The 68290-nt window shown below is 39.7% G+C and overlaps 18 protein-coding genes across 18 annotated transcripts; 11 read left to right on the forward strand and 7 right to left on the reverse strand.

The window, feature by feature from the left end:
- Positions 1 to 1053: 1053 nt before the first annotated feature.
- On the forward strand, positions 1054 to 1885 carry BU26DRAFT_533236 (kinase-like protein; the record flags this gene model as incomplete). Its single annotated transcript, XM_033831142.1, has 3 exons — positions 1054 to 1220; positions 1277 to 1545; positions 1599 to 1885. The coding sequence occupies 3 exons, from the start codon at positions 1054 to 1056 to the stop codon at positions 1883 to 1885; spliced, it is 723 nt and encodes a 240-aa protein (XP_033680160.1).
- Positions 1886 to 4010: 2125 nt separating this feature from the next.
- BU26DRAFT_77733 (uncharacterized protein) lies at positions 4011 to 5553 on the forward strand. Its single transcript, XM_033836330.1, has 2 exons — positions 4011 to 5053; positions 5145 to 5553. The coding sequence occupies exons 1-2, from the start codon at positions 4302 to 4304 to the stop codon at positions 5449 to 5451; spliced, it is 1059 nt and encodes a 352-aa protein (XP_033680161.1). The 5' UTR covers positions 4011 to 4301; the 3' UTR covers positions 5452 to 5553.
- Positions 5554 to 6042, forward strand: BU26DRAFT_77734 (uncharacterized protein). Its single transcript, XM_033836331.1, has one exon. It carries the CDS (start codon positions 5655 to 5657, stop codon positions 5940 to 5942), a length of 288 nt encoding a protein of 95 aa, XP_033680162.1. The 5' UTR covers positions 5554 to 5654; the 3' UTR covers positions 5943 to 6042.
- A 907-nt stretch (positions 6043 to 6949) lies between these two features.
- On the forward strand, positions 6950 to 8098 carry BU26DRAFT_568458 (uncharacterized protein; the record flags this gene model as incomplete). The annotated part of the gene is made up of 2 exons (XM_033833772.1): positions 6950 to 7106; positions 7923 to 8098. The coding sequence occupies 2 exons, from the start codon at positions 6950 to 6952 to the stop codon at positions 8096 to 8098; spliced, it is 333 nt and encodes a 110-aa protein (XP_033680163.1).
- Positions 8099 to 9466: 1368 nt separating this feature from the next.
- BU26DRAFT_433968 (uncharacterized protein) lies at positions 9467 to 9634 on the reverse strand (the record flags this gene model as incomplete). Its single annotated transcript, XM_033824052.1, has 1 exon — positions 9467 to 9634. The coding sequence occupies one exon, from the start codon at positions 9632 to 9634 to the stop codon at positions 9467 to 9469; it is 168 nt and encodes a 55-aa protein (XP_033680164.1).
- Positions 9635 to 10005: 371 nt separating this feature from the next.
- BU26DRAFT_568459 (uncharacterized protein) lies at positions 10006 to 10449 on the forward strand (the record flags this gene model as incomplete). The annotated part of the gene is made up of 1 exon (XM_033833773.1): positions 10006 to 10449. The coding sequence occupies one exon, from the start codon at positions 10006 to 10008 to the stop codon at positions 10447 to 10449; it is 444 nt and encodes a 147-aa protein (XP_033680165.1).
- A 31489-nt stretch (positions 10450 to 41938) lies between these two features.
- Positions 41939 to 42274, forward strand: BU26DRAFT_508487 (uncharacterized protein; the record flags this gene model as incomplete). Its single annotated transcript, XM_033827083.1, has 1 exon — positions 41939 to 42274. The coding sequence occupies one exon, from the start codon at positions 41939 to 41941 to the stop codon at positions 42272 to 42274; it is 336 nt and encodes a 111-aa protein (XP_033680166.1).
- A 510-nt stretch (positions 42275 to 42784) lies between these two features.
- On the forward strand, positions 42785 to 43423 carry BU26DRAFT_385958 (kinase-like protein; the record flags this gene model as incomplete). Its single annotated transcript, XM_033822634.1, has 1 exon — positions 42785 to 43423. A coding segment is annotated over one exon (639 nt), but the record flags the coding sequence as incomplete, so codon positions are not given.
- Positions 43424 to 43613: 190 nt separating this feature from the next.
- Positions 43614 to 44225, reverse strand: BU26DRAFT_77771 (uncharacterized protein). The gene is made up of 2 exons (XM_033836332.1): positions 44052 to 44225; positions 43614 to 43996 (listed from the first exon to the last, which is right to left on the reverse strand). Exons 1-2 carry the CDS (start codon positions 44135 to 44137, stop codon positions 43672 to 43674), a joined length of 411 nt encoding a protein of 136 aa, XP_033680168.1. The 5' UTR covers positions 44138 to 44225; the 3' UTR covers positions 43614 to 43671.
- On the reverse strand, positions 44191 to 44756 carry BU26DRAFT_522276 (uncharacterized protein). The gene has a single exon (XM_033829746.1). It carries the CDS (start codon positions 44584 to 44586, stop codon positions 44314 to 44316), a length of 273 nt encoding a protein of 90 aa, XP_033680169.1. The 5' UTR covers positions 44587 to 44756; the 3' UTR covers positions 44191 to 44313.
- An 887-nt stretch (positions 44757 to 45643) lies between these two features.
- On the reverse strand, positions 45644 to 46697 carry BU26DRAFT_77785 (uncharacterized protein). Its single transcript, XM_033836333.1, has 2 exons — positions 45854 to 46697; positions 45644 to 45801 (listed from the first exon to the last, which is right to left on the reverse strand). Exon 1 carries the CDS (start codon positions 46516 to 46518, stop codon positions 45877 to 45879), a length of 642 nt encoding a protein of 213 aa, XP_033680170.1. The 5' UTR covers positions 46519 to 46697; the 3' UTR covers positions 45644 to 45801; positions 45854 to 45876.
- BU26DRAFT_522277 (uncharacterized protein) lies at positions 46655 to 47733 on the reverse strand. The gene has a single exon (XM_033829747.1). The coding sequence runs from the start codon at positions 47678 to 47680 to the stop codon at positions 46877 to 46879; it is 804 nt and encodes a 267-aa protein (XP_033680171.1). The 5' UTR covers positions 47681 to 47733; the 3' UTR covers positions 46655 to 46876.
- A 145-nt stretch (positions 47734 to 47878) lies between these two features.
- Positions 47879 to 48362, forward strand: BU26DRAFT_77792 (uncharacterized protein). Its single transcript, XM_033836334.1, has 3 exons — positions 47879 to 48012; positions 48084 to 48104; positions 48150 to 48362. The coding sequence occupies exons 1-3, from the start codon at positions 47934 to 47936 to the stop codon at positions 48272 to 48274; spliced, it is 225 nt and encodes a 74-aa protein (XP_033680172.1). The 5' UTR covers positions 47879 to 47933; the 3' UTR covers positions 48275 to 48362.
- Positions 48363 to 48595: 233 nt separating this feature from the next.
- Positions 48596 to 48883, forward strand: BU26DRAFT_408147 (uncharacterized protein; the record flags this gene model as incomplete). The annotated part of the gene is made up of 1 exon (XM_033822891.1): positions 48596 to 48883. A coding segment is annotated over one exon (288 nt), but the record flags the coding sequence as incomplete, so codon positions are not given.
- A 768-nt stretch (positions 48884 to 49651) lies between these two features.
- BU26DRAFT_568467 (kinase-like protein) lies at positions 49652 to 50559 on the reverse strand (the record flags this gene model as incomplete). The annotated part of the gene is made up of 2 exons (XM_033833774.1): positions 49652 to 50461; positions 50518 to 50559. 2 exons carry the CDS (start codon positions 50557 to 50559, stop codon positions 49652 to 49654), a joined length of 852 nt encoding a protein of 283 aa, XP_033680174.1.
- Positions 50550 to 52406, forward strand: BU26DRAFT_77857 (uncharacterized protein). Its single transcript, XM_033836335.1, has one exon. It carries the CDS (start codon positions 50708 to 50710, stop codon positions 52364 to 52366), a length of 1659 nt encoding a protein of 552 aa, XP_033680175.1. The 5' UTR covers positions 50550 to 50707; the 3' UTR covers positions 52367 to 52406.
- Positions 52407 to 54645: 2239 nt separating this feature from the next.
- On the forward strand, positions 54646 to 55375 carry BU26DRAFT_522281 (uncharacterized protein). The gene has a single exon (XM_033829748.1). The coding sequence runs from the start codon at positions 54724 to 54726 to the stop codon at positions 54916 to 54918; it is 195 nt and encodes a 64-aa protein (XP_033680176.1). The 5' UTR covers positions 54646 to 54723; the 3' UTR covers positions 54919 to 55375.
- BU26DRAFT_522282 (uncharacterized protein) lies at positions 54796 to 56874 on the reverse strand. The gene is made up of 3 exons (XM_033829749.1): positions 56763 to 56874; positions 56203 to 56712; positions 54796 to 56151 (listed from the first exon to the last, which is right to left on the reverse strand). Exons 2-3 carry the CDS (start codon positions 56650 to 56652, stop codon positions 55054 to 55056), a joined length of 1548 nt encoding a protein of 515 aa, XP_033680177.1. The 5' UTR covers positions 56653 to 56712; positions 56763 to 56874; the 3' UTR covers positions 54796 to 55053.
- Positions 56875 to 68290: the final 11416 nt, after the last annotated feature.

The raw sequence follows: 68290 nt of genomic DNA on the forward strand, positions 1-68290 counted from the left end.
GCTTTTTAATTATATAATATATCTTAGTATAACTTTACTATTAGATATAATATACTATAAAAAATATATATATAAATTTTTATAGAAAAATATTATATTTTTATATAGTTATTTAGAAAAAACTTATAGATTTCTTATTAATTTTTCTTACTAAGAAATTATAGATAGTTTAATAATAAAGTATATTAAAACTTAGTTATATAAAAGAGTTTTAAATATACTATACTATTAGATACTAATATATAGTTATAAATTAGTAAATCTAAATTATTTAAACTATATAAATATACTTAAATAGAAACTAATTCTACTATTAAAATATAACTAGATTACTAAAGCTAGATTCTAAGTATTCTAGCTAAGCTACTATAAATTATACTTTATAGACTTAACCTATTTAAGCTTTATAAGACTTTTATAAAGCTATTTTTATATTAGTAAGAAAGATATAGTAGCGATAGTTTAGAAAACTAGTCTAGAAAAACGTTAGTACTACTTACTAGCTTATCTATCTACGTCTAGCTCTTAATAAAAATCTACTTTAAAAATAGAAATAGGCTATATAAGATCTAGCTAAGCTCTAGCTAGTTTTAAGTTTCTAGTTATCTTCTAAAGTTATAATTAGCTTATATTAGTATATTATTATATAGATATTACTAATTACTAGCTATTAGAGTAATTAGAATTAAAAGCTTATAATTACTTATAGCTATTAGAAAGATATAAGTCTAAAATATCTTATACTCTTAGCTTAAATAGATTTAAAATAACTTAAGAATATTTAAGAAGTATATAGGTAATAGAGTAAGAGTTATATTAAGAGAAATATAATAGACGGCGATGTGCTAGAATTAGCATAGTAGCACGGATGCCTGCTTGGCACTAGGCGGCTTTGTCGCGGCCTCGGCTGGGGTGCACCGGGAGCGGAACAATATTATTCCAATAGAACAAGTTGAGTCGACCCCTGAGGCCGCTTCCTTCCACTCCTCACCTAGACCTTTTTTTCCCCTCCCCCAACCCCCAACCCCCCTCGCTGCTGCTGCCCAATACAACATGGAAGATTTCGGCTCAACGAGCACTATCGAACGGATCAAACCAGGAGTCGTTCTTAAACAGCCGCTGGATTTTAAGACCAAAGGCCTTGCCGACAAGGTAAATCGTTGCTTTTCTGTCGAGCCTCTTATACTCCGGAAGTTGGGACATCATCCAAGGATCGTGAAGTAGGTGGACTATGAGCAAGGTAGAAATGGTATTGCATGCTAACCAGCATTGTAAGGTATTTTGGGCAGCAGGATCGCGGCCTGCTGCTTAGCCAAGCAAGCCATGGCAATCTACAGACGTATATCGATGAGAACGACTCTTTCATTGACCTCCACCAACGCATGATATGGTGCCGCCAGCTGACCGAAGCTATTATGCACATTCACAGCCACGGCGTAATACACTTCGATCTACGTCCTAGGAATATTCTTGTCCACGAAACGAAACCAGGATCCCGCGATTTACTGCTCTGTGACTTCGGGGGAGCAACATGTGATGAAATGGGTCTAGACGGGGCTGCCTTCCTGACGGTCCTTTCTACGATCCTACTCTCGGAGTTCAATCTATTCCCGCGCTCGATATATTCGGCCTCGGATCTCTCTTTTACACCATTCTGATGGGACATTGGCCTTACAGATCTTCCCCTGGTCCCCCGGAAACGATCGATGAGAAGATCACCTATGAGATGGAAGTATCCAAGTGTTTCAGCCAGGGAGAGTTCCCCGACGTGACGAAGCTGGTTGGGGGCAGCGTGATCATGGGCTGTTGGACGAAGCAGTACGCAACGGCAGAGGAAGTCCTGTATGCCCTGGATAGAGAAATGCAGATAACAGTGTTGGTATAAATGCATTGGAACCACACTTCCGTCACAGTGAGCGGTAGTGACACTAGCTTTTCAACCCGCTTGTTACGCTGCGATGGACGAAACCGTGGACCCTCGTGTCGAGGTGAATATCAACTAACTCCCACATTCTTCGCTACGAGTATGCTGACATGTCTATTCACGAATTATAGCCTACCTTCCCAAGCCAGCTTGGTTACTCAACCTTCCAAAGGCTTCTGCAGCTATCATTCCTTGGCCAGTACATGTCGCTTGTGTTGTAGTGCCAATAGGAACAGACTAGGGGCGCGTTTGCGCGACGGACGAGGCGAGGTAACTGGCTGAGGAGGACTGTGCGGAGAGTCCCGGCTTGGCGCAAACGCTGGCTCCTCGCTGCGAACTCAACACCATCCACAACATCAGGCTACCACTGCACGCTTCGTAAAACGACTACGTTCACGGCCTATTCCTGCGCCTCACTATCTTTAGCACCCTACACGTCAACGCCGAGAACATCACGCATGCCTCTACTGCTAAGGCTTTCGTCCTAGCTGCGCGCGGGCAGCTCGAGACAACCACATCACCTACCGTCTCCGTTTGTGCGATGCGACCATCCATCCCGGGATACGAACATCACCTAAACGACTGCCTGGCTCGCAAGCCAGGCGCGAAACTGACCTTACGCAGCCGGCCGATGTGAGTCAGAGATGGGATGCAGCGAGGCGGAGGGAACTCCCTTTCGTGGGAACTAGTTAAGGTTAACGCGTCGCAGATGCCTCATAGGAAACTCGTTAACGCGCCGAGGTCCTCGACTGCGAAAGAACTTGTTATAGCACCATCTTGAGAGCTCGTTCAAGCCCTTCCACGAAGCCGTATCCGGCGCACCCAGCCCAGCGAACATATTCAACATATATAGGGGAGAGCAGAGGAATCACAAGACAGGTCAGGTCGGATGTGGACTCGATGCACAGTTGAGATGCGCGTCATAGCGGACGCCATACCCGTTCGATTGCTTGACAATGCGGTCATTGTCGTGCACGCGGCACCAGAAATGTTCGATGGCGGGGCACGGCCGCAGCCCCAAGAGAAGGCAGCTGCGTGAGAATCTTTTCATATGTTGGGCACCAACACCTTAGAGCGATCGTGAATATCAGTCGAGTATCCCATCCATGGTTATACAACCGCGGCCGCTTTGCCAGTCGGTAAGACGCATGAACTCCCAACATTTGCGTTCCATGGCCGCGCGCCGCTGACAAGTCACTTTCTGCAGCCGAATACCCCGTCCACGTCTCGTATGATCACTGGAGCGTCCCTGAGACCGACGCCGACCTCCCGTCCGCCTTCTCCACCCTCCCTATCGATCCCCCACCGCCCTCACTCCGCAACGGCGGCTATAATGAGGACCTTAAGAGCCGCGACTAGTTGTGCCGTGTGTCGGGCGTTATGGACTTATGCAAGCAAGCGCACCTAATCCTAGTAGGCGAGAGGGAGTGATGGGACACCAACATGAGCGAGATTTAGTCGGCGCGATGCTGCTGCGGGCGGACCTGCACCGGTCGTTCGATGCGGTGCTTTTTGCATGTGTTGCGTGGGTGTTGCTGTCGCTGCACTATGAGTTTCTCTCCATGTAGCGACTAGCAGGCGACAACTTATTAGTGCGGATGAAGGGCGGCGAGCGAAAGGATGTAGCGCCAAAGATGTTCAAAGAGTTTCGCGCTCGCAGTCGAGGAACCCAAGCCCGACCAAGCGGCCGCGGTTGCAGGCGCTCGAAGAGGATAACGGCGTTATCATCGCTGTAGAGCTGGGTTGGGGTGACGAAGCCGGCGACGAGGCAGGTAACGACTTGAAGGAGGACAAAGAGCAGCTCTACGGTGCTGACGATAATTCTGGCCCGTATCAACGCAAGCGGTTCATGATTCTCCAGAGAATGATTATTTCCAATGAACGAGAGACAAAGAGGGGAAGCTTGGGAGGTTAGAAGAGGCGATTTATAATGGTGATGTTTTATAGAAATAGGTTTGCTCAATTACGCAATAAAGACAGTCCCTTGATGTGGATTGAAGAATGGAATAAAGTGCTGGCTTGCTGCGTCACAACTGGGGGTGGGGAGGGTGAAGGGGTTGCTTTTGGTCGAACGGGAGTGAGGCCAGGAGATCGTGGGAGAGCGTCGTCTGAGTCGTAGTTGAGGGACATCCTTGAAAGGGAGGAAGATGGCTCAGAGAAATCGATGGCAGTGGATGCGCGGGCGCTGAAGCTGCGGTCGCCAAGGCCAGGCTGCGGAAATATATTCAGCCGAGATCCGCGCCTCGTATTTCCGCGCCGCTTGGAGGCGCGAACAAATTCGCCCAAGACGTTGCGAGCGGGGTCTTGCCGATAAAGAACTAAGCTGGTTGTTGTCATTGCGCTTCATCTTGACATCCGGCCGATCACGCAGCCAATCATGGATATTAACCTGCTCATACATGGCTCAGAAGTCCAGTCTCCGAATTCAGGCCCCGTCCCTCAGTTGACAACCCCGACTACCCGTGACCCTAAACGGCTAGTGGGTATCAACTCTCAAGCACCACTTCCGGAGGAGCCACCAGCCAAGAAGCAGTTCAACTCCTCGGCAAGCAGGAAGAGCTCCGCCTCGGTAGCTTCTGTATCCACGGGGGCCACGGCAACCTACACAACAGCAGCTTCAACTTACACACCCTCTCCAGCGTATGATACCATTTCCCCCGCCAATATAGCAGCAACGCCAGCCTATGGAACTTCTTCACCCAACCATGCCTGTTCGGCGTACCAATCGGCTTCCGCTGCGTCCATGCAGGGCGGGCCAGTTCTTCCAGCCATTGCAGAGCCTCATCGGCACCTACGGTTTCGGCCTCTCTCTGGAACTCCAGTGAGCGCTACAATTCAGCCAGGCCCGCCGGGCACGAACGGATCGCCGCCGTCCCGAATGCTCAAACGCGCCGCATCTCAAATACCACTACCGGAGGAGTCGCCAGCCAAAAAGCAGTCTAAGTGGGGACCAGAGGAGGACAATCTAACTATCGAATTACGTGGCCAGGGCATGAAATGGGATGACATCGCCAAATGCCTGCCAGGCAGAAGCTCTGTTTCGTGCCGTCTACGCTACCAAAACTACCTGGAGAAGCGCGCCGTCTGGGATGAAGAAAAAAAGGACAAGCTCGCGAGACTTTACGCTCGGTACGTAAAATCCTATTTGATTGTAACATGTTACAGCTTCTTCAGTAATTATCATATCTATTTGACCTGTTCCATATACTAATAAGATTAGTTTCAAGGACCAGATGTGGCAGAAAGTGGCGACCGAAATGGGAATTCCATGGCGTTCAGCCGAGTCCATGCATTGGCAGCTTGGAGAACGGGAGATGAGCGCGCGCGCGAATGCTCTAGTTTTTCAATTACACCCGTCGGCTACTTCTGGGAGCACACATGCAGGCGACACTATCAAACTAGAGGATATGCCTTTACAGAAGCTTGAATCACCACCGCGTCAGATTTCAGCCAAGGTCCACCCCAGCGGCGTTCCAACGGTACCCGTACCCGACAATTGGCTGTCCATAAAGAAAGAAGAGGAGTAACAGCCGTCGAACGAATCGGTGGGCAGGAGAAGCGAGGAATACTAGCAGGCTCTTCTGCAGTTATTGGTGGCATTACTGCGAATCGTTTCGGACTCTTATGGGGTGCTGTTGCTGTCGAAGCGGTACTCCTCGTCGCAAAACATAAGTATGGTGTACAACTTGGTCTTCACCGTGAGTTGACCAAGATCTCCACGGCGCTATATATGCTTATGGATCTAGCCTTGACTCTTGACGACCTTACCGTCCGCTCACTTAGCGTCGTTGGCGCAAGCGTTTTCATGGCATTTACATATGCCACGCTTCCGGCAACTCTTGGATGGGGTACCTGGTTTCTACTGAGCGTCTGGACCCTTATTTTTTACGTGAGCTCTTGGGGGTTTGCTGGAGTAGTCGCGTTCACGAGTGGGCTTGCATATCTTATGGGCGCCTGGCTTAGCAAGGGTCGTAAAGTGCAAATCATGATTCGACCTACCAGAAGAAGATCAACATGAGCGTCAGCTGCACAACATTCCCTTTGTATTAACAAGCTCAAATTCAGAGCCATGTTCAAACTTTAAGTGCTTCGTTAGGAGGCAAGCGGTGCGATAAGAGACGTTGATCCCAACGTCTCGTACTTGGGCGGTTTAACATTCACCTCAGCCACTATATCCGGGACTCGAACGAACGGACTCCTGGGGGGATGAAGGAGTGAATGCGGGTCACAGGAGGGCTAGGTACATGGCCTGTTCAAACGATGGCGGCGCAGTGGGCGCCATTCTTCCATGGAGAAGGTGGAGGATCTATTCAACCCGTTGTACGACAGGGCTCCCGATCGCCTGTATTAACGTCACTCTTTCTAAATTATCACAGCACGACGAGCCGGGGTTTATGTCATTGGCATCTCTTTTCATTGTTATTCAAGTTTTCCCGCTCTATTCTTGTTTGACCTTTTTCATCTCTAATTTACTGTCTTGCGTCTCATAATATACTTGAACCACCGCCGAAATACCGTCTATAATAGATGCGTTCCATCTTCCGAAGTTCCTCCCTAGTACATCGTAGTAGTGTATCGTCCAATCCTCCTCAGAGCGTTTTGATTTTTGAGCAAAGTCTGGATCAAAGAAGAGACTTTCTGTTTCTGCCTTCTCCCAACCCTGGACTGAAGGTGAAGACTTGTAGTATGCCTCGATAGCATCATATATGCATCGCTTGCCCTTGAAAATAAAGTAGTACAATTCCCTCCAGTGTCGTTCGCAGTCCTCTTTGCGTCGACCTTGGACTGGCTGGCGTATATGGTTCACATGAAGGTTTATAAGAAGACTTTTCGACTCTTTCAGAGTCCATGGTTTGTCCTGCCTCCCATAGTTAGCACTTTACGAGTAGTCTTAGGGGCTTGACTCGCGTCCACCTGCCTAGCCAGAAACCACATTTTCCTGTTCGACGCTGGAACCACGGGCTTTGCAAGCGATTTTGAATCAGCAGAACCGCCCGCTTCGCGACATCGGTGGTCGAGCCCACCATGTCCATTCGCCACAGACTCGTCTCCCCCGCCTGCTCAGCCCTGGATCATGCATGTCCTCCCAACAAGGTGGCGAGATATCAGTCATTCGTTGCCCGTATTGGAGCTTTCTATGATCCTTGCCTCCGTGTCTCACCGAAACAGTACCAGCTAGCAAGTGAGAGCAAGCGATTGAGAAGCTCGAGCCGCCACTGGGCCGAAGCCGGCCGTTGATGACCTGTCTTTCATCTTGTCTACGAAGCTTCGAAAAGGTCAATCGCGTACGCGTTCACTCTTGAACCTGCCCTCCTTTCGAAACGAAACATGAAATCTCGCAAGCCGCCGCCCGCGTCTGCCTGCCATGTCCGGGTGCCCACCGGATATGCAGGGCGGCGGCAGGCATCTCAATCAAGACCTCGGCGAGGGATTGCGCTAATTGACGCGCAGCACAGCGCAGTCATCGATTCGCTCGACCTCGTCATAAAGAAGATGCGAGTATACTACATATACAGTACTAGCAAAAAAGACGCTATATTTCCAAATCCGCAGGCAGAAGGGGTATCATCAAAAGGTTCAGCGGTTTAGTACAGAAAGGATCCACGGTTCAGTGTAGGCAACATCCAGCAATGGGAAATTTGAACGCCCAACGCTTTCGACTCGAAAAGACACGTAGTCGACCGGCGAACGATAAAACGGCTCTGCTCTGTCATTCTTCTCCATCTCATCACCTTCAACAACTTACTCAAGATGGCAACTCAACTCCTAAGGGGCCCGGCCACCAACAGCACCAACTACATCAGGACTTAGGCTCTTCCGCCAGGGGCGCAAACCCTAACCGCCGTCCAGCTCAAAGTCAAGAAGGCGCTCGCTGAGGACTACGACTACATTAAGAACGTGCGCTTAATGCTTGTACGCTGTGACATCCTTATAGGCCAGCTCACCAGGTAGAGTATGTACGACACAGTCTCTACAGGGCCTCATTAACAACTCGTAGAGGATCAAGCCTTCGTTAGGAAGGAGCGACGGCGACTACACCAACTCCTTCGCCAACTACTCAACAACCCCAATCCCGTTAAGAAGCGGTGGGCCCGCGACTTAGCCGTTTACCACGACAACCTCCTCGCACTAGTACGGCAGATCCACATCGACAACATGGGCCATGTGGACTAAGCCGCAGCGGAAGGACAGCGGAGGCGACAATGGGAGCGAGAGACAGGAAGCGACAGACAGATCAGCAGTGATAATCTACAGTCAATTCAACACCGTGAAACCTCAATGCGTAGGACTCCTTGGAGTCTCATCATGAAGTTGTTCTGCAGGCTCCTCGTCGAGAAGCGTTGCGCTAATTGAGTTGCCACCAATCAAGCCGCCTCACCCAAGACTCTCTGATACGGTCCCTTATTGGATCATAAGGGCGGGGCGAGATGGAGTCGGGGGACGATGAAGCGGGTGCAGCTGACACAGGTCGTGGCGGAAATGAGAGGCTTTGCAGCTCACGGGTAGTTGTGCCGTTAGGTATAAAGAACTTCTTGGATTCCTCGTTTCGCACCTCCATCCACCCCTTTGCTAGCCTTTTCGACACGCAGTTCTATCTCAGTTCCACGCACCCCCATTCGTATAACCCACTTATTTGCCTTCTATATCTCCTTGCTTTTTGAGCATTTCTCATGCCTGAGCTAGAGCAAATCTTTTTGGATCGTCCTTCACGTCTGTGGGGCGTTATTCTTGTAATTTGCGCTGGCTACATGCTTCTGCCACGTCACATTGCTGCTCCCGCAATTCTTACTGCTATTGGCGCTGCTACTACCCGCCTGGCTGGCTTTGTATGGGGCGCAGTTTCTGTCATCGTAGCGCTTGCCGTTGGCTCTAGAGTTTGGAATATAGGGGTCCGAATTCCTCGTAAGTCAGATATAGCATTCGTGATCATCGCCCATTGCTTACCTATGCATGCCCAACACTCGTGGACCCTACCGACCATTCCGATCTCCTCTTCTGCACATCAATGGTGCTCACAGTGGTATATGCGAACGCGCCCGCAGAAGCCAGGAGAATGGGCAACCATGGTTATGCAATCTACTGGCTTTTCGGGCTTTTTCTTCTTGCGTTGAGCTCTTGGGAGTTTTCATTCAAATTGCTGTGTACAAATGCTGCTATCTGTCTGCTGTCATACATCGTACGGAGCCTCGTGAACCCCTGATTCGAGCGAGGATGGGATGCTGGTTTCTGAATGCTTTAACTACCTCTACGATCCTTTCAAACCCTGCCACCACCGCTGCGTCCCATAACACATTGCCGGCTGAAGGTGTAATTGGATGGTGATCAGATTTTGGGCATGGCGGAATGCTGGCAGCGAGTAAGGTTTAGGATTTACGTTTGGTATAGTTACCCACCAAGCGAACTCAAAAGGCTTTGGGTAACCCTTCAAATATTACTTCATTCTGCCTGCGGCCTTACAGTCACCTTCGTGAAGGCCTAGTCAGAGAAGATCAGTGTAGGATGCGGTTGGACTAACCGCAATTCTCATCAAGCCGATATTCCCTACTCGATATTAGCCCAATACCAGAACGAAACTTGGAGGTTTTCTCCTTGCACGGCAACAACGTTAGGCTGGCATCTTTTTTGAGTTTGCTGGTACTTTGTGCACCATGCTCGCACGGTGTATCGAAGATGTGTACACTTGTAGTGTACTTGTGTGTAGTCGCACATTTTGATGGGAGGATATGGAGTGTTGTAGAATTGGGTCCCGTTGTATGGCTCTATTTGAAGTCCACTTCCATTACTCAGAAGCTAGCCGTTATCGACATAGATGAGCTGCTCGGTGTGATCTGTACAGAAGCCGCATCACGGAAACCGCAGACGGTACCCTAGTCAGGAAGTTCAGACCAGTGGCAGTGCCGGCGACCGTGCATAATAGTCTCATGCATGCCGCACTTCAACCCCTCATACCGCTACATCTTGCTTCCGCTCCGGCTCTTCGCACTGAGCTCTTGCAATCTTTATGATCCTCATCAAGTTGATATCTTTTCGAAATTCCACGACAACGCGATCTCGCGACGAAAAAAACATCCTCCGCGGTGATGTGGCTTCTCGATTACACACAGGCTCCTTCCATTGGTCTCTACTTCCTTGTGAGCCAAATCGCCACCCTCCGAAGACCGATGCTCTTTGATGTCACGAAGTGTCGAGTCTCTGCCGGCCTTATCCTCCTCACGCTACTCCATGTAGTCGATACTCTTCGTTACCTCTACCGAGTCCTCGTAATCAAGGACGCACCGGCTCAGGATTACGAGATTCATCTCTTCTCGTCGATAATGGTGACGGCACATCTTCAGCTCAATCTACATAAGGCGAGGTCACCGCTTTGGTATCCCTACTTGGGTGCTTTCGTCATGGGCGCCGGGTTCGAAGGTATTCGTTGCATGATAAGCGTGCGAGATCTTGCCGTCCATCACGGTGGAGCGACCCGTCCAATGCTCAGCTTCTTGAAAGTTTCCACCTCTGCCACATTATCGATTCTGTAGTATATGAGCCGGAAACACTGTACAGGAGAAGAGACTCAGCCACTTCTCGGAGATTGTGACGACGTTGAGATCGGGACGCAACAACGATATCGTGTTGAGGAAGCCAGGGACGGGTTTGAATACCTAAAAGGCTTTGCCGTCTTCTGGCCGTACTTATTTTGCTAGAATGACTAGAGAACCCTTTCAAGCATAGCCACCAAGCTCGTTGTCACCATTACCTTCTGGGTGAAGGACATGCTGCGACCTCGAATATACACCTACCTGGTGGACAACTATTCCTCGACAGCATTGCTATAGTACCTCATAGCCCAACATTGCCTAGACCTTCTACCTCTAGCTTCTTTCAGTGCCATGGCGAGCATCTATATCGAAGTTGCTGCCTTAAAGCGCCTGGCGGATGTAATGTACAATCATATTATAAACCTTAACCTGCAATTCCACGAGCAGAAATCTTCCGGCGAAACACTTAAAGCAGTGAAACAGGGCAATTCACTGAACGATATAATCAAGGGAACCTATAACCTTTTCTTTGCTGCGATTAGATTAGTCTCCGCTGTGTGCTATCTTAGATACTTTTCTAACTAATACCTAGTCTTCACCTTCATCGCTACGGGACTAATCTACACGTGGCTAATAGTGTTCTTGCTGCCATAGGTTAACGAAAAATACCGCGAAAAGACGGAAAATTCTAGAGAGGCGAGTAACGTCGCAACGGAAGCATTTTCGTCCTGAACAACCGTTATTGAGTTTAACAACGTCGTATTCGAGCGCGAACAGTTCTATAGGGCTTGGGCGGCCTCTACTACAGCAAAGATGTACTGGTATTTTCGTTACTGCTATTTATACACTATAGGTTATTAGAGACAGAAGGACATTGCATCTCGATGTGTATTATTAGGTATAAGCTAAATTGCGGGGTCTAGACTACTAGAGACTTAGTTGCCTTTAACACCTACTAGAATTCGACGACAGGTCTACTTAAGACTGTTATAACGTCGTATAAGGCACTTAGCAGCAAATTCGTTGCTGCTAAGTAGACTCTACACATACGTTAGACTAAATCTACTGTTGTTAATCCTAACTAACTATTACCTCTTAAATGCAAAGTCGAGTTTAAGAACGTTACCTTTAGCTATAACAGAAAAACTACAATTCTAAAGGGCGTAAGCTTTTATGCAGAGGCTAGATAAATAATCGCCTTTGTTAGAGAAAGTAGTAGTAGAAAGTCTACAATTGTAAAATTGTTATGTCGATACTACGATGTAACTAGAGGCTTAATTACGATTAATAATTAAGATATACGCTTCGTTAAGAAGTCTAGTCTAGTAAAACACCTTAGAATTATTTTCTAAAAGCCTTACTTGTTAAATCGTATAATCTTTAATAATGTTAAGTGCGCTAGAGACGACGCAACAGACGAAGACGTTTAAAATACATGCAAGGCTACTGCTATTTATAATAAAATTATGTTAAAAGAGGACGGCTACAAGACAGTTATTAGTAAGAATAGTCTTAAGCTTTCTAGCGAAGAAGTACAACGCATTACTATTACGCGTGTTATTCTAAAGAATTCTCTAATTATAATACTAGATAAAGCAACCGCAGCTCTTAACTTAGCGACTAAGGCTAGACTCTAAAACAATCTGCAAATAGCTACTAATAGCAAAATAGCGATTATAATTACGCATTATCTATCTACTATTCGAAATGTAGATATTATTTACGTTTTAGAGAAGGGCGAGATTATTAAGCAAGGCAGCTATATAGAGCTATTAGGAAAAGAAGGTAAATATACAGAGCTATAGGTAAAGCAGAGTTTAGAGAAAGACTTACCTCTAGAAGACCTAGTAGTTAAAGATCTTTTTATAAAGACGTAAGTAACTATTACACGCTACAAATTATAGTACGTCTATTAAAGGTAATAGCAGCTATCTAGTTAAAATATAGCAACATAAGATACAATAACAAAGTATACTTATTAATTTACTATTATATTTTCTTAAATTTAAAGAAATTACTTCTTCGCTAGCCTCTAAATTCTAGTTAGCTAAGTAAGAAGTGTAAAGAACTTAGTATTACGTTATAAGTATAATAAGCTTAGCGCTTATAAATATTTAATTATTTTACTTATATAGTCGAGTCTAAGCTACTATATTCTAGAAAAAGCGTAAGTAGAGTAGTATATACAAGCGTCTACTTCTTTGTTACCTTTGCACCTATAGCTAAAGATGCAAGCTACGCTCTCTTCGTTAAGTTCTAGAGCTAACCTAAAGTCTCGTAACGCCTAAACTTTAAGTTTAACCTCTCTAGCGTCTTAGTTTAAATAGACGAATAACCTAGAACATAAGTTAGCCTACTTAACATATAATATAGGCTATGCCTTGTTCTTATAATTCTATTCGATTATCTTTTCTATCGTAGAACCTGTTATTAAAACTATAACCTAGCACTAGAATTAAGGTAGACTTATTATAGAACAACCTAAATCTATAATAGATACTATAGCTAGCTTTACGTACAATCTAGAAACTAAGAATCTACTACCTTAATTATCTTTAGAAGTAAGTACTTAAGAATAGAATTTTAAGTTAAGTATTTACTAGTAACTAGAAATCTAAAATTACTAGCGCTACCGCTACTATTAAGTTACTCGTCGAATTTATAGATTTTCACAGACGTAAGTTTAGGTTGCTAACTAAGAAGTATTGTTCTATTAATGTAAGTCTCGTTGTGCCTTCTTTCTCTTTACTACCTAATATTAACCTTAGTCTACTAGAACACTAGTAGCTAGAGAGAGAAAACTAGAGAAGAATTCTTTTAACTTCTTTGTTAGAGAATTCTTAATAACTAGTTATATGTAGGCTAGTTAAGTTAAGCTAAATACTATAATCGCTCTACGCCTATTAGTAATTTCTCTATATTTCTAACCGCTCTCTCTACTACTACCGTCTCTACTACCTTTGCTACTATCTTCGCTATCTCTACTACTACTATAAACGTTTACACGCCCGTCGCCTCTTGCAGGCTTAGATATTTAGAACGCGAAAGGCCTGTATACGCTCTCTAGCTATAGAGACTAAATCTTCGACTTTAATAGTTATTCTAACCCCGCAAGTCTTAAAACGTTAAACCTGTATTAGAAACTCTAAGAGCGCGTACCTTCTAAGCGATAGAGTAACCTATATAGTAATATCGTTCTGTATAGCCGCGCTACTACACTAGATAAGCTATAGGTAAACATTAGACTACTTTATATTGTTATTCTCTAAACTCGCAGGGCTAAGAGAACAGATTTAGCAGATTAAAGAAGATAGTAAGATTACCCTTCCTCTACTTTAGAGAAGCTAATTTCGCTAGACTATGTACCTATAGTACTTGTTAGAAACAAATTTAACCTTAAGCATAACTAAGCTATGCTAAGAGAATAGAGTTTTAAGGTATTCTAGAAATAGAGAGTTCTATATTACGAAGCTAGCGCTTAAAGTAGAGCTAACGTTAATAAAGTCTTTATTAATCTTTGTTAGCAAATTATCTAAAAAGATCTAAGAGAACTAGAACGTTAGCTCTATAGAGCTAGTTATTAACCTTAATGTATAATACTATAATATAGACCGTTTTACGTTTTTCTTCTTCTCTTAGAGCTCTTTTAGAATTAGTGCTATAGCTAAACTATAAACTTAGTATAGAGTTATATCTAGGCAGTTTAGCACTAGCTATAGCTTATAGAATAGCGTGTTAATAGATCTACTATTCTAAATTAAACACTTTACCGCTTTCGCCTTAATCTCTATACTATATATATAGCTTACCTATAGAGTAATAAGGTGCAAACACGTATAAGCTAAGAGCTAGAATTAGGCGTAAAGAAGTCTATACGCCGACATAGACGTTACCTAGATATGTAGCCTAGCTAGACGTAGCACCTATAAGGTTTAAGAAGAGAAAGTAGTAAGCATATAGGCTTCTATTCTATTTAAAAAGTAATCGCGGTGCTAAATAAACCTCTCTTCTTAGTTCGCACGAATAATCTATCTTTAATACTATTAGTATCTATATCTATATTTCTAATCTCGTTTAATATAAACACGTACGACTTTTTCTAGAACGCTAAATTGTAATAGCGGCGCTACTAGAAACTACTAGGCTCTATAGAGTCTAATATTCTATACGATAGCTACTAAGTTAACCGCCTACTTTAACTTCGATAATACATAGTATAATGCACGCTAGGCACTAAAAACAGAACTTAGACACTATTAAGCTACTCTAAGAAAAGCTCTATATTCTTCTATATCTATCTAGCATGCTTAGTTATATATGTAAGTAGTTAGACAACTATAGAGTAGACTCTAGATTATTAGTAAGCAGACGGCTAGCTTAAGAGGCTAGCTTCTACTCTCTTTTATCGCAGGGCCTTACACGCGCCATGTTATTAAGAATGCGAACCTAGCATCTTAATAGCAGAGGTGCGTATAACAAAGCAATAGAGTTAAAACTTAAGAATAATAAAGAATAAGTAAAAAGAAGGCTATTGCTAGTTATTATAGTTGTAGTGTTAGTAAACGTAAATAATAAGAACAAGGTAGTAAGTAAGCAGAGAAGAATAGGCAGCGCGCTCTTAATACAAAAGGAAAGCTAGCAGGTAAAGTATTAGAATAGGGGCTTTTAGGTCTAGAAACGCTTAAGAAGAGAAATAGTAGACTTATAGAGAATACGTAGTTTTTTGTTAGAGAAGTTAAATTTTAGTATCTTTAAGTTAGAATTAGTTTTGTCTATTAGTATATTATAGAGAGACATGCCTACAATAAAGTCTATAATAATAAACGCGCCTAGGCCTAATAGATTATTCTTAGAAAGGCTCTAGTAGTAAATAGCAGAAATAGAAATAGTTGTATATAACTTAATATAGTATATAGTTACTACTTCTTAAGCTACCTTAGCGTCTCTATCTATTATCTTTTCTAGTATAGTAAATCGCACTAGTTAAGTAATACTATTATTAAAACAAATACTATAACTCTAGTTAAAGAAACTATAGTACGTTATTAGTACCTTATATAGCTAATAGTTATAGTAGCTAGATAGCTATTATAGTAGCGTTATGTTTTATTTCTTATTAAACGTAACTCTCTACTCTAGAGCTCTATCTATGTTATACGTGTCGACGCGTCTATCGAAATCTATAATAAGAAGTATACAAAAAAAAAATAAGAGTATCTACTAAAGAGAATTAAAAGTAGCAAGTAGTAGTAAGCGAAGATAAATAAGTAGAGCTATAGCTAATACGCGATACGTAAATTTTTATTAAGATACTTAGTAGAAGATAGTAGAAGGAGTTAGAGAAAATAGTTTTAGAGCTAGAGAGAAGAGAGGTTAGAGAATGCGACGATAGTTTAAATAATTCGATCTAACTTAGTTTTAGCCACGATTTTTCCGTAACTATGCTTAATTTAGCTAATAATAATTCTGTCTAGGCTCTAAGCCTAAAGCGCACTAGTATAAAATATTATATAATCTAATTTCTCTAATATTATATTATACTTCTATAAGCCTCTTCTACTAGTAGAAGTACTCTAAAATACAAATATAATAATATAATAGGTTTTATCGCGTATTATATAAACTTATTCTTTATTATATATATATTCTTAATATTATCTAGTACTCTTTTATTCTCTCGCTATTATAATAATACTAAGACGCATAGACTATTTATTTTCTCTATCTCTTTTATCTATAGTAGAACGCTAAAAGAGATAGAGATCTAGCTTAGAACTTGTTACCTTGCGCAGAATTGCTTCTCTAGCTTCTTCTAACGTGTGTAGCAAAGTAAAGTATTACTCTAAGGCGAAGTTAGACTCTATAAGCGCGTTCTAGATTACTGCCTAATATACTAGAATATTCTTCTATAGAACAAGCTATTTAGATTAAAGCTTATTAGTTATATTTGTATAGTTACTCTACGTTAACAAGGTTATATTAGTCTACATAGTAAGACTAGAGTATAGATAAGTATAGTAGGCGTTAAGAAATTCTAGAAGAGTTGTCTTACGCGTATTCTCTTTAGCTCTATTCTACGCCTACTCTACTGCTTTATGCCTGCATTATTCTTCTGTCTACGCCTACGCTGTTCTTTCTTCTATGCCTGCTCCGCTCTAAGAAATAGCGTTCTTGTTAGTCGCCTTGCACAGTAATTCGCTCTTCTAGCGAAAGCAGAACTAGTAAGATTCTTAAGAGTAGATTAGAATAGCTCTAGTCTTACTTAAACGCTTAGAAACCGCATTATTCCTCTTCTCTCTGCCTTAACGTTAATAGAAGTCTGTGTCTACAAATAGAGAGAATAGCTACGTCGCAGGCAGGCAGCTAAGTTCTAACCTATAACGAACTCTCTACAAAGAGCGCTATTTACCTGCCTAACAAGAGCTCTAAGAAAATAACTATAGTAGAGCGTAACTATAGTTCTAGACACAATAGTAATAAAGGCGGCACCTTTAAGGTGCCTAGCAAAGCTGTTGTAACTCTAATAACAATACTAACTAGAGATAAAAAGGCTGCTAGACAGAGCGCTAATTACGAGTTTAATTATATAATAAGCCGCGACACTACCTTAAGCGTACTAGGCGAAGAGAATAGCCTTATAAGCTAGAACGCTAGATAGTATAGCAACTCTAAGGCGCACAACTAGCCTATTATAGAACTAAACGGTAATAGAAGAGCTATAGCTCTATTAGTAACTCTAACTAAGAATAAGAAGGCTATAGCTAAAGATCTTACTATTACTATAGGCTGCGAAGTCTTAGGCTTATAGTATAAGGCAATGTACGTCTAATAGCTAGCACACGCTAATATAAGCAAATCTCTACTAGACCCGCTAGCTAAGAAAGAGATTACTATAGTAGTATAGAATACTATAAAGCTATAATTAGATAACGAATCTAGAATACGTGCTAGCGAGGTAGAGAAAGATACTAATTTAGAGTCGCCTTCTATTATACTCTCTAACATAGACAAGATCTCTAAAATAAAGGTAGCGTAAGTAGAGTATAAACGTTACGTAGCTATATTTGTCTTTATCTTAGATATATTTATACAACAAGATTAGAGACCTTAGTCTACGTTAATAAATAGTAAAGAGACCTAGAACTATAACTCTATAGTTAATAAGCTCTTAGTAGTAGTTCTATGCAACACTAATAGCCTAAAAGATACGCGAGATGCTAAGATAAGTAAGGTAAAAGATACTATCTAAGAGACTACTACTATTTAAGAGACTACTACTGTCTTGCCTACAGAACAGACTAGTAGGTCTTCTGCTTAAGGTAATTCTAGAGCGAGGTTTACAAGGTATAGCTCTAGACAAACTCTAAGGCCTTAGCTAACAAGCAACACTAGATAATCTAATTATTGTTAACAACAAAGCAACTTCGCTATTAAGCAAGAATGTTTAGAAATAGCTATGCTAACTAACTAAACGTAAGAGAAAGCTTAAAGACATAGTTATATAGGGAAATCTAGACTTTAAAGATAAGGTAGCTTCTAAGCTAGACTTAACGTAGTAGAATACTTAGATAGAGTAGCTTAAGATACGCTTATCTATAGAGCAGCTCGCAAGCGCCGACGCTAAACTAGCCGTAGTAGTTACCTCTTTTAAGAAGGCGATACACACGTGGCAAGCTACTGTTACACTAGAGAAGATAGATTCTATAGCTACTTTCTAGCTTAGAGACGCCTAGAAAGAGCTAGAAAAAAAGTTAAAAGGCAAGAATATAGTAGAAAGAGAGAATAATTAACTACGGCTGTAGAGGTTTAGTTAAGTTCTATAGTAGCTTAAAGATTATATAGCTATTTTAGCAAAGAACACCTATACGCTACTAAGCGTAAGTATAAGAGCAAGAACGAAGACTATAATAATAGTAGAGCTTAACGTTAGGTAAGAGTCTAGCGTTAGTAAATAGTTTCTTAGTATAGAATAGTATCTTTAATCTAGGTAGTATAGTCTATAGTATTGTTTACTAGTCTTCTATTCTCTAGCTAATCGCTATATTTACTATATCTATACTAGCTTCTTAGCGTAATTCTTACAGACTATTTACGCTCTAGAGGTAGAGAGAATTAGAGCTATTATTATCTAATATACTAATCTTAGGTATTAGGTACTATCTAGTAGACTTTAGTATGCGTTAGCTTTATACTTAGTCTTTATTATAATTATTATTATTATACTTATTTTAACTAGCCCTAGACGCTATACTAGAAATTTTAAGGCTCTAAGATTACTACTCTATATACGTTAATTAACCTTTTTATAAGGCTAACGTACTACTTATAGTACGTCTAGTATCTAATAGCTATATTTATAGTTATAATAAGATCGCGTTAGCAGCCTATTCTCTAGCTTTTCTAGCAACTAGTTAAGCTAAGGCTATTTAGCCTGCGACCTCTTCTTCTAGCACTCGCAAGACTATAAGTTCTAAACTCTCTAACGCGTATACGAATATTAAGCCTACCTCCGTCTAAGCTATTAAGTAGCCCTGCTACGACGGTACTAAAGCTTATGTCTAACTACTAAAAGCTAGACTACTAGCTCTAAACCTAGACCTAGTAAAGAGTATAAGAAGTAGTAATGTTAGAATACATACTTGCAAGCTTAGAAATACGCATAGTTAGTATCTATTTTTTATTAATAGAGCGGGCACGCTAACGCGAGCAGGAAATCTAATTATTCTTAACAAATCTACTCTTAGTACTCGCTGTAAGCTAAACAACCTTCTACCTTAAGATAACATATTAACCTAATATATAGTTAACCTAATTAACGTGCCTGCTAATTCTAAGCGTTGTATAAAGCGGAAACGCTATAATAAGCGTCTAGATAGTAGGCGTTACTCTTGCTAGAAGCGCCGCGCATAGCCGATGCACAGTTCTTAATCCTAGTTAGAGGTAGAAAATATTAAAGAGTAGTCTTAGTTTCTTTCTCTCTTCTTTCTGTTTATAGCCTAGAATTAGCGTATTATAGGTACTATAATTTAAGCAACTTCTACGCATATAGATATAAATAACTACTTGTTATAGGTAGAAGTTTAGAGAGCTTCTTAGAAAAGAAGACTTCTTTATAATAGCTAAGTTCCGCCTAGATAATACTATAGGTAGCTTGTATAGTGTTCTTTGCTAATAGTAAAGTAGAGTAGAAAATTAAAGAAGTAAAATAGAGATATCTAGAAGTTCTAGTAGCGCCCTCTCTTTATAACTACTATATAGACTACTATTCTTTACTATATTATACTTTTATAGAGAGTAAGAGTAAACTTAAAGTCTATTAACCTTTACGTCTCTAAGGCTATTATATATAGCCCTTAAGGCGCCTATTAGAGCCTTATTATACTAAGAGTCTATATAGAATAGAAGAAGTCTATATTTTTAGGTATGCTCTTTTAGTAGTATTATATGTTTCTACTAATAGAGTAATCTCTAGGTAATAAGAATAGAACCTTTTATTAGTAACTAAGTACTTCTAGCGCGTAACTAAATAAGATTAGAAACAATTTATCTATAAACTAAATTCTACGTATAGAGTGCTACAGTTACAATAGTATAACTATAACCTAGAAAGGGCTAAGGTAAATATAGGCCTTATAGAAGAGGGTAAGATAAAGAAGAAAGACTTTATTACCGTATATTCTTAAGCTACTTTCTTAGGCTTTAAACACACTACACTATTCTAATTCCGTACCGCCTTAGAATCTATAACGCTCGGCTCGTATAAGCTCTTCTCGCCTAATTCTAGCTGTAGATTATAAATAAGAGGCTCTATTTCTAGTTTCTATTCTTAACTATAGCTACTTTCTATTCTTAGATAGAGCACGTTTCTGCTTTCTATTTTTAGCTCTACTTAGTGTCTATTTTCTGCTTTCTATTTTCTAACTCTAGCTAGATATAAATATAGCACTCTTTAGTATCTTGTTTAGTATTAACTAAGAGGAACTTGTTAGCGCTCTGCTGCGGAGAAGATATTATTAAGAATATTAGAGTTAAGAGCGAGTAATTAAGCGGTACCTAACATGCGTCGGGATTAGAGTAGGTAGTAGAATATACTAGTTAGAAACGTAGGTAATAACAGCTTTAATTATTGTCTCTTAAGAAAGCTAAATTAGCAAAGAGAGCTAAGAGACGGGAACAAAGTTGTTGCAGACGAGTTAGAGTAGCAGAGGCTCTTCTAGCTAAAACTCTGCAATTATAAGGCGAAGCAGGCTAGAGAGGAGAGAATAGAGATAGCGGTTTACTATTTTGTTTAGTTAAGAACGGTAGTTAGCTTACGACTACGCTAGGCTAGGTTTACTTACATTTCGACAATGTTCTAGCTACGACGTGTAAGATAAGTAATAACTAACAGGTAGTAAGAGTAGTAAGAACAGTTTACTATAGTAAGTTAACGAGAGGTAGTAACAACCTTAACACGGTTAGAGCGGGCGTTAATATTAACGCGACGCGATAGTAAGATATTATTGCGTAAAGCGAGCAGCTCTACGTAGCCCTTAGCTAAGGTTAAGCTAGCTAAGCCTAGCAGAATTACGTAAGAAGAGAGGTCTGCCCTCTCTAAGATTAATTCTCTAAACTAAAAGCAATAGTAAGCACTACTAATACTTTATTAACACTTCTTTATAAATAACTAACAAAGCTATACATAGACTACTATATAGACCTTAGTAACTTTAAAGACATTAGTATATATATATTACTGCGAATACCTAACGTAGAAGAGTATATAGCTAGACGCGTGTCTAGCGTCTAATACTTTTAGAATATAGTTAAATACTAAACCTTTTTAACTAACCTCTATTTTAAGCTATCTATATAGAAATAGTATAGTATCTTTAATTTGCAAAGACTAAGAATAAAGCTAATATAGCTAGAATAGAATCTATATTACTTAAGCTATAAAGCGCTAAGTAACCTTAATTAAATAGAAAGCGCGAATAGCTTAAATAATAGACGAAGATATAAAGAAAGCTGTGTTAGAATAGATCTTAGTATAGTTAGCTTGTAGGGTATAAAAATAGGCTCTAATCTTCGTAGCGTAACTACTAGAAAAGCCTTATAGTCTTATTAGACTTTTTTAATAGCTATAAGAAGTAACTAATTAATTATATACTTATAGAGAGTTATAAGAGAAAGGTCTATTTCTTAGAATATAAGTATATTACTTTCTAAACTAGAAGAGGCGAGAATATTTAGTTAACAATAGAGAATAGTAAAATAGACCTTCTAGTAGAAGTAGAAGTTTACATTATTAGAGAAAAGTAGAGAATATAATACTATTAGAGAATATAGGCTCTACATATAACTCTTTAACTATGCGAATACTATTAAGAAATTTAATACGTAAATAAATAGTTCTGTATTAGAGCTCTTTATAAGATATTTCTATTATAACGTAATCTATTATATCTAGAAGTAGATATTCTTTCTTCTACGCTTATAACTATAACTACTACTTGTTATTATCTAGTCTACTATACCTACTACTAAGGTAAAGAGCGCCTGCCTTATATCTACCTATAGTATGCATATAAGCTATAACACGTTTAGAATAAATACTTCTATAACTTAACTTCTTTAAGCTTTAGAGCACGTATTACCGTTAATAGTAGAACGTCTATAATAAGAAGAATACTACTATTACATCTATAGCCGTGCTTAATAACGCTAGAGGCGTATAGGTAAGAGAAGTAAGTAGGTATTAAGCGTAGAAGAGAGGCGTAGAAAGATACGTATAAAGATTCGCGATATTAAGCCTAGTTCTTTACTCTTTTACGTTTAAACTACTCGTACTTACGCATCTATTCTCTCTATCCCCTCTTAGCACGCTTCTTACTATTAAGCTCGTCTCTTCTCTTCTTCTTAGGGATAACTATAGTTAACGTCTTTGCTAGTCTCTCTTAATCTCTCTCTAGTAGCACTATAGCCTTAAATTATCTCTACTTTCTTTCTACGTTAAGCTTATTCTTTATTATCTTTACTATCTCTATCTCCCTAGCAGTAGCATAGCCTAATTAGCTAAGATTAAGTTACGTCTCTAGTCGTCGCCTCTTACTATACAGAGTTAGCTTAAAGCTTTTACTTACTCTAGTACGCCGCGAAAGCTACAAAAGTAAGAATAAGTAGCACTATGTTTCTAGATAGTATACTTATAGCTATAGAGAACTATTTTAGCTACTCTTTATATTCTTCTTTAAGATCTATTTATTATATCTAGTAATTAATTAAACCCTTCGAACACTTAACTGTCGCAGCCCTAACTCTCTAGAGAGTAGAGCAGTGCTTTCTAAACAGTTAATATAGAACCTAATTATAGTAATAGTAGAGTCTAGAGCGGCTCTTATAATAATATACTATATCTTCTTTACGTAACTTCTACTAGCTCTATTTTACCTAAAATAACTAATAACGATAGAAAGAATATAGGTATAGAGACTCCCCGCGGTATAGATAAATAGAGATTTAGTAGGTATAAGTATGGCAAGAAGGTCTCTTTTATTATATTTGCGGTTAATAAAGAATTAAACCTCTTATCTAATTAGAGTACTTAAGTATTGTTATAATCCTTCTACTCGTCTAGCGCTTATTCTCTAAAGGTCTATATAACTTTGCTATTTACGTTAGTAATTACCGCTATTCTATAGAATAGGTATTATAGTACCTAAGGTAGCGTAGTTTTTATAGAAGGCGCGAGGTTCTTTATAAATAGCATGTAGCAAGATAGCATGCTCTACTACTATTATAGAGTATAGAAATAATTTTAGCAACGCGCTAATTCTTATAAAGGCGCTCTAGAAAGTATACGTAAACTAAGAGCTATAGGCTAGCTTAGGTTACTACTAATTATTACTAGATTAGCTTAGTCTAGTCTACTATACTCTTACTATATATATTTAATAAACTCTTATATAACTATATGTATACCTAGTAATCTTCTTTCTATCTAAATATTATATACACTTAGCTAAGACTAGAACGCGCAGAGCTCTTTAATATCGCGAATTAGGTTTTCTATTAAACTTACCGCGGCGAGGCTTATTATATAGTTAGTAGATTCTAGCTAAGCTCTAGTAGTAAGCTTAGAGAAGAACTATAGATAGAGTACCTTATAAAGTAGAAGAACTAGAGTAATAATAAGAACATATAGAAGCTACTTAACTATTTAACTAACGCGTAGGGCATGCTAGTATAGTACTACTAATTAAAGAAGACGCGACGCAGTGCGCGGCGCTAACTCTACTACCTTACTAGACAATTACGTAAGTAACCTCTTATAAACAAGATTATAAGAACTAATTCTTAGCAACTATCTTTACTATTGCCTAAAATTTTTGTCTACGCCTAATTAACTAGATTGCCTAAACGAAATTCTAAATATAAGCGGCCTGTTCTATCCCTTTCTTTTACTCTTTACTATAGACGAACCCTTACAGTCTACAAAAAGGCGACTCGACGCGAATCTTAAGACCCCTTTATTACCTGCCGCAAAATAAGCATAATTATTTAAGACAGACCTACAGTAACTAGCACTAAAGCACTCTAAAGCCTTGTTTCTTAAAGACTACGTTGGACTAACTAATACTATTTCTAAGTAGCTTAAGTTTATTAGATTAGACTAAGAAAAACGCTGCTAGTTAGATAGCTACCTTTACGCCTTAAGCAACAACTCTATCTTAAGAAACCTTATAAGATTAGCGCTATAGATAGCCTATAACTAAGATATAGATAGATACGTAGTACTACTAACGCCTAGTCTATTCTACAAATTAGCTACTCTATTAGATGCTAGCTCAAGCTAATTATTAAGAGCTCTAGTTAAGAACCTCTTCTATAAAGATAGAAACTTAGCTAACAATTATGTCTATATACGCGAATAATACAAGTAATTCCTTAAATATATTTCTAGCCTTATTAATTACGTTCGCTAAGATTATAAATCTCTAGAACTATCGCCTAATAAGGTGTAGTAAGATATAGACCTTACTACTCTTAAGATAAAGAGGCTTAATAAGCTAGAAGTAGAGGACTACTTTAGAGATAGAGTATTTCTTAAACCTAAGCAAGGAGATAGCCTACAGCGCGCTAATAGATAGCTAATGTCTAGGTATACTATCTCTAACGCTAGACTATAATTTAAAGTTAGTAACCTAATTTCTAATATGCTATATAGATATAGTCGTTATTACGTATTTTCTAACTAGTAGACGTAACTTATCTCTATAGAAAATAAAAGAGATAGAGCTGCTAATAATTAAGAATTAATATACCTATTCTTCGTTATTAAATTTAAGAGTAATAGTAGAGACCTTTAGGTAGTAATAAACTAATACCTTAGAGAATCTGTATTCTACGTTAACATTACTAAACGCCTTAACAATTAACTAAGAAAGTACTAGAGTAGCAAGGTTAAACTAGTTAATAGCACTGCGTTTAGCATTGCTATAAATAGTACTAAAGCATAACTCTACGTCTTGTAGAAGTATAGTAACTTAGACTACTATATATAGAAAGTCGATAGCTTTCTACTCTAGAAACTCTAGAACTATATTAAATTCCGCAAGCACGTTAAGAATATTATTAACTAGGGGAAGAATAAGCGTTTAAGTAAGATTCGCGAATTATTAGACACTCTTTTAGAAGAAAGCTAGAAGCGAGCCTCTAAAGCGGCGAAATCTTGCCTACTACTAACTAAGAACTTAACTAGTAAGAGGAAAAGGTATAAACCTTCTCTATCGCGTAAAAGTAGTAGTAGTAAGCACGACACTAAGTAAGTATAAAGCGAACAAGAAGACTCGTATTAGTAATAGAGCGGAATAGCTAGATAGTACTACTATATTAACTCTAATAGAACTATTAAATAGGCGCTATTAACACAACAGCCTTCTTACCTAGAGAGCAGCTAATTAAGCGTATTAATACGGTCTCTAGAATATCGACTATAAAGAAGAGGAAACCTATTATAACCTGCTAAGCCTTATTAGCATTATAAGCACGTAACTATAGCGAGTTACGTAATTATAGCAAGACATAAGGTTAGAAGTAACTCTAAGATAATTAACTATAGAGTAATAGTACTAAGATAAATAGCACAAAACCTATAGGTAGAAGAATACTAGATAACTAGGTAGTAATAGCACCTAGAATAGCACCTATAACGCGGTGTCTTAAGCGAGTTACTAGACATAGCTCTCTAATAGGCTTAGCCTATTACTTAAGAATTATTTAGAAGTAGCGAGCTTTTCTCGCTACTTACACTAGTCTCTACCTAGACAGCTTTTAATCTAAGTCTTTATCTAATTCTTAGAGAAAGAGGCTATAAGCCTTACGCTACTCTTATTATCTAGCGTAGTCTAACTTTCTACTAACATAAACTCTACACTAATAGACTCTTACTCTAACGTACTAGAGTAAGAGTCTAGGCGTAATAGTAAGTTCTAGACTATTATTCTTACTCTACACGCTAATAGTATTATAGCGAATGCGAAAACCTCTACTACTCTACTCTCTTATACTTATAGGCAAGATTAAAGAACAAGGTCTTGCTAGCTTAGAGCTTAATAAGGTTCTATTCTAGACAAGTGCTTTATTTCTTATAATAGAACCTCTAAAGCATTTTTAACATATATTTGCCTTTGTTTATTAAGTTAGCTACCTTTGTATATGCTTATTCGTTATATTTCTACGTTATTTAGTACTAAATATTAGACGATGTTCTCTGCTATAACTATAGAAATTTAGTACTTTTTAGATTAGGTACTAAGGTAAATAATAGAGAAGCGGTAAAATTTACTCTTTTTAGAATATACTCTTAAATAAATTCTAGTTATATAGTAAAGATTGCCGCTATTATAATTTGTCTTTAACTAAATAACTACGAGTAGAACCGCGTATTTCTTCTACGTACTATCTTAAATAATATAGCTACTTCTCGCCGCTTACACGACTAGGCAACGCCGCGGTCCTGTCTTAATTAGACGCTTAGATGCTAATTCTAGCCTAATTTCGCGGCGCTATTCTGCACTCTTTCTCTAAGCTCGCCCTAGCTATCCCTGCTTAAGTAAATAAGAGATAGTATAGCTTTATTATACTTAACTACCTATACATATTAAGTAATACACAGTTTATTACTTAATACTAATTAGTTAGCGCTAATGTTCTATAAATTACTTTTCTACGCTAAAGGCATCCTCTATCTTTACCTTACTATCTTTTACTAGTTACCTTTCTATATAGCTTCTATTACCTATATCTATAGCTAGTTCGCCTATTATAAATATTAGTAAGCTTATAACAGGTACTAGGTCTCTAGAATATAAGAGAAGCTTAGCCTCTATAGCGTTAGCCTTAACATAAGTAGAATAAGCGCCTATTACTACTTCTACTTATACTAATACCTTAGCTATCTATACCTTTTCGTCTATATAAGGTAGACTAATTTACCTAGCTATATTTAAGATTTACCTATAGCTTAATATAAAACGAAGCCTATACTACGTAGAACTATTAGTTTCTATAGTACTCTTTCTAGAATTACCTATTACTCTACAACCTTCTATCGCCTTTAACTACTATATTCTCGTAGAGCGTACTAGATTTTAGACAGCGTATTCTAGTTAAAGTAAAACCTAGATCTTTTTATTTATAACTTAGAAAGAACTTGTCAAGCTCTCTGTCGAAGTTAACACTACTTCTAAGGTAGTAAATAAAAAGAGAAAGCGTAATGCGGAGGCATTAGCAAGGTTTTAAAGAAAATAAAAGAATAAGAAACGCGAGGTTATTACACGTCTTAACTAAAGAATTAGAGAAGCTAAAGTTAGGGCTGCGTATTACTAGCACGAGAGAGACTATTTTAAGTTCGTTGTTTTCTAGCAGCCTGGCGCTAAGCAGTATAACAAGAGGCCTTCTTTACCTCGCCTCTAGTAATTATCCTCCGCAACTTCGCTATTCTTAACTAGTGTTAATTCTGTAGAGTCTCTAGTCTAAGGCAAGGCCGACGATCTTTACTTTAGCGCTATAGAAAACTAAACTTCTATTACCTCTACTATAGATAAGAAAGTAACTTTCTCTCTAGTTACACCTACTCTAGCTAAGTTAGTCTCTATTAAACAACATTAGCCGTTAGTTAACTACTCGCTAGCACGAAATAGTTACTACTACTCTTTACTAATAAGCCGCCGTTGTAATTTTCTAATAAATTTTACAATATAACGTAGCTTAAACGCGAGAATAATACTGCCGCGTTAGGTTTATATTAACGGTAGAGCGTAAACCTATAATAGTAGTAGAGCCTATAGCAGTAGAATAAACTAAGACGTTAAATACTGTAATAAATATGCCTATAATTAGTAAAAAAGAGGCGGGGTAGAAGAATAGTACTACTCTTTGTAGCTCTAACGTATAGCATCTTCTCTACGTATATAGAAAGAAGAATTAATAGCCTAAACTAAGTAAAGTAGCTTTCTTTATAATATATAAGTACTAGCCTAGCGTCTTAGATATAAAGGTTCTTAGTAATACTTTCTTATAGGCTAGGTTAGCGAATAATAGAATTATGTACGCTTTTCTTATACAATAGTACAAGCGCCTATAAGAAGTTCTCTCTTCTACTCTAGAGAATATCTACTACTCGCTATAGATAGAATACTATAGCTAGCTAAAGAGAGAATAATTAGGTAATTTTCTATTATTTAGAGCTAGATTAGAATCTTTAGAGGGCGATATAGAAGATTAATTCTAGCTTTACCACGCAGCTTTACCTTAAGGTTAAGCGATTTAGCGCTTTTAAGTTTGTCTACGCGGACTACGTCTACGCAGTTGTTAACACTAGCCGCTTAATTAAGCTCCGCGAGAAACGCGACCTAGAGTAGCGTAATCCGCCTAAGCGAACGCGACTAACAGCTTAGCACGGCTAAGTTTAACAGGATAGTATTCGCGGCGACAATTCTACAGTATTACAAGAGAGTAGTGCTAGCCCTCTGCCTATGCGAGCGCTACGCTCTTAACTAAGGCACCTTCGTGCGGTACCGCGGCCTCTAGGCAGAGAGAGAGAACGATAGAAGTTATTTCTTCTAGCTAGAAGAGATAGCTATTACGCTCTATGCGAGCACGCGCAAAGTAAGTACTTAATAATAAGTAAGACTAACTACCTCTAGCTTACGCTCTATAGAGCGTAGCGGTAATTAACCTTATAGTACTAGTAAAGTGCTTAACTGCGCTAGTAATTAACCTTACCTAAGATAATATAGGCGAGGCACTAGTTATAGACAAGTAGGTAATACAGGCTTAATCTCGCGCGCCTAATAACTAAGCATAAGAGTAGTCGCATATTATTAACCTTAGCACACTAAGCGACGACGAAGCATAGCGTAAGTAGATAGAGTAGATAGAGTAGATAGAGCGAATAGAGTAAGTAGAGCGAGTAGAGTAGGTAGATAAGTATACCTAAGAACTTTCTCTTTTCTCTTATATATAGATAGTTTCTAATACTAATCTTTCTAGAATCTAGACGCCTCTTACTATTCTAATACTATGCCGTGTTCTAACTATCTATAGTACGGCGGTCTTATACGCCTTATTAAGGCTAAACTATTAATAAGGCTAAAGTACTATAACCTTAGCTATAGTAAAGTGTATATTACTATTATCTTACTATACGCCTACTTCTAGATATTATAGTAGCTCTATAGTATATTTACTTTCTCTAGATTTTATTAAGAGAAACTATAGAGTAGTAACTATAAGCTTTTATTTTAAATAATAGATACACGTAGATATAATAAGGCTATAGAAATTCTATTATATAAAGTTCTCTAAGGTATAACGTACGTTATTAATTTAGTTAACTTATTATTCTAGAAAATTCTTATACTACTATCTACGCACTTTAGCCTCTATATAGAATACCTTATTCTACTTATAAACGTTATAGATATCTAGAAGAAATAGTATAAGGCTAGTTTCTAGTTTTAAATAATTAAGTACGTAACTAGAAGTAAATTACTTATTTATAATAATTATCTCTTTTCTAGTAATATACTTTAAGATACCTACTAGCGTCTCTTCGTGCCGAAATAGACGTTTATTAATAGCGTTCGCAGCCTAGAAGGTTTTTCTACTTAAAGGCTTTAGAGCGGTAACTATTAGATAGCTAGAGAGCGGCTAATTTTAGCCTCGGCAAACTAAATCTACGTAATAAGGCGAAAAATCTATTTCTCTAGAGTAGCTTAGTACTTAGTTATTAGACTATAACGAGCTAAATTCTTATTTAGTTAGATGCTAAAACGAGTTTAACGTAGCCTAACTCTCTGTCTCTGTAAGCCTATTATATTACCTACCTGCAACCTTAATAGCTACTACTATTCGCTAACTTCTATCTAAATATTTACACTACTAATCGCGAGCGGGTGCTACGAAGCCTCTCTACTACCTTCTAACGGCTAAACGCTGCGACACGCGATATAGCTCTCTTACTAGCGCTAATTAACTCGAGATAGATGCCTAAAGAAGGCGGCGTAAGCAAAGAAAGTTATCTAATAGAAGCGACTAGAAGAGGCTAACGCAAACGTTTAATAAAGCGTAGCTAATATGTTCTCTAAAGATACGCCCTTCTTTCTAGCGCCTACATTATCTTTACGCTCTCTATTCTCTCTAAGCTTCTACAAAGGCGGATCTAGCATACCTTAACCTAAACATTAAATTTCTTTCTTTAAGAAATGCTAAGAAGGCTAGTATATTGCTACTTAAGTTTGTAACGCGGCTATAGAGCTATTGCGAGGTAAGACTAGCTTGTGTTTACTTAGGCATAATATGCTAATAGTATTAGAATTAATAGTTTAGCTCGCTAATAATAAACTCTTCTATTCCTCTTACTAACTATAACTATAGAATTATTAACAATACCTTATCTAACGTATTTAAGCAAGTAGAGAAATAGCGTAAGTGTAAGCTCGTCTTAGCGTTACTTCTAAAGCTCGCCTTAAAAGGCGAGAACTATTCTAAATAGCGTTTAGCTTAGATAATAGCAGCGAAGCTACACTACTACAAGAGACTTACCTAGAAATTTACTATATATTTAGTGCGCCTTTTGCGAACGTAGAAGCGCTACGTTTACGACCTTAAGGCTAAGCTTACAGCTCTTAAAGTAAGCGCCTACTCGCTCTAGTTAGACAACAAGCGTATAAAGCCCTCTAGCGCGTTTATACTAAGAATAATATTCTGCGTGCTACCTCTAGCTAGTCGCCTATATTCTTGCGGCTTGTCTTTGTAACCTATCTCTCTCTAGACATCTACCTACTCTATCGCTTGCGTAGATATAAGCGAGAGTATAATTATAGTAGTGTAGATAAATAGATAATATAAAGTAGACGAGTTAGTAAGTAAAGGCTATTTACTCTTACTATTTACTCTTACTATTACTCTGCTTATAGCTAGCCTAGTAATTACGCCTTTCTTGCCTACGTTTCTAGAATTACCTTTTACTTTTACTCTCTTCTTCTAGACTCTTTTATTAGTCTATCTATATCTCTACTTAAGCTACTTTTTCTTTACTCTACATGTTTACTTTGTCCTGTTCGCTATTATAGTGTCTTTTAACAATATTATCTAGAATAAAAGTACCTAAATCTAAGACTATATTTACGTAGGTATTGTTAATACTTTCTAGGCAACTAGTAATATTAAGAAAAATAGCATAATTTAAAATAGACTTTAACTACAAGTCTATATTCTAATCTAGATAGCGCTTCTTCTCTATACTTCTACTACCTTTCTTACATATATATACTCTCTAATCTTATAGCTACTAAATTCTAGCGTAAGCCTGCTAGCTTATTACCTAGAGAATTCTATCTAGCTTTACGTTAGCTATATCTTTATACTTATGTTCTCTAAAGAGACTCTAATAGACTTAATAGAATTTAATTATTCTAGCTTAGTCTATATATTGCTTTATATATACTAATACTCTTAAGTAAAATTATTACTATTATTTAGAATCTCTAAGATCTATATATATAGCGTCTAACTATCTAGTAAATCTAGATATACTTAGAATCTAGATAGTCTAGAAGCTAAGAGGTATTTTAGTAAGTTTAGAGACGATAAGCTTAAGCTCTTCTAGAAGCAGGTTTAGGTAGTCTTAATTAATAACTAAGTTAGCCTAAAATTTTAAGCACCTACTATTTAAAGCTAATCGAGAATCTTACTAGAACTACCTCTAAGTATCTTAAATACCGTTTAGAAAGGTCTTCTTATAGGCAACTATTATAGTCTAAGTTAAAGTAAAGAACTAGTTTAAGAATAAGCTTCTCTACTACTATGTTCGTTACTCTCTTAGCTATAAGAAGAGCCTAATTAATACTATAAGAGGTATTCGCAAGGTAGAGAGATATATTAGCTATAGCTACAATAAGGTATTACGAGATAATATAGTAGAAGGTAAGTAGACTAACTTAAATAAAGGCTACTATAGACACGTTATATAACCTAGTAGATATATAGCGCTATTACTAAGTTAACTAGCGCGCATAGTCTTATAAATTCTCTATTGCGTAATAGCTATTAGTAACCTTTGTAATATAGTATAACGTATAGCTATACTATATTATAGACTTTTCTAATAGCGTATTACTATATTACGCTGTCTTCTAGCTTAGTAGACCTACCGTTAACGTCTTTACTAACTAATAAGAAGCTCTTCTACGCTAGCTATTACCTCTACTAGCGCCCTGTCTCTACAACTCTCTATCTCTACTTCTTACTACTCTGCGTCTTATTAGACCTACCTACAAGTTGCCTAACGCTATAGAACTGTCGAAGCTAATCTATTTTTTAGCTACTAAGAGCTTTACCTATATTACTATCTATAGCAACGCGCCTTGTTAAGCTATTATACCGTACTAGATAAGCGCTCGTAGAAGGCTATAAAAGAGTGTCTCGTAGTTAGAGAAGATATACGAACTTATATCTCTACATAAGTAGAAAATTAGGTCTTTAGATTACTTCTATTGTCTTTATTTAACCTCTCTTAACTCTTCTAGAGTATTCTCTATAGAAAGGTACCGCTTCTAAGCTCTCTAAGATACTAGCCTCTCCCTCTATTAATACTACTAGAAACTAGCCCGCAGCCTATTAAGCTATTAGACGTCTTTCGCAACTAGTATACTCGGCGCCTCGTCTTAACTTTAGTAGTATCTAGTACCTTCTCTAACCTAGCTAGCCTCTGCTACTCTTCGTCTATTAACCTAAGCGATATTAACAGCTTTAATATACGCATATAAGCATAAACTATTAGTCTCTACGGCGAAAAAAGAGTAAGAAATAATAGGTATTAGACCTTCTACTAGATAATAGTATAGTATAGAGAGGCGACGCTAAGTAGGTTTAAGTAGATAGAGTTACTTAGCTCTCTACTGTAGATTCTGCTCGCTGCGGGGTAGACGCTGTTGCTAACATCTCGTAACGTGCTAGAGCTTAAGGCGATAAATTAATAGTAACGCTAGCAACTTTCTAAAGACGTTACTAATTAGAAACGGCTACCTCTATATAGGTTCTATTATTAGTCTCTTACATATTATACTATAACATAGACGCTTCTAGAGTATTAGAGTTTTTGTTTTAGTATAGCCTCTATATATATTTCTTATTTTAGTTAAAAGTAACTATCTATGTTACGTACTCTACTATTTAGGTAAGTCTAGTTACTAGTTTCTTACCGTATAAATCTAGAGTATTAGATACTATTAAAGAAAGGCTAAGAAAAAACGAAACTCTCTTAGCTTAGCATATAATCTAATTAAGCTAACGTTATCTCTTCTATATTAGTGCCTCTAGAACGTATAACAGCAAGGCTTAATGCAAGCGACTAGTAGTCTAATACTCTTACGCTAGCAGCTACACGTACCTTATAGATAACTATAGAGCTAAGCATATTATAGTAAAGAGATAATAAGCGTAGAGGCTTATATTACTATAAAAGAGAGCTGTTAAGAACGCTATATTAGTTAAGAGCAGGTAGATAGCAATGTTCGGCGTTAAAGTTTATACTCTAGCAGCTAATTAGCGCTATGCCTAGCTCTTAGTAGTAAGTAGTTTACTTCTAAACAGCTAATTTTATATACTACCGTCGTTAACTCGCTAACTAATTGCTTAAGCACTAAACTTAATATTCGCACAAGAGATTACGCTTAGTAGCTAGTCGATACTATAAAATTAGTCCGCCTTGCGCGCTATATCGCACAGACTTCTTTACACTACAACTTATCTCTTTCTAACAATAATATTTAGAAGAAATAGTTATCTTTGTATCTTACTTTCGCTTATACTATAGTTACTTTCTTTAACGTGCCTTTATTACTAGTAATTTCTTAGCCTATCTATTATTCTGTCTTAGGCCTATATTACGTTCTTTACCTTAGCTTCTAAATTATGTTACTCTCTTTGCTACTAAAGCGCAAGCTGCTTATAGTAGGTATAAGCGCTAAAACTTACCGTATTAAAAACACTGTTAGGAAGAAATATTATATACTTATTAATAACATAGGTATTATAGAGTAGAACATAGAGGCATGTAAAAATAAGGCTAGACGTCTACCTTATTCTAGGTAGCTACTTACTTATTACTAAATGCTTGTTAATTAGTTCTAAAAGAAATACATTAAGCTCGAGTACTATTCTAACGAAAACCTTAAGAAATACGTCTAGAGAAATTGCATAAGTATTATAGAAACGAATCTAAAGTGTTAGGTATATTAAATAGTTAAAAGTGTCGCATATATCTATTCTAAGAGAGTTAGGCATTCTAATTTTAGGCTTAACTAGTAGCTTATAGACGCAGACCTAAACGCCTAGCTTAGTAACTTTAATATATTAAGATTTAACGCTAATTAGTTATAACCTCTCTTAGAATATAATAGAGTATAGAAAGATATCTAACGCTATATCTCTTATTTATAGACTATATAAATATAGCCTATAAAAACTAAATCTTATAAAGAAAATTAGATCTTACACTCTATATTATACGCTTTTAACTAGTCTATCTTTAAATCTACTAACTTCTCTATCTCTTCTCTTATCTTATTATTAAGTATATTATCTCTACTCTTGTAAAGTGTAGCCTAATAGACCGTATCTATATTAAAACTCTTTCTAATTCTATAGTTAAACTAGAACCTTCTAGTCGCCTAGGAGTTACGCATTTAGATAGAAAGAAATAGGTTATTCTAGCTTTCTTCTAAATTTCTCGCCTCTACCTATTCTAAGGCTCGTAAGAACTATTCTATTCTTAGCACGTAGTAGATTATAAAATCTTCTATAGAGTAGTTTTTAAGCTATATATCTAGACCTAGTAGAAGTAGCTACTAAGGTAGGTTATATACAAACTACGCTAGCATAGTGTTTATAAATTCGAAGTCTAGTATAGCTATAATATAGAGAGTGTTCGAGTTCGCAAGCATGTTTAAAGGTTGCAGGTCGTTATAGTAGGGCTTAAAAGAACCGGTATTATCGAGGTAGTAGCGAGAGATTAGCTGCTTAAATTAATAGCGTGCAATAAACCGCTTCTTAGCATCTTCTTAGCTATTAGCAAGGTTTCGTTAGGTTCGAAGGTAGAGAAGATGCTTATTAGCGAGAGAGTAAAGAAATGCTCTTACGAACGTAAATAGAGCTATAGAATATTCGCTAGAGTAGTTTAAGACTATAGTTATTAACTTATTTATATTATAGGTTAGAGGTCTTTTGCTAGCAATCTACCTATCTAAAGACGAACTCTTTAATATTACTCTAATTATAGAAAAATCTAGTCGAGAGAGTTATAACATATAATTAGTAAGTTACTTATAGATATAATCTAGTTTTATGTTATCTACGTTAGTTACAAGAATTACCTTATCTTATTTAGTCTCTATTAGCTGCTTTAAGATAGTTGCTAACAAGATACTATTAATATAATTTATAATTATAAATAGACTAAGATACTAAGAACTGTCTTTAATTATACTCTAACTTACTACCTAAGGTATAGAAATAGTAGTCTTCTTACTTAGAAATTTTAGAAATTAGACTTTATTTCTAACCTTTTTATCTCGAAAAGCTATAGCTATATAACCTAGTTTTAGAAAGCGAATTATAGCTTTTAGCCCTCTATTACTAAATCTAACGACGAGACTAAGGTTAAACAAGCCTTTAAGGTAGCTGTTAAACTCTTCTGCTAGCTTACCTTCTTGTTAAGAAGAGACAAAGGCGACAATCTCTTACTTTGCATCGATAACCTTTAACAACTACGCCTTAAATTTATTGTCTCTATCTGTTTCGGCTAGCTTATCGAATATAGTTATCTTCTTCGCAAGCTATAGTAAGGTGCGGAAAGTATAATAAAGAAGTAAAGAAGAGAAATTGTGTAGCTAGAGTATAGAGGTAGAAGAGAGAAGAATATCTATGCCTATATAATAAGAGAGGTAGGCTAGCGTACTTCTAGCAAGCTACCGTACTAATAAATTTAAAACATTAATTTATATAGAAGCGTATTAACGCATGCTATAAACCTGCTTATTAGAGAGTGTGTACAAATATAGAGCGCTAAACTATAGCGAGTTACATTCTCTTAACGCTAAGCCTTAACCTAATTAGATAGCTACTTGCTCGTGTTACGTCTCTCTAGAGATAAGCTAAAATATGTAACACTATTTATTAGCCTGCTACTACGCTATAATTACTACTATATCTACTTAAAATTCTTATAGCTGTATTATTAGAGAATTCTTCTCTACTTAGCTAATAGCTATTCGAAATTATACTAAATTAATACTACTCTATAATACTATATTCGTATAGCCTTAAATTTATATTATTACCGCGAGAATAGACTCTATAAATCGTAGCATTCGTCTATTTAATAATATCTAATAACTCTAGAGTTATTATCTATATTATATAGATTATAGTATAATTAGGTTAGGTTTAGTATATACTTATATTTTACCTCTAGTAAGTATACCTACTCTTATAGTTTGTTATATTAGATCTATCTAATAGCGCTTAGTATTTAGTCTTGTAGCGAGTAACTATACCTTTATTATTAGCTAGCTCTTATAACTCTACTCTATACTCTACTTAAGGTAGTATAAAAGCCTACCTTATAGTTCTTTAGCAAAATATTATTTCTATTATTTCTAAACTTTATTACTATTACTACGAGCTACTCTACTCTTACTAAAGCACCCCTAATCTAATATAACTAACAGCGGCGGTACTCTTAAGATTTCTAACAAGAAAGAAGAGAAGCGCATAGAGAAGGTAGCTAAAGAATTACAGAAACGTTAAGAGGCAGCAAAGAAAGAGCGAGAGATAAGAGAGCTAGCTAAGAAGGCTAGCAAAGACTCTTAGAGACGTAGAAAGAGAGGTAGCTTCTTCTAAGTGCTTAAAAATTAGCTCTTAGGTGCATTCTTTTAGAAGAGTACTCTTCTTTGCAAGAGTTTACATTAAAATATTATCTCTAACTTTATTTTGTAGAGTCTTTAAACAAAGAGATAGCCTTTAACTATGCTCTTGTAAGAGCTCTAGATAATTTAGACCTATAGCGTATTAAGTTTTAGAGTAGTTCTCTTTTCTTTTATACGAACTTTATAATAGAGTTAAACCTACTCGCCGTTTATATTTATATTTTCTAAAGATATTCTTTTATACTAAAGACACTAATTATTTCTCTTTCTAAGCCTTACCTTAGTTACTACGACGGCGTCGCTCTACTATGTTCTATCTCTCGAGCTACTTCTTCTACACCTCTACTCTATACTTTTTCTTAACTAATTTCTTAGCTCGTTTAAACAGCGCTCTATTAAGGCTACTTACTAGTACTGTTGTTAGTTTCTACAACAAGTTATAACTTAAAGACTCGTCTTCTTTAAAGTATACGTAATTAATATCTTAAACTTTCTACTTATTACTACTATAAGAACGTAGAAGTAGTAATACGTAGCAGCTTAGTTTCTCTTTATAAAAATACATGCGTGCTAACGCGTCTCTAGTATTCTTATATAACGTTAACCTTTTCTACTCTTCGTTTAGTCTGTCTCTTAGCAAGAGAGAGTCGATTCTCTAAATAATGTTAGAGTCCGCCGAAGACGTAAGAGTTTAGGTGCTAAGTAACGGGTTATTTCTACGTAGCATGTGCTAGCGCGTCTAGACTACGCCTAGCGTCTAATCTAGAAAGAGTTTAAATATATTCTTCTACTCTATATCTATATTCTTTCTGTACGCAAGTAACTATAAGTTGTCTAACTCTAATTACAGTACACGTATTCGTTTGCGAGGGCGTATATCGCCTCTACTAGTTTACTAGCTATAGTAAGTAGTATAGAGTCTGTATTCGCCTAGGTCTTCTTCTTCTCTTCTATTCTTATACTCTTTATTCTTATTACTATCTAGGTGCTTAGTTCTATAACTAGCAGTATTGCTAAGAGAATTGTTCGTCTAGTCCGCATTAAGCAGCGTTAGGCTTTCGCGGGTACATGCACCTAGCCTACTATTATATTAGTATTCTAGCAGCATCTATAAATTCGGTAATAGCTACGCTATGTAGATAATTTTACCTTTACTACTAAGAAGCTTATAGCCTAGAGCTATTAAGTTAAGAGATAAATTTAACTTACTATAATACATAGTTGCTATTACAATTAACAAGCCCTCTAGTATATAATAATGTGTAAAATTAGTTACCTAATAAGTTATGTTAGCGCTAGACTTATAGTTTTCGTTAGTTCTACCTCTAGCCTTCGTTTCTAGAGAAGATATTCGTAGAGAGAAGAACTAAGTCGCGCTATCTATTCTAGGCTTAGATAATTAATAGGGTTAGAATAACGTTACGTTCCGCAATATTCTTATAGGTACCGTGCTCTAGCCCTGTTGTTTAAGAGTAGTTCGTGATAGACTATACCCCCTCTTCTAGACTAGACAATCTCTACGCTTACTTTATTAAGAATTTTTTAGCGAAGGTTAACTAGACACCTTATTAACTCTTTTGTTCTCGTAGCTATCTCTAGCTTTATTATTACTACCTTTTCTGTTTATTTCGCCCTCTACTCCTTTAAGAGGAGAAATAGATTGTCTTAAGAAATAGAGTAGCTTCTTAACTATTCTCTAAGCACGTGCGCTATCTTCGCTATTATCTTTATCGAAGTTATTTAGGAACACGGCTAGGCTTCTAGCGCCGCTACCTTAGCTATCGTTGTTAAGTAGGCTAGGACTAGGCTTATTGCTAGAGATTAGCAGAGATATTAGCTTAGGTGTAGGCGCATAATTAGGTACAAGGCTCTCTGCTTGTTTCTTAGACGGCCTTCGCCGCTTCGCTAAGCAGGGGTCTTCTAGCCCTAATTCTAAAGTAGTATCTAGTACTTCTACTAATAAGATTATAGTATTACTAGATAAATAGTACTTTCGTTTACATGTTAACAGCAATCTACTCGTTATATCGATGTCGCTAAAGAGAGATTTGTCTACTAGTAATAGCTCTTTTAAAGACGTTAAAATAGGCTCCTTAACTAGTGCTAGAATACTACTTACTATAACGAATACTCTCTATATTCTTTACAGAGAGGGCGCGTATGCTAGCTGCGTCGAAGTTACCATGCTATCTAGTATAGTGTTCTTTAGTGCTAGCAGCCGCGTAGTAACTATTGCTAGGCTTAACTTATATTATAGAGTACTCTTTAGTTACGTTACTCTCTAAAATTAAAGAAGACTCTATCGCGAATTAGTAAATTAGAACTGTAACCTACTTATATACTTACCTAGACTGTTTCTATTACACAACCTGTTTAGAGCTAAATTCGTCTTCTTAACCTTTGTAGCGTAGTTCGTCTCTTCGTTAAGTAATTTCTAGCTAGATTAGTAATGCTTTAGCTTCTCTAATTTCGAGGCGCCTACTACTACGTCTACACTAATATGTTAGTTTGTTTCTATTAGCTTATAAAAATTAGAGAGCGAGTAATACTATGTAGCGAACTAGAAGTATCTATAGCTTCGAATAGAGTAGGTACTACTAAGCTAAGAGAGCGCGATGCACTTAAATCTAGCATTAGAAAATCGTCGATATAGAACTACTCTCTATTATCTTTAGAGAAGCTAACTTCTAAACGGCTATACTCTACCGTCTTAGTTGTAGCTGTTAATTTAGCCTTAAATTTTAGCTTAGACTTAGGCGCTCGAGGAACATATAGAACAATTTTTATAGAAAACGAAGAGGCTAAAGAGGTTCTCTAAATTAATGTGTTCTGCAGGTGAATAGTCTTATTACCGCCTAAAAAGATTAGTCTAGCGTACTCGACCGAAGGAGCGAGGCGCAATATAGGCGTATTAGAGCTAAGATAATAGCGTAAGAGCTATGCATTCGTTTACTTAAAACAGGAAGAGAAAAGAGCGCAGTAAATAACATTAGCGAGTCTAGAGCAAGAGAAGGGGTTACAGGACCGCATGCTAGTATAGCTATACGACGGGTGGCGAGCTTTACCTCTTAACCGCAGCTGCTACTAACGTAAGACAAGCGAGCATCTTAGGAGAGAAAAGGGAGAGCTTGCAACAAAGAAGAGAAGTAAGAGTACGCGAGAGCATAAGAATAGAAAGTAGAAGGGCCGTTAAATGTGTGTAAATATAAGCTAAGACTTAGTTTTAGTAGCTATAATTGTTAGAGCACGAAAAGCTAGATAGTGTAGTCTAAATAGGGGTGAAATAACACAGACAAGAGAGGGCAGTGTAGTAATAGGCGGCGGTGGATTTAAAAAATACCTTACAAGGGATTCGCTAAGGCCTAATAAGAGTAGTTAGTGTAGGCGAAGAGGGCGCGAACGGAGAGATAAGAGTAGAGAGAAAAGGTTAAGAAGAAGGGGAGAAAATAACGGCGGAGGGAGGACCTTTTATCGTAGACGTCGAGGTTAATTACCTGTTCGAGCGTAGCGCGAAAGTTATAAGCGAGGTCCGGATTACCTAATTAGGGTGCATCTATTTCTAGATGCGCACTTGCCGTCTACTCGCCCTACGCGCTAAGAGTAGTTACCCTTAGCCCTCCTAGGCTTAACACAAAAACTGGGCTTAGTGCAAAATTATCCTACAACTACTAAACTAACCCTAATAAGTCGCCCGCGCACACCTATTTTACGCTAAAATAAGCTAATACGGCTCTTACGGAGATGTCGAAGCTTAAATTCAGCTTGCGCTCGCCGCTGTCGATAGTAGTAAGGTAGTAAAGTTGTCGAAAGCTACCCGCGAATACTATGTGCTATACTCACGACTCTATCGCCGCGCCGAAGGCAGGCAATTAAGAAGCCAAAGGGATCTAACAAATAAACAACTCTCTAACGAATAGGAAATCGCCCTCCTCTTTTATATAGAGCGCTGCGGGCAGTGTAGCTTTGCGCTAATGCTATAGATAATTTATCGCGCGGCCGAAGTTATCCTAAACGCGGTAACTTACCCACCTTTCTACGCACAGTTTCTAGGGCGTGACTAGGTCTCACGCTTTCTAAAACACAATCTAGAGTTAAAGAAGCAGAAGCAGAAGCCTCGCGATAAAGATAGGGTAAATGCGCAAACTATAGAGGTTATAGAGGGCTGGTTCTAGAAGCTCCGCCAGGTAATGTACGACTACGCTATACAGCTACAAGACATCTAGAATTTCGACGAAACTGGCTTCTGCCTTGGTATAGGCGGTAATTAGATAGTCGTCTGCTTTAGTTCACAGAGTTGAGAAGGTATTACAGTCGCGACACAGACAAATCGCGATTATTTAACGTCGGTTGAAGCTATTAGCGCGGGCGGGCAAGTTATCCCACCTCTGCTTATCCTAAAGGCGCGAATACACCTCTGCTAGTAGTATAATTACACAAAGCTCCTAGATAACTACCTACTTAGCGTTAGCAACTCTAGCTATAGTAACGACAAGCTATCGCTACACTAGATTCGCTATTTCGATAAGTACTCGAAGCTCTCGCAGGTAGGGGCGCGTAGACTCCTAATATTCGACGGCTTCGGTGGCCACCTCACCCAGCAATTTCTGGAATACTGCGACGCCAACAATATTATCCCATTTGCTCTGCCTTCTCACCTATCGCATGAGTTACAGCCTCTTAATAGGACTATTTTCTAGCCCTTAAAGCACTCCCACAAACGCTTGGTCGAAATTGCTGTTCGGGCTGGCTGCGACGACTTCAACAAGGTAGAATTTCTCGCGCACGTACAGGAAATCCGCCAGAGCGCTTTCAAGAGGAGTACTATACTTAGCGGCTTTAAAAAGACGGGTATATGGCCATATAACCCACTCATAGTACTACAGCGACTTCCCAGCTTTCAAGACGCGCGCCCCGCTACTCCACCCACTACGCGCGCGCGCGACGCGTTTTCGAGCCCTCACACGCCGTATACACCCTCTACTACGCTCTACGTCGCGAAGAAATTACACAACGCTATGGAGAACCACCAGAGGATACCTATAAGAAAGATGCGCAAGTATTTCAAGGGTACTGTAGCTCAAAGCTTCGAGCTTAACGTTACTAAGGGCGAACTTCAGGAAGCCACAAAAGCCGCCAACGCTCGTAAAAAGCGACAACAAGTTGACAGGAGACATGTACAAACAGGTGGAGTATTATACGCTAGCGACGCGCGCGCGGCAGTACTTGCAAAGGACTCCCCATTCGCGAAAGGTACCTCCGATGGTGCTGGCGATACCCAGAGCCAGCCCTCCGAGCCAGCGCCGTTCACGATTATTCAGTGGCAAATGCCTAAAAATGGCCAAGAACGATGATTTGTATATAATAATCAAGTCTCAATCATTACTAGAGCATCTTCCTATAAAAAACCCGTCTTTTTGAAGCTCTCCGAGTCGACGGCGGGGTTGAATTTGCACTGAGCCCGGTTTTTGCGTTAAGCCCGGGAGGGCCAAGGGTGACTACCCTTGGCGCGTGGGGCGAGTAATTGTTTACTCTAATATATATGTAGACACGAAAAGGCGCAGGATCGGGTCGTGAATGTGGTCGTTCTACGTCGCTTCGGAGTGGGACGTGTGAAGCGTGTGGTGATAGCGATAATATCGCGGACGGTGTTGAACTCGCGATAGAGATCGAGGAGGCCTAGCATCTTCCCTTCGGCGCCAAGTGATGGGAAGAGCTGGCGGGCATCATCCCTCTCTTTCTGGTCCACCATAACCCTGTCCTCTGCCGCAAAGCGAGATTCATGACCACTCCAGCTCTTACAACTCCATTTCAAGATATACATACCTTTAATTGTTATCCGATCCGCTCATCAAACCATGGCTCTCCAATGGAACACGGCCACCGAAGACGAAATCATCTGGCATTGTTCACGCTCCAATCCAGACCGAAACGTAATCAGCGAACTGAAGGGAGGACTTTCAGTCATCAGGATTTCAGAAGATGCAGTTGTCAAGTGCGGAATGGGCGTCACCGAATTCGAGGCCCGCAACCAACAGCGAGCATATGAGACTCTTGATCTGGCAACCATACGAGTTCCCCAAGTCTATCGCTTCTTTGCTAGTGGCCTCAATGGCTATCTTATCATGGAATACATCAACGGCCGACCCATGTCCTCCTTCAAAGATCCTGACATCTATTTGGAGCCAATGGTGAAGGTTCTGAAACATTTCGAACAAGTACGACAAAATAAACCCGGCCCTTTTCACGGTGGCGTTGCCTTTGGCCAGCTCTGGTTGGACTACGATTTAATCGCCCCCGTTACCGTATCAGACATCGAAGAGTACTACAACAGAAGACAGTTGGAAAAAAGAAGCCATCTTGAACTTACCGGTTATCCGCTAATCTTCTGTCATCTCGACATCGCCCCTCGAAATATTCTGGTGTTGGAGGATGGCTCTCTTTGCCTCATTGACTGGAACTCCGCTGGCTTTTACCCGAGACTGTTTGAAAGGGTTGCTTTAGAGATCAATATACGAAATGAGAATGACTGGAATGCCAAACTCCTAGGTCTATTGGATGAGCTCGACGACAGCGAAAAGGCTCAGGCTCGATTGCTAGAACAGGCTTACTATCTTGGGCAGAGATACATATAGTAAGTATATTGCCATGAGGAGCGTACGGTACTAATTAGACCAGCCGAGCACAAGACTTTAAACCTCAACCACCGCCGGGGATGGCCCCCCCAGAAAAGAGTAAAAGAGTGACTGCCTCAGGAAGGAGGAAAACAAAAAAGCCAAAAGGAACAAGTGATGGACGCGGGGAGGAGTAAAAGAACGATCCTTACCTGAGCAATCTCTGCTGTTCCGATTCTTCCATTCAACATCGTTCTACTCCTCCTCCTCCTCCTCCTCGCCAAACCAATCTTGCCACCACTCCGCGTAGGTCTGGAACTGGCCATAAAGAATAGGCTGGTTGGGTCTCTCGGACCCAGACGAGAATACCACTTCCCGAAAACCCCCCAAGCATGGGTTGGCACATCAGAATGCAAGTGGAACCTACCCGGATCCGATGCCATCACCCGCAAGAGGTTATAGCTTCGCCAAGTTAGCAACAAGCAAGAAATCTCAAATCAACGGGGCATATCCATACTCCCAATAGTGACAACCAGAGCCACCAGCCGAGAAAAGATACTGGTGAAGAGACCATTCAAAGCGAACCGCCTTATACAGAGTCATGACCTTTACAGGAGCGAGCACCAAGATCGTAATCAAAAAACTTGATCTCTGATGACGAATGCTGATAGTTCACCAGCTTCTACACAAGCTGGCTCCTTCTATCCCCTTCACTAGTTCTTATGTTAACCTGGACCGCACGGCCCTGATCCAGGATCAGAAGAATGGTGACATGATTGTCACTGTGGGGAGAATTTGGCCATGCACCGGTGGTATGAATGGTGACGCATCTTCGTGAACGTGGAAGAGTTGTTTTCGAAATACGCCTGGTTCACGCCACCGTCAAGCGCGACGGTATGGGTGATGCTGGAAGATGCGGCGCTCACACTGGCGGAAGCAGTGGTTGTTGGGGCGTTTCCGCTGGGGTTTGGGGCGTTTCCCCCCGGGGCATTGCCAGATGAGCTACTCCCAGCTGTGATCGGAGTGGAGGTGTATTTGATCTGGTACGCCATGATATCGGTCTTGTGATTTTACAATCGGATGAGTGTTCGGAGTGAAAGCAGACTTCTGCTCAGGTGACAGTGTGTACGTGTCTGAAGAGAACTAGTTTCTCTCCTTCTGAAGTAACTCGTAAAACCAGTCGTTGGAAGATGCCATGGGATGGGGGCGAAGTGGAAATTCCATACAAGGCGGGAAAGGAGAAGACGGGACGAGACGAGGCGAGACGTAAGAAGCCCACAGGTGGGTTGACCGATTACCTAAGCTATCGGCATCCCTAAGCAAGGTGCGGGCCTCTCGGCTCAGAAAGTAGGCAACTAGGATTGGCGTGGAACTGAGAGCCCTAGCCGGAGTCGGCTGGAGCTAGATGCGCGTCGAATTCAAAGCGCGGGGGAATTAGATGCCTGTGTATTTAACACGGCTGGAGAGGTTGAGTGCCAACGCATTCTCGCGTCAACGGTATCAAATGAAGCATCTATACTGGATGCTCCTCTATTTGTGGGAACTTGAGCAGGGAGCTGCGATTTCAAATTCGACATAACAATCTTTCATTTCATTTCATTCTGGCTTCAGAACTCTATCCGAAAACCAACCTAGAAATGCGTCCTCTGCCCACCCACACAACAGCCCCAGTGCCTGGCACGAACTGGCCGTGGTGTGGCATTGGGGTCCATGACATCCTCTACCGCCGGCGCTTTGTTCGTGTCCCCTGCCTTCCTTGCAGCGATCGTTGGGCCTGTGACATGACGGGTGTGGGTGCGTTCGGCGCTCGTTGTCGCTTGGGCGGGCGCGAATCGTTTGGAGGGACGACCTCTGCGAGCGCAGCGTGCTTTCGTTTGGGTCTGGAGAAGGATGTGGGCGGAGAAGGGAGAAGAGAGGATGGAAGTTGAGTCTGCTCAGATGCGCGGTGCTGCCTTCGAGGCTTCTGCAGGTAGTCTGCAGGTAGTCTGTAGGGATTTGCGGGTCGGGCGGCGGCTCAAAGTCACCGCCCGCATCGAGGACGGCTTTAAGGATGGAGGCGGTTCAGCAAGAGTGGACGTGTCGGGAATGAGCTGGAGTAGAGATAGTTTGCGATGCGGCAGTTGCGTCCAGTCTAGCTCGCCTAGCCAATAGGGTGCAGGTTCAGTTTTTAACCGCCGATGTTGGATTAGCCTCGGCCGAGACAGAAGAACACCAATCAGGCACCGGCGGACTCTCGTCAAGAGGGACAAGCGCTATGAAGCTCCGTCCTAATGGCACGGTCAGAGTTCAGTCTTTTGTTGGAAAGGATAGGATACGTACATTGATGTTATCGTAGCGATGCATCATTTCCCTTGCAGCATGTGCCAGCGCGTCCGTTCTGCGCCGGAGGTCCGATCTGGGAAGAGTTCATGTGCACGAACCCCGTGGCCTAAGAGTAGTTCGTGATGGACCGCGCCTCTCTGCCCCGGCCGGACGAGCGCGGCGTTTACGTCGCAGCGAAGTTTTCGCCGGAGGGCCGCGGGACACCTCATCAACCTGATCGACTTCGTCCTCGTGGCTTTCCCCTTCATTACTTCCTTCCCTGTGCTTCTCACGCCTGTCTGAGTCCGGATCGATATCTCTTTCACCTCTTGTTTCTTTGAAAGGAGAGATGAATTGTCTTGGGGCCTGCAGTAGCTCCTCAACTGTTTCCCGAGCATATGCATCATTGTCATCACCTTCTCCATCCAGGAGGTCGTTTGAAGGTGGGCCTGGGGTTCTAGCAGCATAGCCTTTGCGACCACTGTCCGGAGCGCCAAGGCTAGGGCCGTTGCTGGCTCTAGAACGGGAACCATGGCCGCTAGGGGTCGGAAGAGGCGTTGATTTGGGTGTGGGTATAGGATCGAGTATGAGGCTCTCCGCCTGTCGCTCGGTCGGCTTTCGCCGCTTCGCCAAACGAGGGTCTTCCAGCTCCGGCTCTGACGTAAGGTAAGGTAGAAGGCCATTATGTTGACATGGCTCTTATATTAACCATTCACGCTTCCAGATGGCTACCGTTAGTCCCAACACCGACACGCAAACACCTGTCAACAACTGCACGTTCAGGTCTATTTACGGTATGATCAAAAAGATCAAGGACTGCGGCTCGTCCGACTGCCCGCACTCAGACAGCTATGTGAAGAAGGATTAGGTAGATTAGGCGCCTTGCGGTGGCTGTGGAAATAATGGAGCATAACTGTTACCGGCGTAGCACTTATCGGTTTTCAACTACCTACAACAGTCTTTACAGGAGTATTGATAGAACAATATAACTCCCTTATTCCTCCTTTATTCTTCTCGAGCTGCTCGTAACATATAACTAATTCACCACCCAAATTGAAACTCCGCTGGCGAGGAACCAGTTAGCCAGACACGCAATTCCGCCAGAGCATCGAAGTCATTGCTCTTTTGTGACACACACACATGTGGGTCAAACCATCCGTATGTGCGTTTTGCTTTGTCGAGTTCTGTCCCTGGGACACTGCTGGTATCAAAATCGATGATGACTGGTGTATCGTCCTCGCTGATTACGATGTTTGCAGGATTGATGTCGTTGTGGATTCGGCCGAGGCCGTGCAGGTGCCGAATTCCTTGTTCAATGCCGGGGAGATAATGCGCCGCCTTCTTCCGTTCTGCGGCCCGGTCCCCTGAGAGAATGAACATAGACTTGTTGAGGTGGCCGGGATTGATCCTGTCCATCAGATTCTCTCGGTACCTCTCAAAGCATAGACCGATAATTCGACCGTCAGAGATCTGGCAGCCGTAGTATGTCGCAATGTTTCTATGCGGTTGCTTTCGGATGATTTCGCAAGTTGCAAGCTCCTGGAGTACGAAGCTGGCGAGATCTTCTCCCCCATCGAACGACGTCAAGTTTGGTTTTTTGATATAACATCGATCGGGGTCCGGTGCAATAGCACAATTGGAGGGGAGAAGGGGGCAGTAGGACTCGGAGGGGATAGGCCTGACGTTTTCCAGTTTGTTGACATCAACTTCCCGCCCGCCAAATCTATCGGGTGACCTTGCACAGAAGGTGATGCCGTCCTGGCGGAAAAGAATTCGGGTATACATGAACTCTACACTTCCGTCAACCGGTGCAAAGCATTGAGCAGTCTTCAGAACTTCGATCATGATGGTAGGCCAGAATTTTTTGGGAGCGGGGCGAAGCAAGAAGGTTAGGTCTGATGCGGTGGACGAGAAAAGCACCGCTGGAGCTGTTGGGTCCTTGCGCCAAGACTGCGCCACGGCGGCATGTGGGCGGTCACATGACCACCCGCATCCTGACTCCTTTCCGCCGTCGACGCCCTGACATCCTCAACAGTGTCTTCCCTGCAAGCAACGACGAGCCCCCTTCGCTGACGTCGACCCGAACACCGACCGCAAGATGCCAAGTACTGGCGAGCTCGAGGCCATGAAGACACCTTCGTGTCCGACGAGATCGACGCCGATACATCCGCACGCAGGTCAGTGCAGGCTACGCTGCGGCGGCGTGAAAAGCTCTCGCACCAACGGTACTGATGTCCTTCACGGTCAGGCTCAGCGCAAGGGACCAACAGTCTGTCGCCTAAGACTCACGAAAACGAAGCTCATGCGCTAGCAGCTGTACGCGATCCACGAGTCTCGTCGAAAATCCCAACAACCGCCTCAAACTCAAGAAACCTGCTCATAGATAACTCTAAACCTACGACACTGCAGGACGCAGTGAAGGCGACAGAGAGTGCGTAGGCGCTACGCTCTTCGACGATGCTTGGAGGGTCATACAAGGAGAGGGATATTTGCTATAGGAGCTAAAGCGGATATTGATGTCAACGACTCTCGCTTTGCGGCAGACGACAGGGTTGTAGTGGCGACCCAGAGGGGCCCGCCAGCTCTCCCGTCACTCGGCGCCGATGAAGGGAAGATGCTGGGCCCCGCTCTCCATAGCGAGCTCAACACCATCCGCGACATCGTCACCACCATCATACGCTACATACACACGTCCCGCTCGACCCTGCACCCCACCGTGCCTAGCACCCTCCATGTCGGCGCTGAGAATACCACGAAACGATCGACTGCGCCCTGCTCCTTTGGCTTGAGAGGCACCCCGCCGTCCGCATCGCCGACTTCGTGGGCGGCTTCGACTGGCCACGGACCTTCAACCAGTCGATGCACGGTGCGCGTTCTATGAAAACCAAGGTTGACATCCGCCGGCGTGCCGAGGGAAAGGCTCGGCTAGGAATATGGCTGGCGGTGTGGTACGGGAGCGCAGCCAGGTTCGCGCCGCTGTCCTTCGGGGGCGCTAGGACGCCGATGAGGCTACCCTTTCTCCCGGTCCTGCTCGTCGTGTGCGGGAATGGAAGCAAAGGCGTGGCGTGGGTCGGACCAGCAGACGGTTGTGTATTTTGGGAACAAGACGGCGAAGACCACGTTCACGCACTGGATTAAGCGGCTTATCAACGAACTCCCTATCCAAATGAAAGTCGACGCGGCGCCGCTCATGTATCTCACATTCGCCTTCACCGCTTGGCAGAGCTAGTGTCAATATAAGCTCGCCATCTGCTACAACACCTTCCTCTCGTCTACACTCTTTCGCAACGACTCTGCCTACAAAGAAGCCGTAACGATTCATCCGCAAATATGGCAGCGTCAGCATCCAATTCATCCGTCGCTCTAGCAAACACCGCTACAAATAGCATGAGGAACACTAGCAGCGAGGGAAACAGTGGCGGAGGCGATGACAGGCAGCCCAGCAAGGGCAATGAGCCGGCTCGAGAGCACTATGTTGACGACAAGACTATCCTTGTGAGCCTGATTGTTATGCGTAAGTAAAGAGATATAGAGAAGGCATTAAGATGCTAATATATATACAGTTCGTCAGCTGTTCGGAAATGACTACACTACCGCCGAAGGCCATGTAACCCGGAGGAGCTCGCTCCTTATGGCTCCTCGTAGTTATTGCTTTATTCAATAAATTGCTACTGCGACCGGCGATTTACAGTCTCATTGCCTCAACCCCTTTGTCCCTGAATAATCCGTGTCCGAAGCATACCCCCTGCCTCCTCTTACGAAAGTAAGCTTTGTTCTCAGTCAAGGGGACAGCTCGTAACACGAGAGAGATGAGATTTAGGTAAAATGGGGCCGATCCTGCACCCCTCCTAAAGCTTCAACGACGTCATCTTGAAATGCGCCAGGCATTTTGCGCCTCGCTGTGGTCACAAAACCCTCGAACTCTTGGCCATGGCGCCTCTGAGCAACGGTTTTCTTGATCCTATGCGTTTGCTCTTTTCGCGGTGTTGATGCGTTCCTGTCTACCTTAGGAGCGCTTTGCATCTGATCGCGAGGAGTCGAACGCCCTTCCCCGTGGAAGAGCGCATCGAGCATGTCTGCCGCCGAGGCTCGTGCCTTCGGGTCGACGATCACCATGGCTCGGATAGGATGGAAGCCAGCCTCATTCGCAGCCTCCTGTGCCGCCCTGACGCGCAACGTGTGCGTGTCGAACCGCTTCTTCCGGAACTCACTTACGTTCAATGCGTACGCTAACGTGACAAAAAGGGACCAAACATCTACCTTCGATGTTTGCTGGATCCCTAAATGGAACTCGGGTGCCATGAACATGGGAGATCCAGCGAACGTCTGGGCGGCAACGATAAAATTGCAAAGGCCAAAGTCCGTAAGTTGAAAGGTATAGCTACCGCCTGATAGAGATTGGTAGAGGATGTTCGCGGGCTTAACATCCCTATGCACAATGCCCTTGAACGCAAGGTAATCGAGCGCTTGGAGCATCTGGCGGAGAAGAGCCTCCGCCCATTTGGGCTCTCTTAGAAACAGCTCTTTCTCAATTAGGTCGTTGATGTTGCCCTCTCTGAGAGCTGCAAAGATTTCAAGGTGCGTTCCTCCAAAACCTTGCACTGCCTTGAATTCAACGATATTTGGCTAAAGGGCACGTCAGCTGATGCTTAACAAGACGAACCTGGAGCGCTACAACTTACATGAGACATGCGCGCGAAAGTCTCTACTTCCCGCTTCAACATCGTGTACTGATGTTCCCCGAGCGCCAAGAGGTGGGCGAGCTCGCTTCTTTGTTCACTCTGCACCCTCTTCCTGCATATTTATCTTTAGCTACTTCTGCTGCATCCTTCCACCTCCCCACCTACGCACCCGCTTCCTACCGTCATAACCATGGCCTTCTTCATTATTAACGGCCCCAGCCGCCGACGTCAAGGCTTTGCCGACGTTACCTTTCAACAGTTCGAGGAAGATCTAGAGCGGCTTAGCGTTGAGAGAGCGCAGCGTTACAACGACCCTCCACCGCCCTACCCATCATCGGGCGAGACGACGCAGCCTCCGAGCCCTGCCGAAGCTCCCGATGCTGATGAGGCGGCGCTTCAAGCCCGGTGTAGTGCCATGCAACGGTCGATACCGTCCGACCAGTTCGATAGCCAGACGTGCAGAGAGACAGAACGGATCATATACCAGATACAGAAAGAGCGCTACGGGCGGAGGCAGACGCTGCCATATGATGAAACGGCCGACTTGGAAGCGAACACCGACAACAACGTCCGAGCCCGTTGGGTAGAACAGGGCATTTGGAAGGAGGAATGGGGCCCGGCCTGGCCAAAGGGAGCCAAGCCGTCGGATAACCGCTGGCGTTCTTCACACGAGGGTACACGAGGGCCTTACATCTGCACCATCCGCTGGCGTCATGAAAAGAGGCCCGAACCACAGTTTTTACCAGAGCCAGCGCCGGAGCCGGAGGCCCAGCCGTTCCTAAATATCTTCGCTGGATTGGTGCGAAAAGCACCAGATACTGCCACAGAAGAACCAGCACGTGCTTCTGCACCAAATGTCACCGAGGCGCCAGCGGCTACATCTGAACGCGATACTTCAGCGTCTCGACCCTACCACCAGTTTCTCTTCCAGGTATCTAAGGAGCGCGAATGGGTTAGAGATGAGCTTCAATTCGAACGGGCCACTGGAACGATTGACATCGACGCCATGGCCTACGAAAGCACTAAGAAGAACTGGATCGAAGACGGGATTTGGAATCCTGCATGGGGCGAGCTGCCCGGAATGACCTGGATGCACGAGGACCTCCTGGACGAGCAGGAGGAGGACAAACGCCGAACGTCCAAACCGCAGCCTAATGCAGTCCGCAACGATGAACAAACACCCCGTCTGCCTAGCCCCAGGTCTTTCAACTCGGAACCAACGCCTAGCGTCTACAACGATGGTACAAACAGCCATAATTTATTTACGGTTCCCGAAGAGGCTGATGCCCCTAGCGGAGGGATAGCTAGAGCGGGAGGCAAGAAGAAGAGGACAAAAGGCACTTCCCGGCTGTCTACCGTTAACGAGAGCCCGCGGTCAGCGGAAGTGCCAGGAGGCCGAGTCCTTCGGAGTGTGCGTTCCTCAAAAGTGATGAAACCAAGCACGTCACGCGCTGCAAGGAGCAATGATGCGAATTTGGCACCTAGGACCGAGCAAGCTTCCACCGAAAGGCCTATCCGTACCACCAGGCGGTCTTCTCTTGGCCTAGCGGGGTCAGGGATGTCGAAACCGAAGAGCAAGAGAGAACACCAACAGCAACTGAACGCTCGTGCCCAGAATGCCACTTTGCAGTTGCCGTCGGCCGGGGCGCTCAACAATACCGGACAACGACGTCCTACGGTCAAGGATCAGCCGATTACGACTAAGGTACCCCGGAGAAGTGAGCGCATAGCTGCACAGATGCGGAATACGCCAGAGCGCAAGCGTAGGACAGCAGGCAGTGATCGGATAAGAAAACGGAAGTGCAGCTCGAATGGGGGGATACAGGCGAGACGGCGGTTAAGATTATAGTTAATTCAACTTAGATGCATTCCCAACTTTGATGAATTAGAATCTGTCAGTGTCGTATATGCTGTTAAATGCCAATGGCTTAACAGTTCGTCGTGCTAGCTGGGGTGTTGGGCGGAACTGGTAAACCAAAGAGACAAGGGGTTGATTTTCGCAGATGGGAGTAGGACGTCGGGTACAGTTGAAAGAGAGAGTATTGAGTAAACAATCTGTTCCGTGATCAACTGCAATGTAAGAGTTGGATTGTTGTAAGAGATTGAATACGAATGTCCCAGAGGGCATTCGAGGTAGTTTATATACATGAGGTGCTCACCGTGCTCACCGTGAGCATCGTGAGCAGTCACGTGGTAGTCACGTGATTGCCACAATGACTCCGGCAATCGAGTCGGCATCTGGTGAACCCTGGACCGCAACACATGAAACTTGCCCGGCGCTTTCTACGGTACCTCAAGGGCACAAAAGGCCTCAGGCTCACGTACAAAGGCCACCTTCAGATGCTCAAAGGATTCACCGACGCCGACTGGGCCGGTTGTCAGGACACTCGACGATCAACTGCTGGATACCTGTTCAATATTGGGAGCGGAGCAATTAGCTGGCAATCCAAGCGCCAAAACATCGTTGCTCTATCAACTTGCGAAGCTGAATTCATGGGACAACCTCAAGCAACCAAAGAGGCGATTTGGCTAAGACGACTCCTCAATGAGCTAAAGAAAGACATGTCCATGATGTCGCCTAAAATGGGCTTTATTTTGGACAGTTGATCTTCCGTGAACGCGGTTCGCTTGAATCCCACATCATAGTTGGGCTGCGGACGAGGCCTAAGGAGGGGAATGGAATTATTCTAGCCTTCGTTGACACTTTCGATTAAGCATTTGAGATGTTTGGCGCCACGTACGGCTAAGGACTGGGCAGAAGGGACGATTAACCGAGCAATATCTTGAATAACTTTGGCTTCGTTCCTGTTCTGTATTATTTCGCAAGTATCCTCGAAAAAATCATCATGGAACACGGAATGCTCAGGAACTGGTTCTTTCGTCTCTAGTAGGGTCCAGCAAAGGTCCTTGCTTTCCTTGGAGACACCATCTTCTTTTTCTCCTACGCCCCGCTGCCGACGCCCCGAGATCCTCCACAACGTCTCCCCCGCAGCGAAGCGCGACAAGTTCCTCTCGCCGATGTCGATACCAACCACGAGCGCAAGGCCCTAATTGCTAGCGAGCGCGACTTAGGACGCAGTCTGAGGAGGGGCGGTAAGCAACCAGGCCACAAAGACCTGCCGGCGCCCGATGATGCCAACCGCGACAACACCCGCACACTCCTCTAACAGCGCATCAGAATACCACACCACCTTTTAGCTTCGCAGACTCGATGGCTCCTGTGTGGGCTATTGCTCCACCCTGAAAAGGGGATGTCCATCTCGGGCTGCGAGAAGTCGTCGCGTTCGTTCGGCGGGGGTCCAAGCAGGGCCATTGCAACAGAATGGCCGCATGCCCAACCTCTAATCGTGCTGGTTCGATGTCGTAGGGCGATTGAGATCAGTGCCTTGATCGTGGCGTGGGAGAGAGCATCATCGGGCTCGGCTTCGCAAGGCTGATCAGCATGAACAGAGTCGATGTCGCAGGCCTGGGCTCATCCCTGTCCCAACACCTGGCGTGTCCGTATCCGGTATGTCTCCTGTACCTTCAGAAACTCCTCGGTGAGCGCGATCGACGTACCATAAGAGCATTCTCATGACCCCTGCCTGATCCTTCGCAATGACTGACAGTGCGTCCACTTGTCGGGACGGACTTCGAAGTTTCGCAACAGCGGAATCAGACGCCATGAAGCTGCAGACTCGGGCGCCTTCAACATTCCCGGCCAAACGATCCAATAAGCGTGCGGAAGGGTCGCAGGCTCAGCGAAGGCGACGCATTGGAAGCTAGCGGTAGAACGTACCGTCAACTCGGAGAAGCGAGTCCTAATACCCCGCGCTCGGCCGGTGGCATGCGCAGGTCGCTGTGCTCCCTCACGATAGGCTCTAGGTGCGTATGCATCGAAGCGGGCTTTTCTTGGCGACACAGCATGCGTCCTCGAGGTCCCGTGCCGCCAGTGTCGCCAGCCATGATTGGCTTGGCTGTGCACAGAAGGGAACGCATGCAGGGAGAGTCCTGCCGCGTAAATCCAGCCCGCATTAGGGAACATCCCGTCCCATTGTTCCCGTACGCGGATAACGGGGTTAGGGATAGCGCTCACTGGATGCACCATTATAAGACTCGATTCTTCGGTCCATCTGTGATACTCCACCACTTCCCCATCTCACCACACCACGGACGCTCTTTATACCAACAAATTTGACCAGCATCACGAGCAACACGACAGCATAGATGGCCGATGCCGAAGGTGGTCACTCTTCGGGAGAGTACGGTGATGCTGTCGTCGAGACCGCTATACTAGCAAACCCTAAGGACTTAGCAGTTGTTGACTCGTCTGGCAAGCGCGCTCAAGCTAAAAGGCGGGAGAAAAGAGAGAAGAAGGAGAAAGAGGCAAGGGAGAAAGAACAGAGGGAGGAAAGTAAATGACGGCAGCGGAGATAGGAATTCGAGCCGAATACCCGGGGGTCTACACCTGTCTAGTCATCTATCAACCACGCTTCCTGACCGCTCCTTCACTCGTTTGATGCGCCAACGGATTTATTCGACACCTCCATGGATTCTTCAGACGTCCCCGGCAGCCGCTCCTTCGCCAAATAAACGTTTGAGCTCACCATCATACCTCTTCTTATCCGCGAGCTTCTTCTGAACAATCTCGTCCGAGTTTCTACACCAAAAGTCCGATAAAGCCTTCTCGATGTCAACGGGCAGAGACCCGGAGGGACATAAGTGCAGCTCCAACAGAACATACATAGCGTCTACGGAAGATAAGCAATGCCAGAACCACACTCCTCTTGACTCCCACATATCTTGCATGACCGTCGATATTGGAACATTATGCTCTACTATGGCCATGCGCTCCTCCTCTTTCAAAATATACATAAACTCCTCTCGTACCTTCTTGAATTCGCTATAACGCTCGTCACATATTTCGTCAATGCTGCACCCAGTAAGCCAGTACGGTACATCGAGCATCTCTGCAGGGAGGGCACAGATCCACTCCAAGTCAATCCAACATGTGACGTTCCATTCCTGGTCGACAAAGATGTTGCTTGCATTGAAGTCGGTAAGCTGTAGAACGAATGGCCCGTTACGGTATTCCCGTCTAATGAAACGGTGGGAGAGCGCACGAAGCAGCGTCTTTACCGCCATTTGACCACGGCAGTCGTCTGCGCTGTAGACGGCGTTAGGCTGACTGAGGAAGCGATGATCGTGGAAGGTGAGCATTTCTGACACGAAAGCCTCGGTGCATGTATATGTGTTGTCCTTCTGTATTGTTCTCGTTGCGCCGTCGTTTTCCAGGATTGCGACCGAGCAGGACAAGGGCCGGTTTGTCAGCGTTATGGTGCCGTCGTGGTTGAACCGGAAGGAGCCGATTTGCGGCTGGGGAACACGGGCGAGAGAAAGCATTATCCGGGACATGCCAACAAACAGTCTCTGCCTCCGGGATGGATCGCTTTTGTGCTTCTCCCACGTGGCTGACAGCATCTCCCCTGTCTCGGAGCCTATATTTTCTAATAGCATGTATGCTGAGCGTATGCCGTCGCCGGGCCGGCTTTGAATATAGTGCGAGAGGATTGGATATCGAAGGAAGCTATAGATGCAGCGCCAGAACATGTGCATAATACGAACGTAGAACGGTCGCTGTGCAATGTGTGTGAACTGGGCGCCCCCAAGATTAGCGTAGCACTGGTAAGAAGGGAGGAAGCTTACATGACCACCTTCCAAGAAGCCAAAGCCAAGCAGATGAGGAACCGGGATATCAGGGCATTTCTCCTGCACCCACACATACGCGCCTACCTCGCAACTGAGCTTCTCGTCTACCGTGCCGGGGTATCTGGCTTCAGCAAGCTTGTGTGGCATGGGGCAGCGAAAGACAAGCCTCCTGGATAAGCCGTGGGAAGTCACTTCGACAAAGACGCAGACATTGAAGCTGCCTTGGATCCATTCCTTTGGGTTCAGAACGGTGCAGGTGTCTTGTGCGCCTAGCCTAAGATGGTGCCTGGTAAGAGCTGCGATCGACGCTCTCTGCTGCCAGAGGTTGTGGTATAGCTCCTTAACCGCGCGGACATATGCTACCTCATTGATAACATTGAATTCTGCCTTGGAAGCCGACTTGTACGTTATGGAATCGCGGCCGATAAGTTCCAGTGCAACGGGCATCGCGGCTAGAGAGACCTTATGAAGGGGGCGGGGGAGAACGAACGTGAGGTGCTAGGAGGCCTGTATTACCGGTTAGCGGAAACGAAGCAAATTAAGTAGGTTTCAATTACCGTCTTGGTCAAGTGGATCGGGCGGTGGGACTACAGCGGGTGCCCTGGCGTTGAGCGGACTCTTTGGTGGACTGCGCGAATTCTCCCCAAAGAAACGTAGGGCTGAGCTTACTAAGGCGGTTTGTTGTCGTGCACGTGGCGCCTGAAAAAGTTTAGTAGGGCGAGAGAAGCCGCACTTAGCACTACCTAGCTATACGTACTATAGCGCGCAAGCTATTATAGTCTTTATTATTATATATATTATAGAAAAGCTTAACGTACTTTATTATTAAAAGTCTTATATTATCGAAAGTCTTATATTATCGAAAGTCTTATATTATTAAAAGTCTTATATTATCGAAAGCCTTATATTATCGAAAGCCTTACGATTTCTTGGCAAGGAAAATTAACGAAAATTAACTCGTTTTTCTTAAATAACTAAGCAAAACCTTAATACCTTTCTATAAAAATTTAGATATATATTTTTTATAGTATATTACATCTTATATTAAAGTTATACTAAGATATATTACGTAATTAAAAAGCTATACATATTTAACTAACTTTTAAGAAAAAATCTACTTTACTTCTAGTAAGTACTATTATATCTCTATAATAATATATAAAACTTATAGTATAAAGTATTTATAATATAATAAAGGTTTCTAGAAAACTTTTATAGAGCTAGTTCTTCTAGGTATAGCGTAATAAGAGATAGAAGTTAGAAAAAGTCTTTATAGAGTTTTCTTCTCTAACTATAGTTATATATAAATAATTAAGCTATATAAAGTTATATACTATAAGATTATATATACTATAAGCCTTCTATATATTTAGAAGTAATAATTTTAAGATAGTTTTAGTATCTTTCTATCTTTTTATACTATACTACTAAAAAGGCTTTACTTTTAAGTAACTACTTAAGGCTAATATATTATTAGTTAATAAGCTCTATATAGTTAAAGCCTACTATAATTTATATAATAATAAGTTTATATAGCTAGATTACCTATATATATATATAGTTAGAAGAGAAAACTCTAAAGAAGATATTTTTCTAACTTCTATCTCTTTTACGCTATACCTAGAAGAGCTAGCTCTATAGAAGTTTTCTAGAAACCTTTATTAGGTTATAGATACTATATACTATAAGTTTTATAGATTATTATAGAGATATAATAGTACTTACTAGAAGAAAAGTAGATTTTTTCTTAAAAGTTACTTAAATATGTATAGCTTTTTAATTACGTAATATATCTTAGTACAACTTTAGTAGTAGGTGTAATATACTATAAAGAATATATATATAAATTTTTATAGAAAAATATTAAAGTTTCGCTTAGTTATTTAAGAAAAACGGGTTAATTTTCGTTAATTTTTCTTACTAAGAAATCGTAAGAGGTTTGCTTATGTAAGGCTTTCGCCTATAAAGTACGTTATTATAGAGAGCTATAAATAAAAAACTACTTTTATTACCTAATTTAGACTCTATAAGTTACTTATTATACTATTTAGACTATATAATACTCTAGCCTTCTTCTAGAACTATATTAATTATACGCTATATAACTTACTAGACTAAACGTATACTACCTATCTTAATAATATTCTAATCTATTTAGCTAATTATAAGAAATATAAGAGCTACGTCTAGAAGATAGTCTAATAATTAATTAATATAAATCTATAAATTAATATCTATAAATATAAGTTTAAAACTATAAAAATAAAGTATCTAGACCTAATAGTTTTTCTAGAGAGTATTAAGATAGATCTAGCTAAGGTTTAAACTATTAAAGATTAGTTACTATCTCTATATCTTTAAGACCTATAAAAGTTTCTAGAGTTTGCTAACTTCTATAGATACTTTATCTAGAACTTCTCTAAGATTACTAGCCTACTAAATAAGCTTATAAGAAAAGACTTACTATAGTACTAGAGTAATAATTAGTAAAACGTATTTAAAAATCTAAAGTTAGCTTTTACTATAGCTCTAGTACTAGCTATATTTAATTATACTAGACGTACTATTCTAGAAACTAACACCTCTAACTAGACTTCTAGTAGAGTTCTTTTATAATATAATAAAGAAGGTATTCTATATTCTATTACTTATTTTTCTAGTAAATATACTACGCTAGAATATAACTATAAAATTTATAATAAGAAGCTTCTTACTATTATTAAGATACTTAAAGAATAGAGACTAGAGCTATAAGATATTATAGAACTATTTAAGGTTATTATAAACTATAAGAATCTAGAATACTTTATCTTAACTAAAACTCTAAGCTAGTGTTAAGTCTAGTAGTTAGAATTTCTTTTATAGTTTAACTTCTAGATTATATACTAACTAGGCTTAAAGACTATTTACTCTAATATACTAAGCTAAAAACCTAAGAATTACCTAGCTAAAATAAATATAAATAATAATTATATTAAGAATAGATAGCGTATAGTACTACCTCTAGAATAATTTAACCTAGTTATACTAGTAGACCTTCTTAAGAAGACCTAGAATACCTAGAATCTATATACTACTCTAATTAATATTATTCTACTAGCTATAGCTAAGCCTATTAATAACCTAATTAACCTAGTATACTAAAGATTAGATATAGCCTAGGCTATAATATTTACTTTCTAGAATAAATAAGTAAAATAATAGCTAAGAATACTATAAAAAGAGCTAAGAATACTAATACTAGACTATAGAACTCTTAATAGATAAATCTACTACTAAAACTAATTATTTACTTTATCTAATAATAAGTTATAAACCTAAATATTATAAGCTATTCTCTTAACTAAAACTAAGGCTTACTTTTATAAGAAGAGGTAAGTAGTATACTTTAGGCTAGAATCTTTAGTAATAAAGAGGTAGAGGTAATAATACTATAAATTATAAGTCTTTATAGTAATTTAATAAACAAAGTAATAACTATAAGAAGCTATAAGAAGTAAGCTTCTTCTAGTTATATATATATATCTTCTAGGCTAAATTAGACGCTAAGTCTCTAGCTTCTATAGCTTGCTTAGATTAGAGTCTAATTCTCTAGGTTAGATTCTAATTTCTCTAATCTATCTAATCTATATTACGTAACTCTAATTATTTCTATAACTCTATATATAATCTCTTATTCTATAACTCTAAGTTTAGCCTACTATTTTCTCTATCTAGGCTAGCTAGCTCTATTTCTAATTCTATAATTATAATACCTACCTCTTTTTCTAAAATATTATTCTAAAGCTCTATTCTATTTCTAGGCGTAGTATTTTATTATTTTATCTTATTTTTATATAAGAGTAGTACTACCTATAGTTCTATAGTATTATACTCTCTCTTTCTCTTTTATTTTTACTATACTACCTATACGTACTAAGTCTTTAATAGTTTACTATTACTACTATACTAACCTTATTCTATATACTAGTGCTAATATATCTAATAACTTTTATAGTACTTACTATTTTTATAATCTACGTTATATTATAGAGGTATCTTCTAGTTATTATTTAGAGTATATTATAAAGAGTTAGTTTTATAATAAGGTATTAGACTAGAAAGAGGTAGAAAAGCTAGACTAGTTAGTAGCTAATCTACGCTTTTAGTAGTCTAAGACTAGTCTTAAGGTAGAGCGTCTTACTAAAATCTAGTAGGTTAAGCTAGCGTGTATAGAAGCCTATCTTTTTATAAAAATAGACTATTCTTACGCTAAGCTAGGTTATTAGAAGGCGTTCTTACGTAAGTTCTAGTAATCTATAAACGCTTATAGTAAACGCTTATAAAAGTAGTTAGAGCTAGTATAGTAGCGTTATAACGCGCTACTTTTAAAGAACCTTACTAATATTAAGAAACTAGAGTAGCTAAAGTAGAAGATATAGTAACCTTTATAACTATAATTCTCTATTTTTTTAGTTAACTCTCTTTAGTTATTTAACTAGAGTTATCTAGAGAATCTAGAGTTCTAGTCTCTAGATCTTAGAGGTAGTAGCGCTAATAAAACTTCTTAAGTTTCTTAGAGTAGTTCTTAAGGTTCTCTAGTAGTTTCTAGGTGTTCTCTTCTAGTAGGTATTCTTTCTACCTAACTTAGTACTTCTACTAACCTTATATACGCTTTTTATCTAGTATCTTTTTAACCTTATAGTTCTAGTCTAGTTCTACCTTAGTTTATTTATTAAGTAGTATATTATTAGGTACTAGTTTAAGTCTAGACTTATAGAATATAGAATATATCCTTATTATTAGTAGTAGTCTTAGCCTAAAGTTAATAGGTCTAAGTTATTTATTAATTTTAAACAGTTCTACTTATAAGTAGTTAAGCTTTTTACTAGATTATTTAGTACGTAAGTTTTTTTATAGAATAAAAACTTTACCTCTCTTCTTAAAGGTTAGTCTCTTAATTCTTTTTTTATTAGCTTGTTAAGTTATTTTTTCTACTATTTTTTATAGTTTATTATAGATTATTTTTATTTAGCATTTCTTCTTCTCTATCTTTAAAGAGATTATAGCTATATATATTATAGATCTATATATTCTAGCCTTATAGCTATAATATACTTAATAGAAAGTTCTCTCTATAGTTTCTTACTTTACTATATTATATACTAACTATACTATAGATAGTAGCTTAACCTAGTTATTTTATTCTTAGTTAATATAGTTTCTTAGGTATTCTTCTAGAGTTTAGTTTATCTATTCTATTTAGCTATTAGTCTATAGGTAAAAGCTAGTTAATATTTAATTACTTATTCTTATTTAGTTAAGTAGCGCGTTCTAAAACTTAGACGTAAATAATTTATCTCTATCTATAGTAACTTATTCTAGTATCTTATATTAGCTAAATAGTTATTAGCTTACCTTATAAGCTAGTTCTTTAGTCTTAAGAGTTTTACTAGTTATATAAAAGTATACGTATTTAGTAAATTAGTCTATAATTACTAAAATAGTATTATACTTTCTTTATAACATAAGTTTAATTAATCTAGGTAGCTTTATAATAAAGTCTATAGTAACATATTACTATAGTACTATAGATAGTTCTAGTAGTTATAGTAGTCTATATAGCTAATACCTAACTACTTTATTCTATTAGTACTCTATATACTCTTATATTACTCTTATAACTTTCTTTTTTATTATAAAAAGCCTATATTCTTACTATAGCCTTTTAAGAGTACGTTCTATTCTCTAGTATTTATACGTTATAGTACTATAGAATTTCTAGATAAATTCTATTTATAGTACCTTTAGTACCTCTTATTTTCTCTATTTATTAGGTAGCTCTAGCCTATTATTCTACTAGTTCTAGATTTCTATAACCTAGCTAACTTATAGACTATTATATTCTAGAGTTCTATCTAGTCTAGCGTAGAGTATAGCCTTATATTTCTCTTTTACTACTACTATATAGTTAGCTCTCTAGCTAAGCACGTCTACTACTCTATTTTTAGTACTCTTCTAGTATTAGATAGTAAAGTCTAGCGTAGCTAGCGCTTCTATCTACCTAACTTATTATCTATTTAGTATTTTTATTATTATAAACGCTATAAGATTCTTGTAGTCTAATATTATATTAATAGAATACTTAGCGCTCTCTAAGTATATTCTCTATTCTTTTATTACTACTATAATAGCTATAAGTTTCTTATTATATATATTATAGTTAAGTTCTAGTACTAAGAACTTTCTTAAGTAGAAGAAGTATAGCTAGTATTTACTATCTTCTCTAGGTTAGCTAAGGTATACTTCTAGAGCTTTATCTAATATATCTATTTCTACTTATATTAGTTTATTTTTATTAAACGTTTATAGTAGTAGTATAGTAGTAAATATTTACTTTAGCGTCTTAAACGCTTATTATTATAGATCTTTCTACTTAAACTCTTAGTTCTTTTTAGTAATCTTTATAAGTAGAGTAGTAATCTATAAATACTCTTAGATAAACTTTTAGTAGTAGTTTATAAATTCTAAGAAAAATTATACTTCTTTTACTATCTAGAGTATAGGCTAGTCTAGAATTGCCTAGACCTTGTCTATTTCTATCTAGATTCTCTTCTAGGTTAAATAAAATTCTAAGTAGCTAGTTTCTATATAGTAGAACTTACTTTTATTAGAAGCTATTAGAAGTCTATACTCTCTAAGCTTCTATAGTATTCTTTGCACGTAGTTCTTATATTCTTTTAATTTTCTCTTTAAGTATATAAGTATATTATCTAGGTAGACTATAGTAAACCTTTCTAGGTATTTATATAGAGCTACGTTAATTATACTTTAGAATATTACTAGTACGTTAGTAAGTCTAAATAGTATAACTAGATATTTATATAAACCTTCTCTTATTCTAAAGACTATTTTCTATTTATAGCTTTTCTTAATCTATATTTAGTAGTATCTCTCTTAGATATTAAACTTTATAAACTACTATACTTCTATAAGCTAGTCTATAAGTTCTAAGATTATAGGTAATAGATATTAGTTCTTTTAGGTTACTTAGTTAAGCTATTAGTAGTTAATATATAACCTTAACTATTTATTCTTTTTTAGTATAAATAGTACTAGTAAGGCTATTAGACTTTAGCTTTCTTAAATATATCTCTTTTATAGAAGTCTCTTTAGATATTTTTAGAGTTTCTCTCTTTACTTATAGCTAAGTAGGTATATTAGCTCTAGTTTTAGCATAGCTTTATCTTCTATAGGTATCTTATAGTTCTATAGTTTATGTTTAGGTAGAACGCTATTATTCTATCTATTAAATAATAACGTAAACTTCTTATAGTTTTTCTTAACCTTCTAAGGTAGTTACTCTATATTAGGTTATAGCTTTCTTATCTATATAACGCTAACATCTTAAGGTTATTTTTTTATCTATTTTGTTAAACTTATAAATAATATTCTTCTAATCTTTACCTCTAGCTTTTAGTAAGCTCTTAGATAGTATCTTGCTTCTACCTTCTATACTACTTTAGGCCTTTCTTAGAGCTTTAACCTAATCTAACTAATATTAGAGTTATATCTCTATAACTAGTCTAGCTCTAAAAGTATATCTATATTTTCTAGTTCTATAATATTATAGAATTACTATTCTTATATTCTCTAGATATCTAATATCTATGCTTTAGTTTCTAAGTAAATCTATTCTTAGCTAAAGATAGGTAGCTAGTTATCTATAAGTTATACTTAGTAGAGTTATTATTTTTCTTAAAATAGTATATTCTATAGTTTTACTAGACTAGTAGAAATATATATTTTTACTACTCTACTATTTATATAGGCTATAAACCTCTTATTTTCTAGTATAGCTTTTACGCGTAGTATTCTAGGTTTTAGAGTAATAATTTTACTAATAGTCTAAATAGAGCCTTTCTAGGCTAGACCTCTACCTTAGAGGCCTATTAGTTTTTTAACTTTAAAGAGGTAATTAGTGTTAACTTCTATTTCTTTTCTACTATATATACTAGGTATCTTTCTAGTAAATATATAGTCTAGTATAGTTTTATATATTTACTCTTAGCCTTTTCTCTATAGTATAGGTATTTCTATTCTAGAAAATACTATCTATAGTTAAGCGTATAGTAATTAGAGTACTAGGCCTTCTATTCTATAGTTTAGTATTATTCTTAATAGTATTAGTATTCTATAGTATACTAATTCTAAGGTTTAGCGTAGTATTCTTTACTATAGACTTTCTTAACTAGTTTAGGTATTACTATTCTACTAGCTTCTTTCTTAGGCCTTAGGTCTATATATATAGTAACCTAGATTTTCTTATTATCTAGTCTCTAGGTACTAATAGCTACTTTAACTATAGCTTTTTCTTTCTCTCTATAAACTACTAGAGAGTAGGCCTAGTAGATATAGTTATAGTCTAGGTAGTTACTCTTATATAGCTAGTATAGCTTCTACTATAGGCGTGCTTTAATTTTCTAATTATATAGAAATAGTCTAGAAAGTTTCTTTTCTTAGAATAACTTAGTTAGGTATACCTTATAGAAGAGGTTCTAGTACTTATCTCTTTCTACGTACCTTAGTTACTATTACTTAGCTTTTTTAGCTCTAAAGTAGTTTATAGAGAAGCCTTAGTAGATCTTCTAGATATATAAGTATACCTTCTTATCTATAAGATACCTTACTAATCTAGCTACTTTTTTAAGAGCGTTTAACGCCTTCTAGAATTCTTTATTAGTAAATAAGATATTCTAGTATATATACTAGTAGCTTTATATATTATAGAGTTCTACGTATATCTAGTACTATTATACGTTAATACGTTATTAAATAGTTTCTATAGTAAGGTATTTTATATATATAGAATATTCTAGTATAATAGCTCTAACTCTAGTTAGGTACTATTCTAAGTTAACCTTATCTCTCTAGTATATTATATAGCTATTATTATAGTATACTATCTATATAAGACTATTATAGTTTACTTAGATTATTCTAACTATTTTCTTTTTCTTTAGATATTTTTATATAAAGTGTTTTTTTTTACTATAGACTAGGTATAGTTCTTTCTTAAAGTACTATACTTTTTTCTTATTTTATAGAGTTTATTTTCTCTTCTATAGAGTTTTAACCTAATCTAGGTCTATAGAGTTTTTCTAGAATATAGTCTATAGTTATCTAGTTCTAACTATTAGTAGTATAGAGTAGTCTTTATAAGGGCTAGGTTCGCGGTCTCTACTACTATAAGCGCCTCTAAAACACCTAGCTAGGTAAGTTAGCTGCAGGCAGCACTATCTCTACGAGCTGTAAGAATAAGAGGTGCTAGCAGGGTAGGTTAAGTTAAATTTAGCTATCTAAAGGTAAGAAGTAGAAGAATGCTCTAAGAGCTCTCTATATACACAGGGTGCCTATACTAAGGCGCTAGGCAGGGTTATGTAACTTAGGCGGAGCCGAGTTAGGCCGAAGCACTAAGTTAGAGCCGAGTTAGACTGTTATATTACCCCCCCTTACAGGGAGAGCTTGTCCTCGAGCTCTAAAATACGCCTTCTAGGTCCCTCTTCTTCTAAAACTCCCGCGTTATGCTCTTAACCGTCTCTTTTAGCTTGTAGTAAGTGTATTCGTGTTAGTTTTAAACTAGAAGCGCTTTTACAGCTACCTCTTTCCCCCTAGAGAGAAAGAGGCTTATTTTCGCGTCCGTGGGGTAGCTTTGTCGTAGGCTTTCTTCTTAGCGGCGCCTTCGCGCTACTCTCGTGTCTTCTACTCTTGCAGGTTTTAAATCCTCTACTGTCTTCTCTAGAGTCTTCTCTTTTTCGTACGCCTTAATCTAAGCATCTAATCGTAATAGCGGCCCTATCTTATCTAGGTATGCTACGTAAAAGTCTCTTACCTTATAGAGAGCGTTAATAAAGCCTGCGGCATTGTACTAGGTAGAGTTAGGATTATAAGTAACCTATGCAGCGTGGTATTAAAGGCGATTTTAATAAAGACGGCTATCTAGAATTTTATATACAGGCTATTCTAGATTGCTATTAACTTTAATAGGTAGTTACTTAGGCTCTACCTACTCTAGCAACAGCTCTAAGGCTTTTCTTAACTAATTAGCGTAGAAGACGTTATGCATACGTATATACGCAGGTAGCTAGAGCTAGAAGAAGTAACTCTTTATAGTAATAATTAGGTAAGAGCTATATATCTATTAATTAAGCTTTATACTAGGTTAATTTGTTAAAAAGCTACAAGGTTTAACATAGACGAGGTTGCCTACCGCGAAATTAGGTTCTTAGCGCTTTTTGTTTGCTTAAAGCGCCTGCCTAGCTTGCGCTTTTGCGATATTACTCTGTGCGATTTTAGTAGCTTTTTCTACGGCGTCGTATCGCTTCTTAGCAAAATTCTAAGCTTTCTAGCGCGATAGACGCTTACGTAGAGTAGAGGCTTTTATTATATACTTCTTCTAATTCTAGTAGTGTATTAGCTAGTGTCTAAACTTAATTTTATATACTGTTAGTTCTGTAGTTTTATACGGCAACGTAGCTTATGCCTAATTTATGTAGAGTAGAAGGTCTAACTAATTATCCTAGTAGTAGTTAACGAATAGACGCAGACGCTAATCGAGATATTAATTAACAATCTCTATATTTCTATTAGTTTGCGGGTAGTACGCAGTAGAGAGCTTCTACTTAATTTCTGTAAGCTAATAGAGCTTATCTATAAAGGCAGAGGTAAACTATAGGCCGCGATCTAATATAATAGACCTAGGAGGACTATATATACGCTAGATATATTAGTAATACAGCTTCGCTGTACGCTAAGCTGTAATTTCTTTATAGTAGAGTAGAGAGAAGCTCTGCTTACTTAGCTAATCTACAACAACGTACACGCAGTTAAATCCTTTTCTATTAGAGGGGAAGCTCTTAAAATCTATAGAGACGTTCTGCTATACTCTCTTAGAGATAGGTAGAGGCTTTAGAAGACCTAGCGTCTTATCCCGCAGAGTATAGCTTTAGTGGCAAGCCTTATATACTGCTACGTACGTATTAACGTCTTCTTATATACCTAGCTAGTAATATTAATCTTGTAGCAACTAGGTAGTTTTTCTTTATTCTAGGTAGGTAGTTACCTAAGTAGTATGTATAGCGCGTATTAGGTATGTTCGCAGGTAGTTAATAGCAGGGACTATTAATTAATTCTAATAAGTTAATAAGCCGTCTTCTATTTTCTAGGCGGAGCCTAACATAGTAGCTTTTTCTTAAGCTAGCTATAGAGAGTCGTCTAATTAGTTAGCTGCGATAACCTAATTAATTATAGTATATAGATTCTTAATAGAGGGCGCCTCTATAAACGTATTAGCAGCGGCGATTTTCGCAGCACTACTAGCTAATCTCTAGGCAGCTAGAACTAATAACTTATCTAATAATTACTTAATAGCTAAGAGGCTAATTTGCTTCTTACTTAGGAAAGCCCTTGTACAGGCGGCGTAATTCTTCTTCTTTTAGGTCTTAAGCTCTTCTTACTTTTGTAATAACGCGTCCGCTGCTATATTCGCTAAACCTAGTTAATAGGTAAGCTTAAGGTTATAGTTAGTAATATTGTTCGCCTAGCGAACCTGCCTAGCAGTAAGTTCCCGCTTAGTAGCAAAGTACTCTAAGGCTTAGTAGTTAGTTAATACTGTAAAAGGCTCTAAATCTTGTAAGCTAATTAACTAGCTTCTCTACTTCTATACGCTAAGAATAACCGCTAGCATTTCTTTATTGTAAATACTATAGTTTATCTAGATAGTATTTATTATCTTGCTAAAGAAAGCTACTAGTCTCTAGATGCCGTCTTCTTAAAGCTATAAAAGGACTCTAGCAACTACGCTATCTAATACGTCCGTTTCGACCCTCGTGCGGCAATAGGGGGAGTAATAAGCTAGTACGGTGTTAGACAGCATAAGATTCTTAACCTGCTAAAATGCCGCGAGCTTAATTTCTCTAAAGGCATGCCATGCTCCCTGTTTTAGTAGTTTAGTAAGAGGGCGAACAATCTAGCCGTAATCTTTTAAGAAGGCTTAGTAGAAATTGCAGAAACCTAGAAACGATTAAAGGCTTTTAAGAGTTGTAGG

Source organism: Trematosphaeria pertusa (genome assembly GCF_010094035.1).
Source record: "Trematosphaeria pertusa strain CBS 122368 unplaced genomic scaffold BU26scaffold_13, whole genome shotgun sequence".
NCBI classification, from domain to species: domain Eukaryota; kingdom Fungi; phylum Ascomycota; class Dothideomycetes; order Pleosporales; family Trematosphaeriaceae; genus Trematosphaeria; species Trematosphaeria pertusa.

Bases quoted from the DNA above. Each gene is read 5' to 3' on its own strand.
- BU26DRAFT_77733 (XM_033836330.1), top strand. From the start codon at position 4,302: ATGGATATTAACCTGCTCATACATGGCTCAGAAGTCCAGTCTCCGAAT. The intron at 5,054-5,144 runs GTACGTAAAATC...TAATAAGATTAG, and splicing joins CTCGCGAGACTTTACGCTCG to TTTCAAGGACCAGATGTGGC.
- BU26DRAFT_77734 (XM_033836331.1), top strand. From the start codon at position 5,655: ATGCTTATGGATCTAGCCTTGACTCTTGACGACCTTACCGTCCGCTCA.
- BU26DRAFT_77771 (XM_033836332.1), bottom strand. From the start codon at position 44,137: ATGACTCTGTATAAGGCGGTTCGCTTTGAATGGTCTCTTCACCAGTAT. The intron at 43,997-44,051 runs GTATGGATATGC...AACTTGGCGAAG, and splicing joins TCTGGTTGTCACTATTGGGA to CTATAACCTCTTGCGGGTGA.
- BU26DRAFT_522276 (XM_033829746.1), bottom strand. From the start codon at position 44,586: ATGGCGTACCAGATCAAATACACCTCCACTCCGATCACAGCTGGGAGT.
- BU26DRAFT_77785 (XM_033836333.1), bottom strand. From the start codon at position 46,518: ATGGCCTTCTACCTTACCTTACGTCAGAGCCGGAGCTGGAAGACCCTC.
- BU26DRAFT_522277 (XM_033829747.1), bottom strand. From the start codon at position 47,680: ATGATCGAAGTTCTGAAGACTGCTCAATGCTTTGCACCGGTTGACGGA.
- BU26DRAFT_77792 (XM_033836334.1), top strand. From the start codon at position 47,934: ATGCCAAGTACTGGCGAGCTCGAGGCCATGAAGACACCTTCGTGTCCG. The intron at 48,013-48,083 runs GTCAGTGCAGGC...CTTCACGGTCAG, and splicing joins GCCGATACATCCGCACGCAG to GCTCAGCGCAAGGGACCAAC. The intron at 48,105-48,149 runs GTCTGTCGCCTA...ATGCGCTAGCAG, and splicing joins CTCAGCGCAAGGGACCAACA to CTGTACGCGATCCACGAGTC.
- BU26DRAFT_77857 (XM_033836335.1), top strand. From the start codon at position 50,708: ATGGCCTTCTTCATTATTAACGGCCCCAGCCGCCGACGTCAAGGCTTT.
- BU26DRAFT_522281 (XM_033829748.1), top strand. From the start codon at position 54,724: ATGGCCGATGCCGAAGGTGGTCACTCTTCGGGAGAGTACGGTGATGCT.
- BU26DRAFT_522282 (XM_033829749.1), bottom strand. From the start codon at position 56,652: ATGCCCGTTGCACTGGAACTTATCGGCCGCGATTCCATAACGTACAAG. The intron at 56,152-56,202 runs GTAAGCTTCCTC...GGGGGCGCCCAG, and splicing joins GCTTCTTGGAAGGTGGTCAT to TTCACACACATTGCACAGCG.